This window comes from Oncorhynchus kisutch, linkage group LG22, assembly GCF_002021735.2.
Source record: "Oncorhynchus kisutch isolate 150728-3 linkage group LG22, Okis_V2, whole genome shotgun sequence".
In the NCBI taxonomy this organism is placed as follows: domain Eukaryota; kingdom Metazoa; phylum Chordata; class Actinopteri; order Salmoniformes; family Salmonidae; genus Oncorhynchus; species Oncorhynchus kisutch.
In genome coordinates this window covers 3,338,269-3,399,216 of record NC_034195.2, presented here as the reverse complement: position 1 = coordinate 3,399,216, position 60,948 = coordinate 3,338,269, and the positions used below count along the sequence as shown (strand labels likewise).

General features: G+C 41.5%; 1 protein-coding gene across 4 annotated transcripts; it reads right to left on the bottom strand.

Moving 5' to 3' along the window:
• Positions 1-341: 341 nt before the first annotated feature.
• On the bottom strand, positions 342-32,604 carry LOC109866842 (ceramide kinase). 4 transcript variants are annotated; one of them, XM_020455704.2, is made up of 15 exons: positions 32,296-32,604; positions 31,196-31,324; positions 13,039-13,173; positions 12,788-12,910; positions 12,524-12,649; positions 11,758-11,824; positions 11,070-11,215; positions 9,561-9,635; positions 8,528-8,680; positions 8,247-8,352; positions 8,006-8,091; positions 7,689-7,894; positions 7,388-7,599; positions 5,946-6,020; positions 1,175-1,354 (listed from the first exon to the last, which is right to left on the bottom strand). In XM_020455704.2, the coding sequence occupies exons 1-15, from the start codon at positions 32,444-32,446 to the stop codon at positions 1,264-1,266; spliced, it is 1,881 nt and encodes a 626-aa protein (XP_020311293.1). In that variant the 5' UTR covers positions 32,447-32,604; the 3' UTR covers positions 1,175-1,263. The 4 variants fall into 4 exon arrangements, with proteins under 4 accessions (XP_031657287.1, XP_020311294.1, XP_020311293.1 ...); XM_031801428.1 differs by lacking the exon at positions 31,196-31,324 and adding an exon at positions 16,155-16,199; XM_031801427.1 differs by having other exon boundaries at positions 342-6,020.
• Between the last annotated feature and the right edge of the window lie 28,344 nt (positions 32,605-60,948).

Here is a 60,948-nt window from a genome sequence, read left to right as displayed (position 1 = left end):
AATTATCTACACTATACTAGCTTATTTCATCACAAGCTGAAATCAGGCAAACTATTCATTTTAGCAACCAGGAAATGGCAGAGCGATATCTGCAAAGTGCAATGTTAATAATCATAGGTTCCTGTGTGCGTTTGTGAATTAGCGGGATTTGATTATGCCTAATATTTCTAGTCTCCTTCAACCCCTTTGTGAAAGAGCCTATAATTCTGCTATGCAAAACGACCTCAAGCCTCTGACAATGTATTATTGCATCAGTGTTGGAAATTAATGTTCTGCAAACCATCATTACATTGGCCGATTGCAGCAGGCATAACACAGTCAATAACATATCCACACAATTATTCAGAGGTTTAAATACTCTTTATGTAGTCATTTCTTAGAATGTTCCACTTTCAACCAAAATAGACAGACCTCCACATCATTCTTCATATACTCAGCAAAAAAAGAAACATCCCTTTTTCAGGACCCTGTCTTTCAAATATAATTTGCAAAAATCCAAATAACTTCACAGATCTTCATTGTAAAGGGTTTAAACACTGTTTCCCATGCTTGTTCAATGAACCATCAACAATTAATGAACATGTACCTGTGGAACGGTCGTTAAGACACTGACAGCTTACAGACGGTAGGCATTTAAGGTCATAGTTATGAAAACTTAGGACACTAAAGAGGCATTTCTACTGACTCTGAAAAACACCAAAAGAAAGATGCCCAGGGTCCCTGCTCATCTGTGTGAATGTGCCTTAGGCATGCTGCAAGGAGGCATGAGGACTGCAGATGTGGCCAGGGCATTACATTGCAATGTCTGTACTGTGAGACGCCTAAGACAGCGCTACAGGGAGACAGGACGGACAGCTGATCGCCCTCGCACAATCCCTCCATCAGTGCTCAGACTGTCCGCAATAGGCTGAGAGAGGCTGGACTGAGGGCTTATAGGCCTGTTGTAAGGCAGGTCCTCACCAGACATCACTGGCAACAGCGTCGCCTATGGGCACAAACCCACCATCGCTGGACCAGACAGGACTGGCAAAAAGTGCTCTTCACTGACAAGTCGTGGTTTTGTCTCACCAGGGGTGATGGTCGGATTCACGTTTATCGTCAAAGGAATGAGCGTTACACCGAGGCCTGTACTCTGAGGTGGGATCGATTTGGAGGTGGAGGGTCCATGGTCTGGGGCGGTGTGTCACAGCATCATCGAACTGAGCTTGTTGTCATTGCAGGCAATCTCAACGCTGTGCGTTACAGGGGAGACATCCTCCTCCCTCATGTGGTACCGTTCCTGCAGGCTCCTCCTGTCATGACCCTCCAGCATGACAATGCCACCAGCCATACTGCTCGTTCTGTGCGTGATTTCCTGCAAGACAGGAATGTCAATGATCTGCCATGGCCAGCAAAGAGCCCGGATCTCAATCCCATTGAGCACGTCTGGGACCTATTGGATTGTGAGGGCTAGGGCCATTCCCCCCAGAAATGCACTTGCAGGTGCCTTGGTGGAAGAGTGGGGTAACATCTCACAGCAAGAACTGGCAAATCTGGTGCAGTCCATGAGGAGGAGATGCACTGCAGTACTTAATGCAGCTGGTGGCGACACCAGATACTGACTGTTACTTTTGATTTTGACCCCCCCCCTTTGTTCAGGAACACATTATTCCATTTCTCTTAGTCACATGTCTGTGGAACTTGTTCAGTTTATGTCTCAGTTGTTGAATCGTATGTTCATACAAATATTTACACATGTTAAGTTTGTTGAAAATAGCATCTTTTTTTGCTGAGTTTACATATCCTTAACATCTTGAAACCTGCAAGATCACAGAGGGGGTTTCTGTTGTGTGCTTGTTTAGGGTTTTATTGGTAAAAACATACCAATAAATCAGGATATCAGTTGTAACCTAACGAGAGTGTGCTGTGTGTGTGTGTGGTGTCATTACTCACGCACTGAGAACCCTTACAAGACAGAGTTGATCGGTGCTACGCAGTGCTGAGCCTCCTCTGCCATGCTGTGGCTGCATTTACACTACACTTCCCACAGCGCTGTATTGACACCACACACACACTCCTTAGGGATGACGACCAGGGCCCCACAATTTCTAGTGGAGTAATGGCCTCTCAGACACACGCTCACTGCTCTCCCCTCCATAGGGGAGCCGCACTCTGCTACAGTCAGCACTCCTATAATGTAAAGTGGGTCGGCATAAATGAGGGGGGCACCTCCAAGATTAAGAATGCAGCATTAAGAGTGGCTGATACAGAGAGTTTCTAATGGGCCTGGAAGTGAACCAAACTGAATGGGTGCCTAGTGCTGGTGGAGGGGTGGATGTCACAGTGGATGATGAATCAGCGTAATTCTGTTCTGCCGAGCTAAAGCTAAAAGGAACATGGATGGATGGACGACCATCTGCCTGATGGCTGCCTGGTGTACAATTCAGAGAGGAGAGTGCATGGTCAGAGAGGAATTGTGCAGCCAAGGAGGATGCCAAAGTAAAAATCATTGCACAATGAGTCACCGTAGCATACAGTAGAGACTCGTATTTTGGTCAGATGGGGGAAAACAGCCTTGTGGTGTTTGCTAGTCACTGTTGTCACATTCATGTTCAGCAACTGCTACATGAGTTCTAGTCTGCAGCAGCAAGACCAGCGTGACAGTGTGGAGGGCAGTGACACCCAGTACATTGTTTGATATAGTCCCAAAATGTTTTCCATGTCAGATGCAAAACGCATCATATCGGCTGTATTTCTGTATTTTGAAAGTTATACATCTTGAAAACTTGATTGCTGACATGGAAAACATTGAGACAATATCAATCAATGGACTAATGAAACAAATGTCAAAAGATAGTTTTTGGGTGGAATTTCCCTTTAACTGCTATACCTCAGATATCAAGGAATCTAAACCTGGAATGACAATGCCGCAAATGGCAGAGATCGCTTGGTAAAATGTGCCTAAAGCCACTATTTCTATGGTAACAAGTCACACGTTTTAGCGCATACACTGTGTTGACGAGCTACATTGTTGATTTTTCAGCATCCCATGAGAATCTTGCCAGTCTGGACATTTTGTGTACCATTAGAATTGGTGATGGTTTGTTTCATGTCTCTATTTTTTACCCCAACCAGCGATTCACTTCCTCATCCTTGTTGTGCAGTACAGGAGCTCTGAGAAAGCTAAAAAAAAATGCTCCAAAAACACCCAAATAAGTCCTTTTAGAATCCGGAAAGCTCCCAGTATAGTGAGGTCTTTAGAATTTAAAACTGTTCAAGGTGTGGAGAAATGCTGTATGGAAAAGATGACGTGAACAACTTCTATTTTTAAAGATTTATTAGACAGACATATGGATAGAGGGGAGACGGACACGTTCCTCTAAGAGATTCGCAGAAAATCTACCACCAGAGGAGGGGTTGATTAGACTACACATTTGAAACATCTTAATCGCTTAAGGACACCATTGGCCAATTTTATGGCTCAAAGGCCCAGATACCAGTTGCTAAGACCTGCTTTAGTGACTTATGGCCTTAATGAGGGTACCTAGAAGCCAACTGAATATAACGGCGCGGAAAAGATTCGGAATGACAATTACATGTGTACAATATCTAAAGACCTGCATTACTATACTGAGAGCATTGTCGTTTAAAAGACTACGTATTTGGAGCATTTACTCATGTTTTTTTCAGAGCACCCGTATTGCACAACGAGGATGAGGAAGTGAATCACTGTTTGGGGTCTCTCACAAACACGTGAAATCGCAAAAAAAAAAAAAAGTGTCTGGACCCTTCTAGAACATACCATTTACATTCGAAATACAGATTTGTTTGTAAAAAATAATCTAACTTCTCCTTTAAAGGTAAGAGTCTGGCTGGTATCTGGTACCCCTAGAGCAGTGTTTCCCAACTCCTGTCCTGAAGTACCCCCAACAGCACACCATTTTGAAGGAAAAGCATGCATAGCTCCACACAAATCTCAAACCATGCAACTTCTAGTGGTATTGCAAGCCAATATGGTTATTTGGGGGGGAATTGAGGTGTTTGATGCACAGGAATTCTAAGAATGTTAGGTGAACAAAAACAAACCGTTGTTCTAATGATAACACGGATGCATTTGCCGTTGGTATGAAGATCGCGTAGCAGCATGTTGCCTAATATATGTAATTTAACTTTCATTATATACACCTAAATCATATTGCAGGACATCGCTCCTTTTCTGACGACTGCTTTATTCCCGCTACGCAACAAATATTAGGCTACCATTTATCCATCACTCATTCAAAAGTAAATAGACCAGTAGCCTATATGACAGTATGGGTAGGCCACAGTATTGCTTTGTGACAGGAGCGAGACACAATAGCCTATTCATCTCAGAGCCTATACCAAGGCAGGAGATTGTGTTTCTATCTTCTATTGATAAACAAAATATTCAACAACAATTAGTATCTTACATAGAAGTGTGGGCTGTAGCATTGACTTTTAAATGGTTTGAATGGACAATCAATCGTGCAGTACGTGTGGACAGTGTTTGGCACTCGCTATAGGAGGCATAGGTCACTGCAAAATATATATATTTAAAAAATATATTTAAAAAAAATTTCTCGCACATCTACAGAATTGCGATCAAAATTGCTATTGCGATTTCTTTTTGAAACAATCCTGACCCAGCTCTAGAATCTCCAAATCATACAGCAAATGTGGGAATTTTTGTTACCATAAAATGTGAAAATGTTTTCCAAGTCATGTTTTAGTGCTCGTTTTCAAGCCCACAAATATAGTATTGTTTAACAATCACAACATGCGTATGTATATGTTGTGTGTGACAGATATAGTATGGTTTAACATTCACAACATGCGTATGTATATGTTGTGTGTGACAGATATAGTATGGTTTAACATTCACAACATGCGTATGTATATGTTGTGTGTGACAGATATAGTATGGTTTAACATTCACAACATGCGTATGTACATGTTGTGTGTGACAGATATAGTATGGTTTAACATTCACAACATGCGTATGTATATGTTGTGTGTGACAGATATAGTATGGTTTAACATTCACAACATGCGTATGTATATGTTGTGTGTGACAGATATAGTATGGTTTAACATTCACAACATGCGTATGTATATGTTGTGTGTGAAATTCTAGAATCTCCACGTACCTCAGAACTAAGTAAGACATGTATGCACGGTTGATAAATGAGGCCCCTGGTTCAATTGTCAAGGGCTTGATAATTAGTTGACAAGTAGAATCAGTTGTGCTTGTTCGGGACCACAATAAAAATAATGTACTGCTGGGGGTACTTGAGGACTGGAGTTGGGAAACACTGCCCGAGAGAGTTCTCTGGTTCACCCAATATCCGATCATCAATACATATGTATTCAAATTCGTGCTGTAAAAACTTCTAACAAGGCATTGCTTATAAGGTCAAAACGCATACGGCCTATTTGAAACAAAAGTGCAAGCAGCTAGCAAAATTCAAACATCCTCTAATTAAATGTTTTCTCTAAATGAATAAATCAACTAAACCTAACAGTTATTCGTAATTTGGAGCAGCATACATTGTAAAACGTGCAAAGAGGAGTTCTATAAATGTTGAACAGCATGTTAATTGCTAGGTTAACATCGCTCGATTGAAAAAGGAGAGCGGAAAAGAGCTACATTCAATACCGCTTTAGTATTTTCATGATTTCTTCTTCAGTATAGTGGATGTGGATGGTGAACCTCTCTGTAAGTGTACCATCAACAGTACTCTTTGACCTGTGAACATGTGACCTCTAAAATGTGGCAGACAAACAAAAATGGCCCCAGAAAACAGATGTCTGAAAGACCATCAGAAAAAGTTAGGGCACAGGGGTAAGGATATGACAGCAGTAGCCTTTGAAATACAGTAGGACTGTTCCAGTGACTTTGATAGGGTAGGGCAGCAGTGGGGGGGGGGGGGATCTATACTACACACGGGCTGGGAAGGTCCTCAAACACAGGCTGCTCTTCGATCCCTCGCACAAACAGCTTGATCAACTGGCAGTGCACTCTGGAAGAGCAGAAGACAAATGAGATATTGTTTTAAGCAAACAAAAGGCAGGAAATCAAATCAAATGTTGATTTTCTGCACTGCACTTTCAGAAGTGGGTTACAGTTCATTCGGAAAGTATTCAGACCCGTTGACTTTTTCCACATTTTGTTACGCTACAGCCTTATTCTAAAATGGATTAAAAAGTCCCCCCCCCCATTAATCTACACACACTACCCCATAATGATAAAGCAAAAATAGCTATTTTCAGGTCTCTCCAGAGATGTTCGATCGGGTTCAAGTCCAGGCTCTGGCTGGGCCACTCAGGGAAATCCAGACGCTTGTCCTGAAGCAACTCCTGCATTGTCTTGGCTGTGTGCTTAGGGTCATTGTCCAAATGGAAGGTGAACCTTCACCCCAGTCTGAGTGCTCTGGAGCAGGTTTTCATCAAGGATCTTTCCCTTGAACCTGAATAGTCTCCCAGTCCCTGCCACTGATAGAAATCCCCACAACATGATGCTGCCACCACCATGCTTCACCGTAGGGAGGGTGGCAGGTTACTTACGGACTTGATGCTTGGCATTCAGGCCAAAAAGTTCAATCTTGGTTTCATCAGACCAGAGAATCTTGTTTCTCATGGTCTGAGTCCTTTAGGTGCCTTTTTGAAAACTCCAAGCGGGCTGTCATGTGCCTTTTACTGAGGAGTGGCTTCAGTCTGTCCACTTTACCATAAAGGCATGAATGGTGGAGTGCTGCAGAGATTGTTGTCCTTCTGGAAGGTTCTCCCATCTCCACAGAGGAACTCTGGAGCTCTGTCAGAGTGACCATCAGGTTATTGGTCACCTCCCTGACCAAGACCCTTCTCCCCCGATTGCTCAGTTTGGCTGGGTGGGTCTTGGTGGTTACAAACTTCTTCCATTTAAGAATGATGGAGGTCACTGTGTTCTTGGGGACCTTCAATGATGCAGACATTTTTTGGTATCCTTGCCCCGACACAATACGGTCTCGGCGTTCTACGGACAATTCTTTCGACCTCATGGCTTGGTTTTTGCTCTGACATGCAATGTCAACTGTGGAAACTTATATAGACAGGTGTGTGCCTTTCCAAATAATTTCCAGTCAAATGAATTTACCATAGGTGGACTCCAATCAAGTTGTAGAAACATCTCAAGAATGACAAATGGACATTTTTGGTTCAGATTTTGCGAACATTTCTAAAAACCTGTTTTTGCTTTGTCACGATGGGTTATTGTGTGTTGATTATTTTAAAAAAATCCATTTTAGAATAAGGCTATAATGTAAAAAAATGTGGAAAAAGTGAAGGGGTCTGAATACTTTCCGAATGCACTGTATATTTGCACAACAGGTTATAGGGAGTGGTTACACACCCGACTTCAATGGCAGCATGAGGGAGGATCTCGCCGTCACAGTTCCAGCTGCTGTAGGCAGGGCTACAGCTGCAGGCCGGGTGGTCTCGGCAGATCTGGCTGAAGAGCCTCTTGCCATTCTCCCGCAGGTCCAACTCGGAGTCACTCTGGCAGTAGCGCGGGGTGAAGCGGAAGCGCCGCACACGGTGCACTTCTACAAAGGTCATGTCAAACTGAAGGGAAAAGAGACAGAAGTGGACCCGGGTTGGAGTAGCCATAAAAAACATGACATCATTGCAGTAGACCCACCCAGTGTGGTTACCTGGTCGTATTTGCTGGTGTGGCGTAGCAGGTGGCGCAGGAAGTTGAATCGAGAGCATTTGCGTACGAGGATGAGGTCGGTGGTGCCGTCAGCGAGGTGGGCAGCGGGGGACAGGCCCTTGGGGCTACGGGGACAGGCACAGCTCATACTGGCCGCGTTGATGGCCAGGAACTTCCCTCTGATCACCCGCCACCCCCCTTTGTATTCTGGGAGCAGAAATAGAGGGTGGTGCTTTTGAAGTACATGGTGGTGGTTTTTGTAGAGACCCATGGTGCGTTGGCTTGAGGTCATATGGGTGTTCAGGCAGAAATACTTACCACTGTCTGAAACATCTGGATCAGTCTCGCAAATCTCTGGGGCATCCTCGGAATACAGCTGTCCGTTGTGTTGGCATATGAAGCACCTGGAACTCAGGGATGGAGTGAGGACAGGGGAGAATGGAGTTGGCTAGCCAAATCTAGATGATATTTACATAGACAAACATGTGGGTATAATACTAAACTACACAATTGGTTGTGGATATTATTGGACAGGTTGCATTTGTACAGTAGTACATACCCAGCTCTACACCTGGTCTTGTCTCGTGGAGTTCCCAATATGTCCGTTGCTGGTAGAAAAGACACAGTCCCTTCATAGTAGTGATGTGTGAGAAACGTCTTAAAACCTGCAAAAACAATGGCACACGATATCATTAGCAACAGTCTACCGCAACAGTATTAAAAGTTTCCTAAGTGTTAAAGCTACTCCTCTGACCTACCTGAAAAGTCATATCATTAGCAACAGTCTACCGCAACAGTATTAAAAGTTTCCTAAGTGTTAAAGCTACTCTTCTGACCTACCTGAAAAGTCGTATCTGGCTGGTCCCATCCATCGTTTCCTTTCGCTGTCTGCCAGCATGTCGCCATAGAAACCGTACCCAAGCAGGGACACAGAGTACCTCAGGAATGTGTTGTTATGATGGACCGAGCACACGTCCATTGGCTGGGCATCTCCTGTGAAGAGACCACCCCCCACCCCCAAGTCTAGTATGAGTAATCCTCCACAGATGTGTGTAGTACAGTGTCCTACACAGATGTGTGTAGTACAGTGTCCTACACAGGTGTGGTACAGTGTCCTACACAGGTATAGTACAGTGTCCTACACAGGTATAGTACAGTGTCCTACACAGGTATAGTACAGTGTCCTACACAGGTATAGTACAGTGTCCTACACAGGTATAGTACAGTGTCCTACACAGGTATAGTACAGTGTCCTACACAGGTATAGTACAGTGTCCTACACAGGTATAGTACAGTGTCCTACACAGGTATAGTACAGTGTCCTACACAGGTATAGTACAGTGTCCTACACAGGTGTGACGGATTTGTGTACTTTTACTATAAGACATACACACCAGTGGAGGCTGGTGGGTAGAGTTATAGGAGGACCAGCTTATTGTAATGGCTGGAATGGAATAAATGGATCAAAGTAAAACATGTGGTTTCCATATTGTAAATGAGCCTGTCCTCCTATAGCTCCTCCCAACAGCGTCTACTGATACAACCCACCCACATGCGCTCAAACTCACATACATGCCTACACACACCTCCAGCAGTTTCCTCTCATCTCAAAACCATTGAATAAGTAGGTTACCTGCTGCCACTTGTTGGTCAGCTGAGTGTGTGGTAGGGTTAGCATAGAAGTAACAAATGTGACAAACATTTCTATGCACAATAGAGTCCTGGGGAATTACCTGGAATGGTGATAAAAGGTGGCTTATGCTACTTATCGGTGCAGCGTAACTTACGTTACTTCCACTTCCTTTAGAGTCACTTTTAAAGGCATTTTAATGGGAAGTGCTGCCAATATTTCAATATGGACAACTGCACTCACCCACTATGATGTGTAAGGCCGAGGTCACAGGGTCGTTGATGCCTACAGTTGCATAGCAGATGCAGTCCGTTGAACCTGGATAACACACACAAACAACGGAACCTGACTACACAGGAAAAAAAAGAAAAAGAACTCTGCAGTGTGCAGGACAGAAAAGTGGAACGCGGAAATCAGCACAGATAAGATACTGTAGTGTACATGAAATGGAACTCATCGTTGACGTATTCGTTTGTAAACAGACAACACAGTCAGGTCAAAAACTGTGACACGATAAGATGGGACATCTTGTCAACATCAGTTATTGATAGCTTATGACGTGATCATTGCCAGGGCCGGTCCTGGCCGTTCTGATGCCCTAGATGAGACAAAAATAATTGCTGCCCCTGCAAGAATAGTCCCAGTAAGCAAAATGACGTAAAAAACATGTCTAAAATATGTATTCTTCCAGACATGGAAGGTAGGTTCAATTTCAATTCTGAATGAAAAGGTGAACATTTTTATTTTCCAGGCATTGAAAAGACATATTTTACAGACAATGAAAACAGGTTCATTTCTGAATTAAATTTGAAAATATGTCATTTATAGACATCTATGTTTAGGCCAAAATCTGAACCAAAAATCAACGTCGCCGGTCGGGACTGGAAAAAAAAAGAAGTCCAAAAGGTGTCAGCATCGTACTGTGCTTTACTGAGGTATAGCCTACAACATGGATGGACAACTACAGTCCTCAGGGCAGGAGTAGTGTCACTTTTTGCCCATCCCTAGTCAACACAGCTGGTGAAACTAATTGCATTCTAAACTGAAGATTATGATTAGTTGATTATTGGTGTCAGTTGTGTTACCTGGGGAAAAAGTATGACACAATCAGGCCCCAGAGGATTTACTGCCCATCCCTGGCCTAGTGTCGCTTGAAATACAATTTATGTGGTAGGCCTACAGTTTGTAAAACACCAAAAGAAATAGAAGGCCGGACCCCCCAAAAAAACGTTGGCGTCAGTCAGTGCTTACTGGGGCGTTGTCTACCATGTCAGCCCACAATGGAATGTCCATCCATGTGGTAAGCCTGTTATCTCCAGCCTGTAGGCTACAGAAAAAGCCACGTACTATATCCGCTACATAATTTATGTTATATCCTTTTTTTGACAGAATGTTGGTGGAGTGCCGCAGCAATGTGTCTCTCCAACAGCACCCTGGCGAGGCAAGCTGGGAAAGGACAAGATAAATATTTTGCATCCCTGCCTTTGACAAAGTGGCCACTACTTATCATAGGGCGGCATCAGCACTCACCTAAAAAACAAACATGCCACTGGTTGAGAGAATTTGTCATTTCTGGGCAAAATTATGAGCGGTTTTATGTGTTGTTGTAGGTGCATCTTGGTCAGTTTGGCTCAGAAATGTCACCCTTGTCAATCTGCCACCATAGGCAGCCGTCTAATGCTGCCTAATGAGCCGGCCCTGATCATTGCTGTGTCAAAATAGTGGTATGTGTGCGAGTGTGTATGCTCTAACCTGCGGGTATAATGCCGATGCGCAGAGTACAGGGTACCAGCTTCTCCTCCGGGCTGTTCTGGTCCACGCCGTTGTCCCTCTGGGTCCGGGAGACCAGGCCGTGAACCATTTCACTGAACATGCCGTCCCCGCCCACACACACCACTCTGCATAGAGGTCGAAGGTCAGGTCGCACACAGAGGTCAAAACAACAGCACAAATGTTTTTGTTTACTGTTTGAGAGGAAGAATATACTGGGCCTGGGGTGGTTTTTAGTTCAACTCTGAATATGACTGATGTTTGGGCTGAAAACCAGAATACAAAGAGGGGCTTCCCAAACAAGGACATTGAGAACCCCGCAAACCGGGAACATCTAGTTAGGGTTTTATTTAACATTAGGATGACAACATCCCAAAAACATTCAGCTAATGTTTTAGTTTATTTCAGAAAATGTTAAAAAAATGTAACATTTCCACAACATATGTAAAACCACCACAGAACGTTCCCTTAATGTTCTTATTAAGTTTCCAGGTAACGTACCAGGTAACAAAAGGTTTCTTGGGAAAGTTCTTGCAACATCAGGCAAATATTTGTATACAAACATTGTATAATCAGCATCCCAACTGGACAGTTTTTGTGTTATTAGTTCTGGGAACATTCACAGAACCAAATGTTGGTTTGCTGGGAAATGTCTCAATCCATGACTCACCCATCATATTTCTTCAACTCAGCTTCTGTCCTCAGGTGGTCCCTGGCATGATTGGCATGCTCTGTAACTATGACAACCAATGACAAGGAAAGCGTTAGACATCTCAGCATGCTTTACATTTTTCATTCAAGTGCTTCCTGTAGATGGGATACACTTGAAAAGTTATGATTTTAAATCAATATATTGATTTAGGTTTACTACAAATCGACTCGATGATATCACTTGATGGTTTCATAATTTGCACTATAATCTGCAATATTTTGGATTTTGGGAGTAATCCTTCACTAGCTTGGAGCAATATATTGAATAAGCATTTTCCATAAATAATTCGAGCCACAAAGCAGCAATTTACCTTCTCTAACCAATATAACAATGTGTAGCTAAAGGAATAGTTTGTTTTCATGATTTCGTAACCATTTTAGATTTATATGTTTCTTAAATGCTCAACTATTAATATCTTGATATCAACCCAAGCTTCTATACTGTTGAAAATACAATTGGTCATAATTTGTGACAATGAAATTACGATGTCCATAGTGGTTCTCCAGTCTGAGAAGTAAAACAAATGTAAAGTAATCCAGTATTCATTGACCATCATCTTATCCATTAAGGAACATGGCTGATGGATGGCGGCCGTAAATTATGTCACAATCATGTGCGACTTGAGAGAGCTTGTGCCCATTTGCCTACAGTGAGAAATGTGACTTGGCCCATAAAGACTCCATCTGTTATTGAAGCATGTTTAATGTTGTTGGCAGGAACTCACCAATCACGTGCGTGGAGATGGAGGCAAGGGTGAAGAGAGGGGCGACTTTCTGCTCGTAAATACGTTCGCCTTGCTGCTTGCCCCCATAGGGGTTGATGTACACCAGCAAATGCTTGGGTCTGCTGGCTGAAAAAAGTGAAAGATGTTACTGGTTTTTCCAGAGAGAAGGGCATAACAGTACCGACTGAGGCCCATACTCATTTCTGACTTAGCCTCGCAACTAGACTTCACAAAGCAGAGAGTCAGTAATAAAATCAGCCATACTCAATGCTGTGAGCTGCTCTCTGATGGTCTGGACCCACTGCTGACACAGCGCCCCCTCGAGGCAGTGAAAGGTGACGTCACTACACCGCCAGCGGTGCTGCCACGCTCTCTCCACGTAGGACACTGTGGCAGGGGGACACAAAGGCAGTGACGGGAGAGAGGCTTAACAGAACATAGGATTTACTTTGCAGTGTCATCTACCATATTGAATCCAATATCTGTAGATTGCTCAAGATCGTCAACATTCTTACCTGTGAATGCATATGGATAGGCCTCGGTCGATTTCTGAGGCATTTTCTGCCACCTGCCGTCATCTTTCGTCCCGCAGTCCACGTCGAGCTCCCTGACTGCTAGGATCTCAGACACTGACACACCGTGACTGGTACCTGTTGAACACACACCAAATCAATCCGTCACAATGTGGTAGGAACCAGTGATATACCCTTTATAAATTTAATTCTTAGAGAAAGGGAAAAGCACACGCAGACAGATAACTGTGTGCCAGGATAATCTATTTTCAAGCCTTTTTTTTTACCATCCCAGCCAAACAAACTGGTGAGGCAGTATCAATTACAGCTTGGATAGCTCTATTCTAATACAGTTTAGTGGGTTGAAATGGGAGCTTTAATGGACTAATTAACAGTTGGATTTCAACATTAGGGTGGAGCTAGTGTTGGGCCGAGAAGGCAGGGAGTGGAAGAGCCATTAGTCTTGTATGTCTGACGACCATCATAGGAAACACTATTGATGGATAATAACATAGCAGACGAGATTATTTGAAGGCAGATTAGATCTTTCACTATAGTCCAAACAATACCATAGTTAGCACAATGCCTACATTAATGGTGCCTCTTATTACCAGCTTATGGCCCTTTCCCGCATCATCATTATCATGATCCGAGTCTGCATTCAGCTCAGTTCTAGAACAGCTCTATAGGAAATCAGAAACACCTTTCCTGCATCATCATGATCATGATCCGAGTCTGCATTCAGCTCAGTTCTAGAACAGCTCTATAGGAAATCAGAAACATTAATGACCTCTGAGTGACTTCTATGTTCATTATCCATAAAATGGCCTGTTTGTGGCACAACGGAGGCCATAAGAGGTACATTATAATAAAAATACAGTTCATTTATGCCTGCATACCACAACCCAACTAGCTGAAATCGAATGCCGTTTGTGTGCTGAATGAAGTCACTTTTCAGCTATCACGACCTGTTTATGACATGTCACTACGATGACATTGTCATATAGTCTTTGATGAAAGTCTCCCGTTGCCGGAAGTGACAAAAACCCCCATTGGCTGAGTAGTGAAAATAAGAGGCCCCTACAGAGGAGAGGGATGGTGCAGTGACTTGGCTCAACAGGCTGCGAGGCACTATCCGTGTACCTTTACACACAAACCTGAGGACACGGATTATGTGACGAGAGGCACGGAGGGAGAGGGGTTTTTTGGAGAGGTTGTAGTGTGAGAAAGAATTAAATACACAGATGAGTATGGAGAGACTTCAAAAATCCTGAAGCCAATGTCATACAACATTCATGGAAGAGATACGTGCACAGGTGTCAGTTTAGGATTCAGGCCAGGGTGCTAAGACACAGACCGAAGCGACAGAGACACTTTTTATGTGTATCAGTTTTTCTTGGCACAAACTCAAGGTCACGAGCATAAAACTGATCTGGTTAATGATTACCTCAAAGCGAGACTCAGTTGATGGTACTAATCCTGACAATGTCTCCCAGGACCTAACTGAGAAACACAACGATAACAACATGCTCGGAAACAGTCTCCAGAAAGAAATTAAAAATGAGGAAATCTGAGATTGATTTACCAATGTTTGGACTTCTTGAAGAATATAATGTATAAATGACTAACGAGCTTAGTTCAACTTCAAAACATGGTTTAAACTTTTGATCTCATGGATGGTCGGTCTTTGCATCCATAATTCCAGCCCCAACCCTCAGCTGTTTTCCAAAACAGTGATCTTTTGATCTCATGGATGGTCAGTCTTTGCATCCATAACTCCAGCCCCAACCCTCAGCTGTTATCCAAAACAGTGATCTTTTGATCTCATGGATGGTCGGTCTTTGCATCCATAACTCCAGCCCCAACCCTCAGCTGTTTTCCAAAACAGTGTTAATGAAACTGAAACAATAGGAACCATTTCTGTCTGGGCCTAGACACACAGCAGTGTATGTATGTATGAATCACTGGGATGATGCCCCATTCCATTACATACCTTATCCACTGAGGGTGCAAAAGCCTCAGTGAAATCTCACACTGTTGCACAATGGGATGAAAATGCTACACAGTAGCAGGAGGCAAGAGCAATACAAAAGTGGAATGACATGATAAATATCAGTTTATATTAGCACGAGAGAGACAGAGCTCTAATAAGAACAAAGGATAATTCCCTCTAAAATTTTTACTGCTGTGGTTCACGGGCCATAAGGGTGCCAGTAAAGTAACGCCGGAGAGACACTAAGTATCACATTGGTCACGTTGCAATGCACAGCCTATTCACATTTAATGATGAAGCAAAGTGGCAACAGGACACAGGAGTGTCATTGTTCTGTTTGCTACAGGTTGTTAACAACAGATGGCTCTCCTACCCCGGTGGAGGTACGGAGAGCCCAAATGAAAACCATACATCCACTGTGATGACTCAGCAAATTGTAGGTGTTAAACACACAAGACGGAAAGCACATGAAAGCACCCCCCCCCCCCCCCCCCCCCCAAGATCTAATGTCTCCAAGTTGAAGTTGCGGCATCCCTTTCACAAACCAAGTCAGGTCAAAGCACTTCGGTCAGAGAACATTTTATGTTCACAAGGTTCCCCCTTTTTCAAACAAACGTGTTGCAGAGAACATCGCGCCACTTTTCTTTAGATATTGTACCAACACATCTCCCTAGGACTTCCTTGACCACACGTTTTGTACATACTTATTAAAGGTTGTGAACGTACTGAGCCATTTATGATGTGGGTGTGTGATTCCCTGTGGGAACATCACTGTTGACTAAGGGCAAGACATAACAGCACAATCCACTACAGCTAGGACCACTAGTCACCACGACACAAGCAGCTAACTGTATTTGATGTAGGCCTACATAGGCTAAATAGGATGTAAGGGACCTTTTTGCGATGACTTTGAAGTCATACTCGTCAAGCAGAACTTCAAAATCCAGCATGAATCATAGCAAATGTTTTTAAATTTCATCTCGCCAACTTTTCTGTCTTCTAAATCTGATCTGATCTGATCTAGAGGAACCCCATCAAACACAGCTGGCAAAAGTGCTTCAAACTACTCACTCTAGCGAACACATGTCACCCAATTCTTTGACCACATTGTGGTAAGTGCTCCTACCTGACTCTCCTTTGTCTCTGCGCAGAAACTTAGGAAAACAGAAACCTGGAAGGGGAACAGTGTTATTGTGGTTGGTTGCACCAAGATGAGCAAATGCTTGATATTTATTTATTTTGCTAAATAAAACATTCAGAACATCCTGCTTTACAATTCAGGGGAGTTCAAAGTTAAGTAAGCGTTTTTTCCTCAGTAAACCACAACAATGGCACCACAATGAATTAATTGGAGGCCAAGATGCAGCAGATTTTGTTACTGAAGTCAGTAGTGTGTTCGAGGTATAGAGCCAGCATTTGATTAAGCAATCTCTACTCCAAGATAAGGTCTTGTGTCATTCGATCCCTTTCAGAATGGGAAAAAAATAATCCTATGAGAAATGCGTAGAAATGCATTTACCCTTTAGGCCTTTTGTGAAAAAAAGTTATTTTATCAAAGACTTCATTCCCCTTCATCTGGAAAGATGATCATTTCAATAACGCTCCTTGCGATTGCTCATTTTCAGGCGTTATGTCCTTGAAACATCCAGATATCTCTGAATTGGATGCTCTTTTTACAGCTCCTGAAATGAATAGGCTCGACTCCAAAGCCCATCCATTGTGAAATAAATGGAGAGACCTTTGACAGCCTCAAGATGTAAGATGGCAGATAGAAGGCATCCAAAGAACTAACACGATACGGGGAGGCTACTAGATCTCTACACAGATCTGGTGCCTTCAGAATGTATTCACACACCCCTGGACTTCTTCCACATTGTTGTGTTTCAAGCTAAATTTAAAATGGATTACATTGAGATTGTGCCTAGGCCAGCGACACACAATACTCCATGTCAAAGTGGAATTATGTTTCTACCTTTTTTACATTTTTACAAATGAGTCAATAAGTATTCAACACCTTTATGGCAAGCCTAATAAATAAGTTCAGGAGTAGAAATGTGCTTAACAAGTCACATAATAAGTTGCAGGCACTCACTCTGTGTGCAATAAGTGTTTAACATTTGAATGATTACCTGATCTCTGTACCCCACACATACAGTTATCTGTAAGGTCCCTCAGTCGAGCAGATTCAACCACAAAGACCAGAAAGGTTTTGCAATGCCGCACAAAGAAGGGGACCCATTGGTAGATCATTAAAAAAAAGCAGACATTGAATATCCCTTTGAGCAAGGTGAAGTTATTAATTACACTTTGTCACTACAGAGATAGATGGCTGTGATAGGAGAAAACTGAGGATGGATCAACAACATTGTAGTTATTCCACAACACTAACCTAAACGACAGAGTGAAAAGAAGGAAGCCTGCACAGAATAAAAATATTCCAAAACACACATCCTGTTTGCAACATGGCACTAAAGTAAAACCACAACAAATGTGGCAAAGACATTAACTTTATGTCCTAAATACAAAGTGTTATGATTGGGGCAAATCCAACAACACACCACTGAGTACAACCCTTCATATTTTCAAGCATGGTGGTGGTTGCATCATGTTATGGGTATGCTTGTCATTGGCAAGGATTAGGGAGGTTTCCTTGGATAAAAATAAACAAAATAAAGCTAAGCACAGCCAGTATCCTAGTGGAAAACCTGGTTAAGTCTGCTTTCCAGACAAATTCACCTTTCATCAAGACAATAACATAAAACACTAGACCAAATATACACTGGAGTACCTTACCAAGATTACATAAAAAATTCATGAGTGGTCTATTTTTGACAGAGCTTAAAAACAATAATATGCTAATATTATACAATCTAGGTGTGCAAAGCTCTTAATAAGATACTTACCCAGAAAGAGTCACATGTGTAATTGATGGCAAAAGTGATTTTAACATGTACTGACTCAAGTGAATACGTATGGAAATTAGCTATGTTTACATTGTCAATAAATGTGTAACAATTTCTAAAAACATGTTTTCACTTTGTCATTATGCACTATTCAGAGTAGATGGGTGAGACAAAATAAATATGCAATAAATGTTGAATTCAGGCTGAACAACTTAATGTGGAATAAGTCAAGGGGTATGAATACTTTCTGAAGGTACTGTATATCTTCCACATAAGAAGCCATTACATAAGTATTACAGGATAAAATGTGTAACTATGATAATTTACAGCTATTGCTTTAACAGATAAGATGGCACCAAAGAGGATGGCTGACGTTTTACATGCACCTAACCAATTGTGCTATTTTGTTTAGTTTGTGTGTTTGTAATTCATTGTTTTACTTATTTTGTACATAATGTTGCTGCTACTGTCTCTTATGATCGAAATAACTCACCACGAACTGGAAGAAACTTTTTCCTTTAACGAGTCCGACGAGATATACTGCTCTCCCGGGAACAGGAACAAAATCCCCATTTTTTGTGAAGAAAAGAGGACGCAGATCGGGCAGCTTTCTGAGAATCCGTAGGCGAGCGAGTAAACTCCCACTGCCATCCATTCTACTTGCTAACATGCAATCATTGGAAAATACGATTATCCTGACATTAAGAATATTATTCGTAGCCATCTATTTACCACCACAAAACAAAGCTGGCACTAAGACCACTCTCAACCAACTCTATAAGGCCATAAGTAAACAAGTTAATGCTCTCCCAGAAGCGGCGCTCCCAGTGGCCGGGGACTTTAATGCAGGTAAACATCAGTTTTCCACATTTTTACCATCATGTCACATGTGAAACCAGAGGGAAAAAAAACTCTAGACCACCTTTACCCCACATACAGAGATGCATACAAAGCTCTCCCCCACCCACCATTTGGCAAATCTGACCATAATTCTATCCTCCGGATTCTTGCTTACAAGCGAAAACTAAAGCAGGAAGTACCAGTGACTTGCTCAATACGGAAGTGGTCAGATGACGCGGATGCTACAGGACTGTTTTGCTTCCAGACTGGAATATGTTCTGGGATTCATCCAATGGCATGGAGGAGCATACCACCTCAGTCACCGTGCTTCAATAAGTGCATCAACGATGTCTTCCCCACAGTGACCGTATTTACATATCCCAACCAGAAGCCATGGATTACAGGCAACGTCTGCATCGATCTAAAGGCTAGAGCTGCCACTTTCAAGGAGCAGGACACAAATCCGGATGCTTATAAGAAATCCTTCTATGCCCTCAGACGAACCATCAAACAAGCAAAGCGTCAATACAGGATTAAGATTGAATCCTACTATACCGGCTCTGATGCTCGACGAATGTGGCAGGGCTTGAAAACTATTACAGACTACAAAGGGAAACCCAGACACGAGCTGCCCAGTGACGCAAGCCTACCAGACGAGCTAAATGCCTTTTATGCTCGCTTCGAGGCAAGCAACACTGAAGCATGTACGAGAGCACCAGCTGTTCTGGATGACTGTGTGATAACGCTCTTGGTAGCCGATGTGAGCAAGACCTTATAACAGGTCAACATTCACAAAGCCGCGGGGCAAGATGGATTATCAGGACATGTACTCAAAGCATGCGAGGACCAACTGGCAAGTATCTTCACTGACATTTTCAACCTCTCCCTGACTGAATCTGTAATACCTACATGTTTCAAGTAGACACCATAGTCTCTGTGCCCAAGGAAGCGAAGGTAACCTGCCAAAATGATTACTGCCCTGTAGCACCCACATATATAGCCATGAAGTGCTTTGAAAGGCTGGCCATGGCCGACATCAACACCATCCTCCCAGATACCCTAGACCCACTCCAATTCACATACCGCCCCAACAGATCCACAGATGAAGCAATCTCAATCGTACTCCACACTACCCTTTCCCACTTGGACAAAAGGAACACCTATGTGAGAATGCTATTCATTGACTACAGCTCACTAAGCTAAGGACCTGGGACTAAACACCTCCCTCTGCTACTGGATCCTGGACTTCCTGACCCCAGGTGTTAAGGGTTGGCAACAACACATCTGCCAAGCTGATTCTCAACACTGGGGTCCCTCAGGGGTGTGTACTTAGTCCTCTCCTGTACTCCCACAACTGCGTGGCAAAACACGACTCCAACACCATCATTAAGTTTGCTGACAACACAACAGTGGTAGGCCTGACCACTGACAACGATGAGACAGCCTATAGGAAGGAGGTCAGAGAACTGGCAGTGTGGTGCCAGGACAACAACCTCTCCCTCAATGTGAGCAAGACAAAGGAGCTGATCGTGGAATACAGGAAAAGGCGGCCCCAACAGGCCCCCATTAACATTGACGGGGCTGTAGTGGAACGGGTCGAGAGTTTCAAATTCCTTGGTGTCCACATCACGACTGTCTTGATATGTTTAGACCATGATAGTTCGTTGGTGAAGAGGGCACGACAAAACCTTTTCTCTGTCGGGAGACTGAAAAGATTTAGCATTGGTCCCCAGATTCTCAAAAAGTTCTACAGCTACACCAGCGAGAGCATCCTGACCGGTTGCAGAGGGTAGAGCGTACAGCCCAGTATATCACTGGGGCCAAGCTTCCTGCAATGCAGGCCCTCTATACCAGGCGCTGTCAGAGGAAAGCCCATAAAACTGTCAGAGACTCCAGTCACCCAAGTCAGACTTTTCTCTGCTACCGCACAGCAAGCGGTAAGAGAACGCCAAATCTAGGACCAAAAGGGTCCTTAACAGCTTCTACCCCCCAAGCCATAAGACTGCTAAACAATTAACCAAATGGCCACCGGACTATTATTACACCCCCCCCCCCCCATTTGTTTTGTACACTGCTGCTACTCACTGTTCATTATCTTTGCATAGTCACTTCACCCCTACCTACATGTACAAATTACCTCAACTAACCTGTACCCCCGCACACTGACTCGGTACCGGTACCCCCTGTATATAGCCTCCACAATGACTCGGTACCGGTACCCCCTGTATGTAGCCTCCACACTGACTCGGTACCGGTACACCCTGTATATAGCCTCCACACTGACTCGGTACCGGTACCCCCTGTATATAGCCTCCACATTGACTCGGTACCGGTACCCCCTGTATATAGCCTCCACAATGACTCGGTACCGGTACACCCTGTATATAGCCTCCACACTGACTCGGTACCGGTACCCCCTGTATATAGCCTCCACAATGACTCGGTACTGGTACACCCTGTATATAGCCTCCACACTGACTCGGTACCGGTACCCCCTGTATATAGCCTCCACACTGACTCGGTACCGGTACCCCCTGTATATAGCCTCCACATTGACTCGGTACCGGTACCCCCTGTATATAGCCTCCACAATGATTCGGTACCGGTACACCCTGTATATAGCCTCCACACTGACTCGGTACCGGTACACCCTGTATATAGCCTCCACACTGACTCGGTATCGGTACCCCCTGTATATAGCCTCCACACTGACTCGGTACCGGTACCCCCTGTATATAGCCTCCACATTGACTCTGTACCGGTACCCCCTGTATATAGCCTCCACAATGACTCGGTACCGGTACCCCCTGTATATAGCCTCCACAATGACTCGGTACCGGTACACCCTGTATATAGCCTCCACACTGACTCGGTACCGGTACCCCCTGTATATAGCCTCCACAATGACTCGGTACTGGTACACCCTGTATATAGCCTCCACACTGACTCGGTACCGGTACCCCCTGTATATAGCCTCCACACTGACTCGGTACCGGTACCCCCTGTATATAGCCTCCACAATGACTCGGTACCGGTACCCCCTGTATATAGCCTCCACAATGACTCTGTACCGGTACACCCTGTATATAGCCTCCACATTGACTCTGTACCGGTACCCCCTGTATATAGCCTCCACAATGACTCGGTACCGGTACCCCCTGTATATAGCCTCCACAATGACTCGGTACCGGTACACCCTGTATATAGCCTCCACACTGACTCGGTACCGGTACCCCCTGTATATAGCCTCCACATTGACTCGGTACCGGTACCCCCTGTATATAGCCTCCACAATGACTCGGTACTGGTACACCCTGTATATAGCCTCCACACTGACTCGGTACCGGTACCCCCTGTATATAGCCTCCACAATGACTCTGTACCGGTACCCCCTGTATATAGCCTCCACAATGACTCGGTACCGGTACCCCCTGTATATAGCGTCGTCATGTTATTGTGTCACTTTATTATTTTTTAACTTTAGTTTATTTGGTAAATATTTTCTTAACTCTTCTTGAACTGTACAGTTGGTTAAGGGCTTGTAAGTAAGCATTTCATGGTAAGGTCTACACTTGTATTCGGTGCATGTAAAAAAGTATGATTTGATTTTGAATAATGTCACTAAGTATTTTCACGTCCGGATGAAAAGCGTGCCCAAAGTAAACCGCTTGCTACTCGGGCCCAGAAGCTAGGATATGCATATAATTAGTAGATTTGGATAGAAAACACTCTGAAGTTTCTAAAACCGTTAGAATAATGTCTGAGTACAACAGAACTGATTTGGCAGGCAAAACCCAGAGCACAATCCATCCAGGGAATTATTTGAGGTCACTGTGTTTTCCAATGGTTTTCTATGGGGGACCTGATTTTAATAGGGCCCAGATTGCAGTTCCTATGGCTTCCACTAGATTTCAAGTCTTTAGAAATTGTTCGATGTTTTTCTTTTGAGAAATGAAGAAGTAGGGCTGTTCTTTGTAGATGTCACTCTGAAGGGCTTTAGTCTTTTGTTGCGTGTGAACTGGAGCGGCTTCACATTGTTTTTATCCGGTATTAGAAACAGTTTAGTTTATTCCGTCTTAAATGTTATCGTTTATATACATTTTAGGATACCTGAGGTTGGATTAGGAACGTTGTTTGAAATGTTTGGACCAAGTTTACAGGTAACTTATTAGATACTTTGTAGTCATGTTGGAACCGGTATATTTCAGAATCAAACGCGCCAAATAAATTGATATTTTGGGGATATAAAGGACTTTTTATTGTGTCATTGTGAGACATTTGAAATTGAAAAAAGAAGATCTTCAAAAGGTAAGGCTATTATATGGCTATTTCTGACTTTTGTGTCGCACCTGCCTGGTTGAAATATGTTTTTCATGTGATTGTATGCGGGGCGCTGTCCTCAGATAATCGTATGGTTTGCTTTTGCCGTAAAGCCTTTTTGAAATCTGACACGGCAGCCGGATTAACAAAATGTTAAGCTTTATTTTGATGTATTACACTTATATTTTCGTGAAGGTTGAATATTGATATTTCTGTAGTTTGAATTTGGAGCTCTGCCATTACACTGGATGTTGTCAAATCATTCCCAATACCGGGATTTGCGCCTAAGGGATCCATAAGAGGTTATTAACATTGCCCAGCTGAAAAGACAGTATTGCAGTCTTTCCCAACTCTCTCTTTGTGGACCACCAGATTTTGTTTTAGCCCTAAACTGGCACACCGGATCCCAAAAAAAGTGACATTTCTGGTGGTCCCCAAGGATAAGGTTGGGAATGGAAAGTACTGCACTATTGTTCGGTCATCAACTTTTGTAGAGAATCACTGTACTATGTAAATCGCTGAGAAATATATTTTCCGCTGGTCTACGAAACCAAAAGTAAAAGACTAAAATAACACATTTCTACAGGGCATTCGGAAAGTATTCAGACCCCATTAACTTTTTCCACATTTTGTTACGTTACAGCCTTATTCTATTCCACAGAAAGTGAGGTGGGATAAGGAGTGGGAGAAATTCAAACTAGAGGTCGACCGATTAATCAGCATGGCCAATTAATTAGGCCAGATTTCAAGTTTCCATAACAATCGGTAATCAACCTTTTTGGACGCAGATTATGGCCAAATACATTGCAAATCCATGAGAAAACTGCGTGGCAGGCTGACCACCTGTTACGCAAGTGCAGTGTCAAAAGAACCGTGTGGCTGCAATGAGCCAAGGTAAGTTGCTAGCTAGCATTAAACTTATCTTATAAAAAACAATCTTCACATAATCACTAGTTAACTACACATGGTTGATGATATTACTAGGTTAACCAGCTTGTCCTGCGTTGCATATAATCAATGTGGTGCCTGTTAATTTATCATCGAATTACAGCCTACTTCAACTTCGCCAAATGATTTTTATTTAACAAAAGTGTATTCGCAAAAGAAACACATTCGTTGCACAAATATCCCTAACCATAAACATCAATGCCTTTCTTAATCAATACACAGAAAAATATTTTTTTAAACCTGCATATTTAGTTAAAATAAATGCATGTTAGCAGGAAATATTAACTAGGGAAATTGTGTCACTTCTCTTGTGTCTATGCAAGCAGAGTCAGGGTATATGCATTCATTTGGGTCGCGTGCAATGTAACAGCAATATTTAGACTTAGGGTTGCCACCCGTTCGACAAAAACTCATTCCAAATTTCACTGAAAGAACAAACGGTTTATTTTCAAAATGATAGTTTACGGATTTGACCATATTAATGACCAAAGGCTCATATTTCTGTGCGTTTATCATAATTAAGTCTATGATTTGATAGAGCAGTCTGACTGAGTGGTGGTAGGCACCACTTCAAGCCTATCAACTCCCGAGATTAGGCTGGCAATATTAAAGTGCCTATAAGAACATCCAATAGTAAAAGGTATATTAAATACAAATGGTATAGAGAGAAATAGTTGACACATAATTCCTATAATAACTACAACCTAAAAATTATTAACTGGGAATAATGCGAGCCGTAGGTCATTAATATGGTCGAATCTGGAAACTATCATCTCGAAAACAAGACGTTTATTCTTTCAGTGAAGTAAGGAACAGTTCTGTATTTTATCTAATGGGTGGCATCCGTCAGTCTAAATATTCCTGTTACATTGCACAACATTCAATGTTATGTCATAATTACGTAAAATTCTGGCAAATTAGTTCACAATGAGCCAGGCGGCCCAAAATGTTGCACATACCCTGACTCCGATTGCAATGAACACAGGAGAAGTGACACAATTTCACCTGGTTAATATTGCCTGCTAACCTGGATTTCTTTTAGCTGAATATGCAGGTTTAAAAATATATACTTCTGTGTATTGATTTTAAGAAAGGCATTGGTGTTTATGGTGAGGTACACGTTGGAGCAACGACAGTCCTTTTTCGAGAATGCGCACTGCATCGATATTATGCAACACAGGACACGCTAGATAAACTATTTATATCATCACCCATGTGTAGTTATATCTAGTCAGTATGATTGATTAAGTTTAATGCTAGCTAGCAACTTACCTTGGCTTCTTACTGCATTCGCGTAACAGGCGGGCTCCTCGTGAGGCAGGTGGTTAGAGACTAATTAACCGTAAGGTTGCAGGATTGAATTCCTGAGCTGACAAGGTAAAAATCTGTCATTCTGCCCCTGAACAAGGCAGTTAACCCACCGTTCCTAGGCCGTCATTGAAAATAAGAATGTGCTCTTAACTGACTTGACTAGTTAAATAAAGATGTCCGATTTCCGATTGTTATGAAAACTTGATCGGCCCTAATTAAATCGGCCATTCCGATTAATCGGTCGACCTCTGGTTCAGATTTGGTCCTGACTAATCATAGAAGTCTGTTTCACATGAAAGTACAGCTCAGTAGAGTACATTACAGTAGAGTTCAGTACGGTACAGTTAGGTCTGGCTAATATGGCCTAAAAATCATATCTCCATTTTTTTCAAACCTCCATTTTTTTCAAAAAACGTTTTCTCTAAATAAATGTTGTACAATTAAACGGTCAAATAAACTGCATTACAAACAGTTAGCAGAAATCTAATGAATTTAGGGCATGTGAGGTTATACCTAGGATAAATAATAGCCTTCCCCAACCATTAGACACACTAATAATTTAATGATTTTATCAAAATAGTTTAACCAGCTTTTTTTGTTGCAATAATCACTGACCTGTCTTTGAAGCCTATGAAAATGCATGTTTGTTACACATTTAACTAGAACCATGCATAATGCACATTCACAAATAATGACTGACTTCTTGTAGCAGGCGTTGGGCTATAGAAAAATAACACAGGTCTCCTCAACAATCGCTCAAGCCCAGTGCTTGTGATTAGCCAGCTAATCTTTATATTTCAAATTTAGCCAACTTGGGATCTATTTGCAAGCTAACACGGTTGAACAGTTGAATTGTTATGAACAGACCCTTCTGTCGGTCTCCCAACATTTTGAAAAGCATGTTAGCCTGTCCACTTTGTTCATAGGTTTGATGGATTCTATTAAAATGTAACATGTTTCAAGTTAAACTGTACAGTCGTGGCCAAAACTGTACAGAATTACACAAATATACATTTTCACAAAGTCTGCTGCCTCAGTTTGTGTCATGGCAATTTGCATATACTCCAGAATGTTATGAAGAGTGATCAGATGAATTGCAATTAATTGCAAAGTCCCTCTTTGCAATGCAAATTAACTGAATCCCCCAAACACATTTCCAGTGCATTTCAGCCCTGCCACAAAAGGACCAGCTCACATCATGTCAGTGATTCTCTCGTCAACACAGGTGTGAGTGTTGATGAGGACAAGGCTGGAGATCACTCTGTCATGCTGATTGAGTTTCGAATAACAGACTGGAAGCTTCAAAAGGAGGGTGGTGCTTGGAATCATTGTTCTTCCTCTGTCATTCATGGATACCTGCAAGAAAACATGTGCCGTCATCATTGCTTTGCACAAAAAGGGCTTCACAGGCAAGGATATTACTGCCAGTAAGATTGCACCTAAATCAACCATTTATCGGATCATCCAGAACTTCAAGGAGAGCAGTTCAATTGTTGTGAAGGCGGCTTCAGGGCGCTCAAGAAAGTCCAGCAAGCACCAGGACTGTCTTCTAAAGTTCATTCAGCTGCGGGATCGGGGCACCAACAGTACAGAGTTTGCTAAGGAATTGCAGCAGGCAGGTGTGAGTGCATCTGCACACACAGTGAGGTGAAGACTTTTGGAGGATGGCCTGGTGTCAAGAAGGGCAACAAAGAAGCCACTTCTCTCCAGGAAAAACATCAGGGACAGACTGATATTCTGCAAAAGTTACAGAGATTGGACTGCTGAGGACATTTTCTCTGATGAATCCCCTTTCCAATTGTTTGGTGCATCTGGAAAAAAGCTTGTCCGGAGAAGACAAGGTGAGCGCTACCATCAGTCCTGTGTCATGCCAACAGTAAAGCATCCTGAGACCATTCATGTGTGAGGTTGCTTCTCAGCCAAGGGAGTGGGCTCACTCACAATTTTGCCTAAGAACACAGCCATGAATAAAGAATGGTACTAACACATCCTCCGACGAGGAATGTCTCCCAACCATCCAGGAACAGTTTGGTGATGAACAATTCCTTTTCCAGCATGATGGAGCACCTTGCCATAAGTCAAAGTGATAACTAATTGGGTCGGGGAACAAAACATCAATATTTTGGGTCCATGGCCAGGACACTCCCCAGACCTTAATCCCATTGAGAACTTGTGGAACTTGTCCACCCAAGAGGTGGGTGGACAAACAAAACCCCACAAATTCTGACAAACTCCAAGCATTGATTATGCAAGAATGGGCTGCCATCAGTCAGGATGTGGCCCAGAACTTAATTGACAGCATGCCAGGGCAGATTGCAGAGGTCTTGAAAAAGAAGGGTAATCACTGAACAAAAATATCTAAAGACACTGAGGCAGTAGAATTAATTTGTGTCATTCTCAAAACGTTTGGCCATGACTGTACGTTGGGTTGGGCCTACAGAAATATATGCCTATAAAAACTTATTTTTCCAACAACAACAAAAAATAAGTTAAGGCAAGTTAGTTGAGAACAAATTCTTATTTACAATGACGGCCTACCAAAAGGCAAAAGACTTCCTGCGGGGATGGGATTAAAAATATAGGACAAAACACACATCACAACAAGAGACAACACTACATAAAGGGACACCTAAGACGACAACATAGCATGGCAGCAACACATGACAACACAGCATGGTATCAGCACAACATGGCAGCAGCAGGTTTAGTTTGGCAGCTGGGGTGAGAGGAGCAATTACGATAGAGGAAACCATGATTTAACCTTAGCCTGCAGCTTTGATATGTGCTGAGAGAAGGACAGTGTACTGTCTAGCCATACTCCCAAGTACGTGGGAGCTTTAAACCCTCAGAGGTAGTAATCACACCTGTGGGGAGACCTGTTTATCCACTCCTCCACCAGACAAGGCGGTGACTGAAAATGTTGTTGTGTTGATTGATGCAAGAAACCACTTTACAAAATAATCCCATACCCATTATTACAGATAATCAGATAAATTATGCTCCCCTCTGCCTATTGGCTACGTACCTTATTCAAGCCCGTCTCAAAATAGAACACTGACTCTTTAAGACAAAAAAGAACTCTTACCTAGAAATGTACACGTTGGTGCTCTTATAGGAAGCAATCACTCCATTGCTGACTACAAAGTATCCATAACTGGGCTAATAACTCACTAACTAGCAAAGGATATGAAGAAAATGTGCTCACGTGGCTACATGCAGCTCTTGCTTTGATCTCAAACCAAGCGCATCTACTCACAACCACAGCTGTAAACACAGTCCAGTTCAAAGTAAATGGCACAGATCCATATATGGCAATAGTCTGCATACAACAAAATCTCTTGCATAGTTCATTTTGTTTCGGTATGTTACACTGAAAGTGGCTAATATTGCTTTGATTCGATCACAATTCCCAAAATGGAGGGAAAAAAGGGAAACGTTGCCACTCGTTGAGTGAAGTTCAATCTCATGCTTCTCTCAGTGGGATGATATTTCTTCTGCACTGTAGTCCCGGGGGCGCAGCTTAGAGGGAACATTAGTCTTGACTGATAAGGGCTGTGGAAATATAAGCTCCTTGTCTGCAAAATTAACAAAACAAGGCTATGACATTGTACAAGCAAACGCCACTGCTGAGGTTACCACCTTTTTGAAGATTGTGTTTCACGATAACATAACCAGCTGATACTACAGTTTTGATAACTTAATCTTAAATAGCACTTGTTTTTTTATTGACTGACTATACACCGAGTGTATAAAACATTAAGAACACCTGCTCCTTCCACGACATACATTGACCAGGTGAAGGTTATGATCCCTTATTGATGTCACTTGTTAAATCCACTTCAAATCAGTGATGAAGTGGAGGAGACACCTTAAAGAAGGGTTTTTAGGCCTTGAGACAATTTGACACCTTGAGAGTTCATGCCTCGACAAACTGAGGCTGTTCTGAGGGCAAAGGGGGGTGCAACTCAATATTAGCAAGGTGTTAATGTTTTGTACACTTGGTGTATATGAGGCAATTTAGCAATTACGATTTGTTATCTGTAATAGCTATGATAAATTAGGCATTTATTGCGCACTGTTGGCATATAGAGAAATGCCCAATTTTTTTTCCAGTGCAGGCAGTGAGTCCCATTTGAGCACTTAAAAAAATAAAAGAGTGAGTACTCGAACAGCCCATCCCTAGTACAATAAAGTACATTATTGTGTTCTCAACTCTAGTGTGCTCTACTGTGTACTGTTCTGAAGCAGAGTTAGGCGGTTTACAGATTTTTATATCATTATACAAAAAATTGAAAAATACCATTGGGCATCTTACCAGAATGCTAACAAAATTAGCTCAAGTAATAGCGAATTTCCATGAGGCTACTAGCTAAATATTCCAACGAGCGTAAACGAAAATAAACAAATTACAATTACAGGCAATCCAGCTAATAAAGTTATACATGTATAGGTATGGGGCTACCGAATGTCATTTTTGGGGATTTTTTTATTATTATTTAAAAGCGAATGTGAACGAGAGATATTGAACAAGATAAAGATGTTGACACGCTTGTCTGCTCTGAAACAAATCTAAAAATGCTTATTTGTGTCACTTCTGCTCGGCATCAGACAAAGTTTGTGCTTCAGTAGCACTTCTCGTTTTGGATGAGAATTCACAAATGGGCATTCCATCAGCAGACAGCTCTCGTGACTGATGTGTTGCTTTTTTTCTACCTATTTCTAAGTGTAGACAGCAAGCCTACTTTTCTCCGGTAAAGTTCAAGATTAACTAGCTGGCTACATTCTTTCTATGATTAACATTAGAAATATGATCATTTACATTTGCACGGTCATTTACCGTGTCTGCCAGCCAAATAGAGTTGCATTTGTCATCGGATGAAAATGAAGCTATTTTCAGACTAATTTACTAATGCATTTTCTGTGAAGGAAAACTATATTTGCACGTCCCTGATCCCTCTATTGAAGCAAACACAACACACAGCTGGACTCACCTGCTCACGCTTTCACCTGTTGTGCTATTTACAAAAAAACTGGTCCTGACTGGACCAAATCTGAACCAATCATGGACTTCTATGTTTTGGCCAAGACAAGGCTGGTACGGACCAGACAAAAACATCTACATCTGTGGAAGTTGAAATTAAAGCAGGTCTGGACTAGGGCTATTAGGGTGACAGCATTACCGCCACATCGGCGGTTACGAGTCATGACGGCAGTCAAATTCCACGTGACCGTTTAGTCACGGTAATTAGGCTTCTCCAAGCTCTGACGCTGCTGATAGTCATTATTAGCCTACCAAACTGTCTTGCACTCAGCACTCTATTGTCCCTCTGACATCAATGCAAATGTCATCAAAAATCTAATCAAACACTTCGTTAGAGCCCATGAGCTCATGTTGTGCAAAATTTCTATAGGCTATGTAAATTGTGTGAGAAAACAAGAGTGATGGCCTTTATTAAAAATATGATCCCATCAGCTTTCTATAGGCTAGGCCTACTATATTTATTTCTCAACTTTTCTTAATATTAAGCACATAGCTTATCTTTACAATAGGATTATATAGCCGACCTGGCTGGAATGAAAATGAACCATTGGAAAAGCATCCTCCATTCGCTATTTAAGTGCAAGACAGATTTTCACCTTGTCAGCTCGGGGATTCGATCTTGCAACCTTTCGGTTACTAGTCCAACGCTCTAACCACTAGGCTACGCTGCCAGGTAATACATAAATAACATCCTAGAATTATGATTCTTTGTGTTTTTATATGCAGTGTCTTTAGACTAACAACATCAACACAGTAGCCTAAAACATTGCACGTCTAATTTGCAAGGGCTATGGTGGTTATTACCGTGTGAGGTGATGAAAAATGTCAGCCAGCTCATAAAGAAGAACTCCGAGGCCAAATTGTGTGCCATCCAATTGACCCGACATAGCGAGGCTATCCAAGCCAGGGCCGCAGCCGCACTCCGCGGACCAGCTGTCAAACAACAAACAGCTCAGAATCGGCTTGCTTTCATTTAAAATGAAGCTCTGGGCAATGGATAGAGGACTAAACTCCACTCCATGGTGAAGGAAGTTTATGAATGATGAACTTCAGTGAAGCTGTGAGGAATCTAGCTCCGATTACATTATTCGCTCATTCTCAATTCTTCCAAAAATGTCAATTATGAAACACCCATCTTGTGCATATATGTTTGTCCTCTGTAGTTGCATACCTATTTCTTCAATAAACGTTAATCAAATACAACCACTGACTGTTTACTCATTGCTGTTGCTCCAAGATGGCAACTAAGCAGAAATGCGCATGTGCCCATTGTATATCAACAAGGAAACAGTAGGTGGTGGTATTTGATTAACGTTTATTACATAGGTACAATGTGGAGAATTCATAATTGAAATGTTTTAAGTATTGACCTTGTGCGAATCGATGTAGTCGGAGCTAGATTCCACAAAGCCTGGTCTCGGCTCCACGCTGTTGAAGTTCCTCAGAAACTTCCTTCACCATGGAGTGGAGTTTAGTCCACTAGTCAATGGATCGTCTTGCTGTTATAATACTCAAGCATATATATAAGAAAAATAAACGAGTACATGAAACTGTTAATGTCCTAACGTTAGTTGTCGGTGTCGGATAGGCTATGGGGCAATTAACTACATCGACCTTATACTTATCGGGCAAATTTAGGCTATATCATTCCATGTCATTCGTTGACAATAACAAATGTTAAGAGCATTCAACGACTAATTTATATTGCCTATATAATAACATTCAGAGGATTATGTGCATGCCCACGTCATGTGTTTACGCGAATGTGGATAGCGGATATACCCAACAAAGAAAACAGGCTAAATCCCCAGTCCCTCGACCTCTCAACGTCCTTCAATCGTGCACCGCGGAATATTTTAATAACATCTTTGCACTTCATAACCAGTTTATCTTTTGACACTTACCGACTTTAAATGGGTGATGTATGCCCCCAGAAACGCGTTTTTTCTTGGTCGCAATCTCTTTCCATGTCAGAAGCACACGGTTTAACGACACTTCGAATAAGCTGTTTTTCAGTAGGAGTTGGGATGCCAACAACCGTGGTTGTTTTTCCATGTCTTCACCAAGAAGCGACAGAACTGGATGACTATTCAGTAATTTATCAGGTTGTCGAGACACCTTTGTCTACAGAAGGAAACAATGTTGCTGTTTTCGACAACGGCAGTGCCACAATTGGATAGCGGATTCTTCATTCACCATAGGGGACGAACTAAACATTACGCACAGCGTCACGACGTATTCTAATTTTGGTGCTGGAGAGACATTTTGAAATGACGGACAGACAGCTTGCTCTGAGAGCAAATATTACGTGGTGGAAAAAGTACACAATTGTCATACTTGAGTAAAAGTAAAGATACCTTAATAGAAAATGAATCAAATGAATGTGAACGTCACCCAGTAAAATACTACTTGAGTACATTTAGTTAAGTATTTGATTTTACGATTCTTATATTTGAGTATCAAAAGTATAATTATAATTAATTTCAAATTCCTTATAGTACTTTCCTGCAGTCAAATGACAAAATCATCCTCTAGTTGCCTCATTGGTGGAATGTTATTAGTATTTTTCACAACTTCATAATTAATTAACATTATTTCAAACCTGCCGAACATCCTGTTTTTCTATGTCAAACGGTTTTGCTATATTTCAGTCTTCTGTGATGTATAGAAAGTGTAATATTGGGATTCTAACTCAAAATTCAATACATTTGAACTCTATATCTGACATGGTACAAGATCTTATTTTTTAAGCCCATGTGTGTGAGGTGTATACGTTGGTTTCAAAGTAGATTTGTGATCCTGATTTTAGCACACTCCAGTCGAAAGGTTGTTAAGCAAACCAGACGACAATATAACAGCATTTGTGTTTAGTGAGTCCACCAGGTCAGAGGCAGTAGGATGATCAGGGATGTTCTCTTGATAAGTGCGTGAATTGTACAATGTTCCTGTCATGCTAATCATTCGAAATGTAATGAATATCCTGGAAACAGGATGGCGCCAGAGGAGATGGCTGCCGTTTTATGGGCTCCTAACCTATTGTGCTAATGTGTGTTTTTTCACATTATTTGTAACTTATTTTGTACATAATGTTTCTGCATCCATCTCTTATTACCGAAAAGAGCTTCTGTATAGCAGGACATCAATTAATCACCTTGTACTGGATAAAGATTTTTTTTCTTTAACGAGTCGGATGCGACAGGATTTACTTCCGACAAGGCCCAAATCCCGGTCACTCACATGAAGAAGAGATGGAGATATCAGGAACATAGGTCGGGGTGGACATGTAAGAATCTGACGGCGAGTGAGTAATCCCCCTCTACCATCAATCCTATTAGCCAACGTGCAATATTTGGATAACACAATGGATGAGCTCAAGTCATTTTCCCAACAATTGTTTATAGACAGATTATTTCACTTATAATTCACTGTATCACAATTCCAGTGGGTCAGAAGTTTTAAACAGCTTGGAAAATTCCAGAAAATTATGTCATGGGTTTAGAAGCTTCTGATAGGCTAATTGACATCATTTGAGTCTATTGGAGGCGTACCTGTGGATGTATTTCAAGGCTGACCTTCAAACTCAGTGCTTCTTTGCTTGACATCATGGGAAAATCAAAAGATATCAGCAAAAATAATTTGTAGATGTCCACGAGTCTGGTTCATCCTTAGGAGCAATTTCCAAACGCCTGAAGGTACCACGTTCATCTGTACAAACAATAGTACGCAAGTATAAAAACCATGGGAACACGCAGCCGCCATACCGCTCAGGAAGGAGACGCGTTCTGTCTCCTAGAGATGAACGTACTTTGGTGCAAAAAGTTCAAATCAATCCCAGAACAACAGCAAAGGACCTTGTGAAGATGCTGGAGGAAACAGGTACAAAATTATATATATCCACAGTAAAACGAGTCCTATATCGACATAACCTGAAATGCCGCTCAGCAAGCAAGAAGTCACTGCTACAAATCTGCCATAAATAAGCCACGGTTTGCAACTGCACATGGGGACAAAGATCGTACTTTTTGGAGAAATGTCTTCTGGTCTGATGAAACAAAAATATAACTGTTTGGCCATAATGACCATCGGTATTTTTGGAGGAAAATGGGGGAGCCTTGCCAGCTGAAGAACACCATCCCAACCGTGAAGCACGGGAGTGGCAGCATCATGTTGTGGGATGGCAGCATCATGTTGTGGGGGTGCTTTGCTGCAGGAGGGACTGGTGCACTTCACAAAATAGATGGCATCATGAGTTAGGAAAATTATGTGGATATATTGAAGCAACATCTCAAGACATCAGTCAGGAAGATAAAGCTTGGGTCTTCCAAATGGACAAGCATACTTCCAAAGTTGTGGCAAAGTAGCTTAAGGACAACAAAGTCAAGTTATTGGAGTGGTCATCACAAAGGCCTGTGGGCAGAACTGAAAAAGCATGCGCAAGCAAAGAGGCCTACAAACCTGACTCAGGTACACCAGCTCTGTCAGGAGGAATGTGCCAAAATTCACCAAATGTATTGTTGGAAGCTTGTGTAGGTTTAAATGCAATGCTACCAAATACTAATTGAGTGTATGTAAACCCACTGGGAATGTGATGAAAGAAATAAAATCTGAAATAAATAATTCTCTCTACTATTATTCTGACATTTCACATTCTTAAAATAAAGTGGTGATCCTAACTGACCTAAAACAGAGAAGTTTTACTAGGATTAAATTTCAGGAATTGGGAAAAACTCAGTTTAAACTTCCGACTTCAACTGTAGTTTCTTATAGTCTGACGTAAAATTAACACCCAAGTGTCACACCATGATCTGTTTCACCTGTCCTTGTCTCCACCCCCTCCGGGTGTCGCTTATTATCCCCGGTGTATTTACCCATGTGTTTCCTGTCTCTCTGTGCCAGTTCGCTTGGTTTGTCTAGTCAATCAGCATTTTTGTGTCTCAGTGGCTGCTTTTCCCAGTCTCTCTTTAGTCGCCTTCTTAGTTTTGACCCTTGCCTATCCTGACCACTCTGCCTGCCCTTGACCTCAAGCTTGCCTATCGTCTTGTACCGTTTGGACTCTGACCTGGTTACTGAAACCTTGCCTGTCCTGACCTCTCGCCTGCCTGTCGCCTGGCACTGTTTGGACTGAGCTGGTTTATGAACTCTCGCCTGTACCCGACCTGCCTTTTGCATACCCCTTTTGTTATAATAAATATCTGAGCTCTACCATCTGCCTCGTGTGTCTGCATTTGGATCTCACCTTGTGCCCTTATACCAAGTAACGCAGGCTTGTATCAGTCCACTTAAATGCATAGTTGTCTTTGATAATTGAGGGTGCATCACCAAATGTCATAATTGCAATAGTTTTCCCAACATACATTTTATAGCCTGATTTAGCACCATATTCACATATTAATTGGAATATATTTGGAATCGTCGTCTTAGCCTCTGCTATGTACACAATGACGTCGTCTGCATACTGTATATATCTTGTGTTCCTTTGGACCCACCTGCAGACCATGAATGTTTATGGCACTTCGAATAGCACCCGCCAGAGGTTCTATACTAAGGGTAAATAATAGTGGCGAGAGCCAGTCTCCTTAACGATTTCCATATTCCCATTCGTTCTAACAGATGATTTTGGACTTGAATATCTCAACTCTATCCATTTCAAAAAGCACTCCCCAAAACCAAACTTCTATAACGTTGCTAAAAGAAAGACCCAGTCGACGTGGTCAAATGCCTTTTCAGCATCAAGAGATAGTATAACTGTTTGTTTGAGTTGGGTCTTAAGAGTAATTGATAATATTCAGAAGTCGTCTTATATTCGACGTTGAGTGACGTTCTTTAATGTACCCGGTTTGATCTGGATTGATCAATTTTGTCACTGCCTACTCAATTATTTTTGTTAATCTTAGTAAGGATTTTGGAGTCACAATTTAGTAAACTTAACATTACTGTCTAGTAGTGGGTCCTTACCTGGCTTCTTTAACAGGGTGATGGTTGCTTCACACCAAATATCTGGGTATTTATTGTGCTCTATAACCTCATGAAGAACCCCTCGGATCAGCAGTATTAGCTCTTTAATGACATTTTTATAGAACTCACAGGGGAACCCATCAGGACCTGGACATTTCCCATTTTTCATGCTTCTGATGGCCACCTTGCATGTTCTGTGTCAGTAATGGGGGCGTCTATAATTTCCTTATCTTAATGCGATAGCTCTGGCAGCTTCAAATGTGTGAGAAAGTCCTCAGGAGAGGAAACATCTATAGGTTTCTTATGTAGGGTCTCGTAGTACTCAGAAAATGTCTTATTTGTTTCATGTGTACAAGAAGTAACTGCCCTGCACAGTTCTGATTTTGGGAATACATCGTTCAACTGCATCCTTTTATAGTTACAGTGCAAGAATTTTCCCTGGTTTGTCTCCATCAGTATAGTATTCATTTCGGGCAAATGTTATAGAACCCTCAGCTTTGTGAGTAAGAAGTGTAATTAGCTCCAAGTTCTCTGCAGTCAGCTGAATTAGTGTCCCCTTGTTTCTTATGTCTTTCTTCTAATTGGAAATGTCTCTCTAAATCTTCTCTTGTTTTTGTATACGTACTTTTTTGAGCAGAGATGAATAAGCCTTAGCACTCTGCCATAAAAGGGTTGGGCTGATAACTTCTGTTGAGTTAAATTCCAAAAAACTTAAGTTCAGCTTGAGCAACCCTTTGAAAACAAGTTTCTCCAAGAAGTGAAAGGTTTAGCCTCCACCTGTATGTATCAGGTTGTCAATCTTTTAACTTAAGTTTTAGGGATACCCGACTATGATCTGAGATGGTGATGTTATTAATAATACTGTGTTCTGCCTGATGAGCTAAGGTCTGAGTGATAATACAAAAAGTATATCCTAGAGTAAGTCCCACGAGGATTTGAAAAGAAAGTATATTTTGTTGTTGGGTTTAACTTTCTCCAAACATCAATAAACCCCTGTTCTTCAAAGTGAAACTGAACTGCTCTAGACATTTTTAATATGGGACCACCTGGTCATGACCACCAAATGTGGAGATAATGTGCAATTAATGTCACCTCCAACTACACAATGTGTATTTGAATACTTAGCAATATCTAAGAAACATATATGAATAAATTGCGGGGAATCATCATTTGGTGCATACAAATTAGCTAAACTAAATTATATGCCAAATTATAGACACTGAATGATAACAAACTGTCCCTCTGAATCAGTTTTCAATGTAAAAAGACAACCTCTTATTAACCAATATTTAAACACTATTTCAATTTTGAGGAGAGGAGAAGAAGGTCTGACCTACCCATTCCCGTTTAAGCTTTTTGTGCTCCTCGTCTGGAAGTTGTCCTCGTCTGGAAGGTGGTATAATCCCAATGGAGCGCAGGAAGGACTTGGCATCAGGTACAGAATCAAAGATGTCTTGCAGCTTGGCAGGAAACATCAGAGAGTATGTGATGCTTTTTCAATTCTCTCTTGATCCCGTTGTAATCTTTTCTCTTCCGCAACAGCTCTGCAGAATAGTTATTGAAGGTAGATATGCGCTTGTCCTTGTAGAATAGTTCTCCCTTGCCTCTCGACAGCTGCATTATCTCCTGTTTAGTTGAGAAGTTGAGAAGGTGCACAATGATAAGCTGCACCTCTGTGTGTCCTTTGTTCTGGGCCCTCTCCATGACCAAAGTTGTAGCAGCATCGATTTCCAAGACCTCCCTCAGCATCTTGTCCACAAAGGTAGACATGTTCTGCCCCCTTACTCCATTGGTTTTGACCCAAACATTTTAAAATTATTACGACGTGAAAAGTTTTCCAATAAGTCTCCCTTCGTTTGCAATTCCTCTACCTTGCCCATCAGGTAGTTAATAGTCTGGTCTTGTTGTGTTAGCTTTTCGTCATGTTCCTCATTTTTCTTTTCAATGTGGGTCAAATCAAATCAAAAGTATTTATATAGCCCTTCTTACATCAGCTGATATCTCAAAGTGCTGTACAGAAACCCAGCCTAAAACCCCAAACAGCAAGCAATGCAGGTGTAGAAGCACGGTGGCTAGGAAAAACTCCCTAGAAAGGCCTAAACCTAGGAAGAAACCTAGAGAGGAACCAGGCTATGAGGGGTGGCCAGTCCTCTTCTGGCTGTACCGGGTGGAGATTATAACAGAACATGGTCAAGATGTTCAAATGCTCATAAATGACCAGCTTGGTCAAATAATAGTAATCACAGTGAACAGGTCAGGGTTCCATAGCCGCAGGCAGAACAGTTGAAACTGGAGCAGCAGCACGGCCAGTCGGACTGAGGACAACAAGGAGTCATTATGCCAGGTAGTCCTGAGGCATGGTCCTAGGGCTCAGGTCCTCTGAGAGAGAGAGAAAGAAAGAAAGAGAGAATTAGAGAGAGCATACTTAAATTCACACAGGACACCGGAAAAGACAGGAGAAGTACTCCAGATATAACAGACTGACCCTAGCCCCCCGACACATAAACTACTGCAGCATAAATACTGGAGCCTGAGACAGGAGGGGTCAGGAGACACTGTGGCCCCATCCGATGATACCCCCAGACAGGGCCAAACAGGCAGGATATAACCCCCTCACTTTGCCAAAGCACAGCCCCCACACCACTAGAGGGATATCTTCAACCGCCAACTTACCATCCTGAGACAAGGCCGAGTATAGCCCACAAAGATCTCCGCCACGGCACAACCCAAGGGGGGGGGCGCCAACCCAGACAGGAAGACCACGTCGGTGACTCAACCCACTCAAGTGACGCACCCCTCCTAGGGACGGCATGGAAGAGCACCAGTAAGCCAGTGACTCAGCCCCTGTAATAGGGTTAGAGGCAGAGAATCCCAGTGGAGAGAGGGGAACCAGAGTTACACATGGAGTAAACAATTAACAAGTCAATAACACAGTAGAAAAAAAGGGGAGTCCATATACATTGTCTGCAAAAGGCATGAGGAGGTAGGCGAATAATTACAATTTTGCAGATGAACACTGGAGTGATAAATGATCAGATGGTCATGTACAGGTAGAGATATTGGTGTGCAAAAGAGCAGAAAAGTAAATAAATAAAAACAGTATGGGGATGAGGTTGGTAAAAATGGGTGGGCTATTTACCGATAGACTATGTACAGCTGCAGCGATCGGTTAGCTGCTCAGATAGCAGATGTTTGAAGTTGGTGAAGGAGATAAAAGTCTCTAACTCCAGCGATTTTTGCAATTCGTTCCAGTCACAGGCAGCAGAGAACTGGAACGAAAGGCGGCCAAATGAGGTGTTGGCTTTAGGGATGATCAGTGAGATACACCTGCTGGAGCGCGTGCTACGGGTGGGTGTTGCCATCGTGACCAGTGAACTGAGATAAGGCGGAGCTTTACCTAGCATGGACTTGTAGATGACCTGGAGCCAGTGGGTCTGGCGATGAATATGTAGCGAGGGCCAGCCGACTAGAGCATACAGGTCGCAGTGGTGGGTGGTATAAGGTGCTTTAGTGACAAAACGGATGGCACTGTGATAAACTGCATCCAGTTTGCTGAGTAGAGTGTTGGAAGCAATTTTGTAGATGACATCGCCGAAGTCGAGGATCGGTAGGATAGTCAGTTTTACTATGTTAAGTTTGGCGGCGTGAGTGAAGGAGGCTTTGTTGCGGAATAGAAAGCCGACTCTAGATTTGATTTTCGATTGTTGATGTTTGATATGAGTCTGGAAGGAGAGTTTACAGTCTAGCCAGACACCTAGGTACTTATAGATGTCCAAATATTCAAGGTCGGAACCATCCAGGGTGGTGATGCTAATCAGGCGTGCGGGTGCAGGCAGCGAACGGTTGAAAAGCATGCATTTGGTTTTACTAGCATTTAAGAGCAGTTGGAGGCCACGGAAGGAGTGTTGTATGGCATTGAAGCTCGTTTGGAGGTTAGATAGCACAGTGACCAAGGACGGGCCGGAAGTATATAGAATAGTGTCGTCTGCGTAGAGGTGGATCAGGGAATCGCCCGCAGCAAGAGCAACATCATTGATATATACAGAGAAAAGAGTCGGCCCGAGAATTGAACCCTGTGGCTCCCCCATAGAGACTGCCAGAGGACCGGACAGCATGCCCTCCGATTTGACACACTGAACTCTGTCTGCAAAGTAGTTGGTGAACCAGGCAAGGCAGTCATCAGAAAAACCGAGGCTACTGAGTCTACTAATTAGCTACCTTCATTCATCAATCAATTACAAGGGAGGTGCGAAAACCTGCAGACACTTGGCACTCTGAGAAATTAGTTTGACACGTGACAAAGATCCTGAAAAGACATGATAAAAAATTAAGTAATTAACCAAAACATGTGCAACGTAGAGTACGTGTGACTTTTCTGCATATACAGCTAGACTGACATATATTTTATCCAAGAGGAGTGTCAAGTGCAGCTTACCGTTAGCCTACATTTTAGCCTACCAGAACAGAAATCTTCTTTAGTGCATAACACCCAGTGGCAAAATAGCTAGCTATCGCTAGGATGGCCACATGACTTTCTCAAACCTTTTCGCTGCAGCATTTCGCCGACTGGTGAACAGATGTTCCTGGGAGGATCACAACTCAATCAAATGCTGAGTATTTTCATCAGACCAGCAAGGAGCTAGCTAGCTAACTGACTAGCTAGGCTAAATATAAAGTTGTGGCTCAACAACAGCAAGCTTATCGGGTATCCAGCTTCAAGTCCGATTAAAGTGCGTAGCTAATGTTAGCTATTTAGCAAAAGTAAAGGCATGGAAGGCTGCAATTAACAATCTGTTATCAAAGATGTAGGATTAAATAGTCGTGATAATTAAGGCCAACAAAAACGAATTACATTTGAATGCTGCAGGAAACTATTATTAATGCCCCTTCTCTTGTCAAATTTCTCTGTTTTTGCTGAAGCTGAAGGAAAGACTCAGGACACTTAGACAGACCAGGCAGCAAATGTCAAAGGGAAAGGACCTGGGCATTGATATGGACTGGTCAGATTGAGGAAAATATAGGTGATATTGAGATTGATGAGGAAACAGATCAACCAGCAACTTGCTAAGGTAACTCAGTCAGTTGGAATGAGGAGTGCTGAACTTGTTTGACAGCATGTGAAAATTGTCACTAATAAGTTATAATTCTAGTAAATCAAGAACACTTTCTCACTCATCATCTTTGTTTGTCCCATCCTTCAGCTACCCTCATCTATCTCCGAAGACCATCCTGGTTTGATTTATATGTACCATACATTGATGATACACAAAAGTTCTGAACCTTTCTATTCTCCAAGATTCTACAGATTGTAAATTAAAAGAAACATTTTAGCTCAGAGTATTATTATTTTATTGATTGACGATTACTTTTCAGATCACCCAGAAGTATTATTTGCAGAGTTAACTCCAGGTAAATGTTGCAAGTCTTCAGCAATTCCTGAATCTGCGACCAAAAACAAGCTACATACTGTATGGACAGTACCAAAACAAATGATCTATTGATTCTGTCTCTTCGTAGCAAAATCTGCAGAGCTGTATCCCACATACAGTTGAAGTGGGAAGTTTACATACACCTTAGCCAAATACATTTAAACTGTTTTTCACAAATGCTGATATTTAATCCTAGTTCCCTGTTTTAGGTCAGTTAGGATCACCACTTTACTTTAAGAATGTGAAATGTCAGAATAATAGTAGAGAAAATGATTTATTTCAGCTTTAATTTCTTTCATCACATTCCCAGTGGGTCAGAAGTTTACATACACTCCAATAGTATTTGGTAGCATTGCCTTTAAATTGTTTAACTTGGGTCAAATGTTTCGGGTAGCCTTCCACAAGCTTCCCACAATAATTTGGGTGAATTTTGGCCCATTCCTCCTGACCAAGCTGGTGTAACTGAGTCAGGTTTTTAGGCCTCCTTGCTCTCACAAGCTTTTTCATTTCTGCCCACAGATTTTCTGTAGGATTGAGGTCAGGGCTTTGTGATGGCCACTCCAAGCCATTTTGCCACAACTTTGGAAGAATGGCCCACCCCGTGGAAAAAATTTCTGCCCTCCGAATTCATAATCATTATATAAATTGTACCGTTTAATTTTGACTGGCTTGCCATTCCAAATCAAATAGAATATTTTTGCTAATATATATATATATTTAAAGTTGTTAGGCAGGGTGTGTATTCATGGATGCAAAGGGAAGCCAGGCTTCCCCCCAAAATGTACCAATCGTCTGTCTGTGTTTCATAATTTTCCTTTAATTCACAAGAGGCAGAATTTATCTCACGGGAGAAAGCATCTGAGTGAGCAAGATCTTAAAGAGCAAGATACAGCGTTGTACGAGATCTTCAGTTAATATCTCAGAACAAGAATAGATTGACAAGTTTCAGAAGAAAGTTATTTGTTTCTGGCCATTTTGAGCCTGTAATCGAACCCACAAATGCTGATGCTCCAGATACTCAACAAGTCTAAAGAAGGCCAGTTTTATTGCTTCTTTAATCAGGACAGAAGTTTTCAGCTGTGCTAACATAATTGTAAAAGGGGTTTCCAATTATCAATTAGCCTTTAAAAAAATAATTAACTTGGATTAGCTACCACAACGTGCCATTGGAACACTGGAGTGATTGCTGCTGATAATGGGCCTCTGTACGCCTATGTAGATATTCCATAACAAATCTGTCGTTTAAAGCTGCAATAGTCAGTTACAACATTAACAATGTCTACACTGTATTTCTGATCAATTTTATGTTATTTTAATGGACAAAAAAATCAACCCGTTTTCTTTCAAAAACAAGGACATTTCTAAGTGACTCCAAACTTTTGAACGGTAGTGTATATAAACTCACCAAAAAAAGAAACGTCCTCTCACAGTCAACTGCAACTTCATAACTGTGACCTTAATTGACTACCGTCTGTAAGCTGTTAGTGTCTTAACGACTGCTCCACAGGTGCACCCTTTACAATGAAGATCTGTGAAGTTATTTGGATTTTTACGAATTATATTTGAAAGACAGGGTCCTGAAAAAGGATGTTTCTTTTTTTGCTGAGTTTATATTCCAGTCGTACTTTTTCAAAAGCCTTTTCAAAGTCAGCTATGAATACCAGGCCTGGTTGTCCATTTTTTATTGTGTTCTATTGTTTCCAGTACTTGTCTTATATGATCTAAAATGTATCGTCCATGTAAATAACCTGATGAAGTTTTTAATTCCAATGCGCTATGCATGTTGCTTGAATACTTGTAAGGGGCCTCCAATAGACTACTTTAAATGTACCACCTGGTTTCAGTGAAATCAGATCTTCTTGTTGAGTATCTGATAATATACCATTTTTATAGGAAAGGTTAAAACATGCTACATAACGGGTCTCTGAGTACCTCAACTGGTATGTCATCCAGCCCTGGAATTTTCCCAGACTTAAAGTCTTTAATTGCACCAAGAATTGACTCTTCTGTAATTTGGCCTTGACATTAGTCTTTCTATACAGATGTTAATGTACATTATTAATAGGAAAAAATTCTTACAATTAGGACCTCTATACCAGGCTGTGTCAGAGGAAGGCTAGTCATAGACTGGCAAGCGGTACTGGAGCGCCAAGTCTAGGTCCAAGAGGCTTCTAAACAGCTTCTACCCCTAAGCCATAAGACTCCCGAACAGCTAATCAAATGGCTACCCAGACTATTTGCACCCACCTATGCTGCTGCTACTCTCTGTTATTATCTATGCATAGCCACTTTAAAAGCCCTACCTGCATGTACATAATTACCTCAATTACCTCGACACCGGTTCCACGCACATTGACACATTGACTCTGAACTGGTACCCCCTGTCTATAGCCTCCACATTGACTCTGAACTGGTACCCCCTGTATATAGCCTCCACATTGACTCTGAACTGGTACCCCCTGTCTATAGCCTCCACATTGACTCTGAACTGGTACCCCCTGTATATAGCCTCCACATTGACTCTGAACTGGTACCCCCTGTATATAGCCTCCAGATTGACTCTGAACTGGTACCCCCTGTATATAGCCTCCACATTGACTCTGTACTGGTACCCCCTGTATATAGCCTCCACATTGACTCTGAACTGGTACCCCCTGTATATAGCCTCCACATTGACTCTGAACTGGTACCCCCTGTATGTAGCCTCCACATTGACTCTGAACCGGTACCCCCTGTATGTAGCCTCCACATTGACTCTGTACCGTAATACCCTGTATATAGCCTCCACATTGACTCTGAACCGGTACCCCCTGTATGTAGCCTCCACATTGACTCTGTACCGTAATACCCTGTATATAGCCTCCAGATTGACTCTGAACTGGTACCCCCTGTATGTAGCCTCCACATTGACTCTGAACTGGTACCCCCTGTATGTAGCCTCCACATTGACTCTGAACTGGTACCCCCTGTATGTAGCCTCCACATTGACTCTGAACTGGTACCCCCTGTATGTAGCCTCCAGATTGACTCTGAACTGGTACCCCCTGTATGTAGCCTCCACATTGACTCTGAACCGGTACCCCCTGTATGTAGCCTCCACATTGACTCTGAACTGGTACCCCCTGTATATAGCCTCCACATTGACTCTGAACTGGTACCCCCTGTATATAGCCTCCACACTGACTCTGAACTGGTACCCCCTGTATATAGCCTCCACATTGACTCTGAACTGGTACCCCCTGTATATAGCCTCCAGATTGACTCTGAACTGGTACCCCCTGTATGTAGCCTCCACATTGACTCTGAACTGGTACCCCCTGTATGTAGCCTCCACATTGACTCTGAACTGGTACCCCCTGTATGTAGCCTCCACATTGACTCTGAACTGGTACCCCCTGTATGTAGCCTCCACATTGACTCTGAACTGGTACCCCCTGTCTATAGCCCCGCTATTTGCTGCTGCTCTTTAATTGTGGTATTTTTAAGGTATTTTCTTAACTGCATTGTTGTTTAAGGGCTTGTAAGAAAGCATTTTACTGTGTATGTGAAAAATAAAATAGGATTTGATTTGAATCATTTCAGCAAATTAAACTAATTAGTTGTGTTTTTCTCCATATTCCATCCAGTTCACTTTATTTTTTAAATAATATATTACACTTGATCTTTCTTGAATAAGTTCCTCCAGTTCTTTTTGTTTTCCCTCTAACTTATTCTGTGCCTCTACGGTACAGTTGTTTTTGTTTTCCCTCTAACTTATTTTGTGCCTCTACGGTACAGTTGTTTTTGCTCTGTCTGTACTGTTAGTCCCTCTATTTCCTTTGTTAATATAAACTATTTTGACCTAAATTGCTTTTCTTTTAAAGAGTAATATTGAATTGCATGGCCTCTAAAGGCACATTGAAAAGTGTCTCATACAATAAGGGGATCTGTTGTACCTACAGTATGTTATGTTGGTAAAAGACTGTTATAAATTCTTCTTTCCTGGATAAAAACAAGTTGTCATCTAACAGTCTTTGTTTACATTTCCAATATCCTCGCCCATGTGAGAATTCTGTAAGACTAATGTCAATTATTTAATGGTCTGACTGCATTCTGTCCCCTATCAACACTTGTACTCGTGAATGACATAAGAAAGTAGTCAAGACGCCTAGCTTGATTGAGCCTCCGCCATGTACATTTCACGAGGTCAGGATATTCAAGCATCCATATATCCACTACTTCCAATATATCCATGATATCCGTGATTTCTTTAGGCGCATGAGGTTTATAGTTTGTAATGTGGTTTCCTTTTACGATCCATTTGACGTTTAAAACCATATTATAAAATTCCCACCATAAAATAGAGTCTGTATTGCTTGTAGGCTTGACAAATTCTTCTATATATTTTCAAAGAAGCATTGATCATCATTATTTGGACCATATAACTTAATAAGCCAAACCTGTTTAGGGTTCTATAACCTATTGAAAAGAATCCATCTCCTTTGCGGATCTGTTTGGACAATTTGAACATTCGTATTAGCCCTTTTGAGTTTCTTTGCCCATGCGAGAAGTATATTTCACCCCCTCAGTCCTTTTTCCACACAACTTCCTCTAAAATCGTTGAATGAGTTCCTTGTAAACAATAGATATTATATTCCTTCTCTTTTAACTAGGTAACTAGGTTTTCTTGTTCCGCTAAGCCATTACAATTAGAACTGGCTATACTTATTTCACCATTTACCATAATGAGATATATCATAATGCAGTGTATATCTTTGTAAACTTACCATTTAAAAGTACAATGATGATTGAGTGCTCGTATAACTGTACCATGATATTTCAGTAAACCTCCAATTGTTCTCCATGATTACACCCGCTAAAACCTCCCCCCATCCCAAGTTGGGTTGTCGTCCCAGTGACTGGCAGACCACCCCTGTCCAGCTGAATCCTAGGGCCTTTGAGCGATTGGGACCCATCCTTTAAGAAGAGGACACAATGCCACCCACAGAACAGAAGCAGATCAACCACCAAATCCATTTCCAATGCCCTCACTTCAATTGTATTTTTAGAGTTATTTCAAAAATATACAGAACCAGTCAAAGGTTTGGACTACTTATTCAAGGGTTGTTGTTTTGGCTACTAAATGATTCCATGTTATTTTATAGTTTTGATGTTTTCACTATTATTCCACAATGTAGAAAAAAGGTTAAAAAAAATTGAAAAAATCCCTTGAATGAGTAGGTGTGTTCAAAAAAGGCCATGGTGGCAAAGTAAATACAATATAGCAAGTAAAACACTGGAATGGTAGTTTTGCAGTGGAAGAATGTGCAAAGTAGAAATAAAAATAATGGGGTGCAAAGGAGCAAAATAAATACATTAATTAAATACAGTAGTGAAAGAGGTAGTTGTTTGGGCTAAATTATAGGTGGGCTATGTACAGGTGCAGTAATCTGTGAGCTGCTCTGACAGTTGGTGCTTAAAGCTAGTGAGGGAGATAAGTGTTTCCAGTTTCAGAGATTTTTGTAGTTCGTTCCAGTCATTGGCAGCAGAGAACTGGAAGGAGAGGCGGCCAAAGAAAGAATTGGTTTTGGGGGTGACTGGAGAGATATACCTGCTGGAGTGTGTGCTACAGGTGGGAGATGCTATGGTGACCAGCGAGCTGAGATAAGGGGGGACTTTACCTAGCAGGGTCTTGTAGATGAATGAGGGGTGGCCAGTCCTCTTCTGGCTGTGCCGGGTGGAGATTATAACAGAACATGGCCAAGATGTTCAAATGTTCACGATCATTCAGAGTATCTCTACCGCTCCTAAAACAACAGGTTTGGGACAGGTAGCACGTCCGGTGAACAGGTCAGGGTTCCATAGCCGCAGGCAGAACAGATGAAACTGGAGTAGCAACACGGCCTTGTGGACTGGGGACCTCAAGGAGTCATCAGGCCAGGCATGGTCCTAGGGCTCAGGTCCTCTGAGAGAGAGAAAGAGAGAGAATTAGAGAGAACATACTTAAATTCACACAGGACACCGGACAAGACAGGAGAAATACTCCAGATATAACAGACTGACCCTAGCCCCCCGACACATAAACAGGAGGGATCGGGAGACACTGTGGCCCCGTCCGACGATACCCCCGGACAGGGCCAAACAGGCAGGATATAATCCTACCCACTTTGCCAAAGCATAGCGCCCACACCACTAGAGAGACAATTTTAACCGCCAACTTACCATCCTGAGTCATGACAGAGCATAGCCCACGAAGATCTCCGCTTCGGCACAACCCAAGCAGATTCATCCTATGTTGTCCCCAACATCTTTATCCCATAGCAACAGATGTGGGATACGTACACACACTCTCCCCAACCTTCCCACACCATCAACCACAAGCTCAAATGTTCAACAGTTGTTTCATCCCTGAGCCCCACTGAAAAGAAGACTTGATGTGCGAATGCACATACAGTTGTACCTGTTTGAGAAGGCACAATTGAGCAAGAATGGGGAGATTTGATTAACCAGTGTCAAGTTCTAGCTGATGGAGCTCAGAAATATACCCCTTTCCCTAACGCACACACGCTGGTCCCCCGCTGTTACCATTTTCCCAAGCATCTCTGTGCAGTCGGACCTTTGATTATTGTGTGCCTCCAGGGCCACAATAAATTGCCCTCTCTCTGATTTTCTGAGTCTGACCCCCTCCCCATGGGTTACTGCAGCTAGTGTTGCCAGCACTGCCACTGTCTGGGTTGGGGTCTCCATCGGAATTCCCACTGGCTAGATGCAAGGTCGTCAAGGTTCTCATTAGCAGCTTTGAGAAATTCCTTGTATATTATGCTCACACACCCGGGGCTTTAGCTTTGTAGGACCAACCCTGCCAGGCAGGCTCATGCTCTTGAGGGGGCGGTGCTGCTTTAGTGAGTCTCTGACCTCGTTTATCTTTCTGTCTTGGCTGTGTATAGGCTCCTATAAAGCAGATAAAGACTTCTCGATCAGGGGTGTGCCTAGGGTATAGGATTGGGGACCGTTCCATCATGATAGGACAATAAATAAATAGACTATTTTTGTAATATATTTTAAAGTGTATATCCCATATCTGCACAAATTGAAAACTCTCCCTGTTACAACTTCCGCTCGCAGACACACATGGGCTCTGGCACTTGCAACCATTTGACTTTTTCCCTCACTTAACTCACCATACTTTTCCAATCAAAAGACCACACACCCCATCTTCCATGACAACCGCACTCCCTCCACATACACACCCACACATACCCACATACCGTGCCTTCTATGTCCCTCTGTTTGCTGTGTTTTTAACCCTACTATGTTGATTACTACCTCATTTCCAGTTTGAAGTACTTCTGTGTTCCAGTTCCTTATATTTGAAGTTGTATCATTTCAATAATTGTATTTTCTTCTAATGCTGTCTTTTCTATTTCTAAAATACTTTAAATAGAATCTCAAAAACAAATTATTTTACAACATTCCCTATCTTGAATTGTATTTGTAGTTTATATCTTTATCAATTGTTGTATTTGATAGATTTCCAGTGTTTTATTACAATCCCTACCATGGATAGTATTGGGTGTTGCATTATTCGACTCCTCTATGGGAACCTTGTATTATTTACAATAGCCATGGTCTTGGTGTCTCGGCACAGTTGGTTATCGACTACCAGAGCTAAACGTTTCCCTTTTAGTCTATTTACTTTAAAGGGTACAGAACTTTGCGCCGTTCTGCAATTTCCTTTGGGAACTGATTGGTCATGTCTATTTTCATGCCAGCGAGCCTTTTGCCCAGACTTTTAACCATTATTTTATCCTTAAAGAATGCAAATTTTGCAATGATTGGGCTTTCAAATCGGTTTCCTCGCTGTCCGAAAGGATGTACAAGTTTGCGCCGTTTGGGAACTGATTGGTCATGTCTATTTTCATGCCAGCGAGCCTTTTGCCCAGACTTTTAACCATTATTTTATCCTTAAAGAATGCAAATTTTGCAACGATTGGGCTTTCAAATCGGTTTCCTCGCTGTCCGAAAGGATGTACAAGTTTGAGTTCGATTTTATATCGCCTGTGATCTGTGGCACTTTAACCAGGAAATCTTTCACCACACTATTATGGATCTTCACCCTCTTTCTCTGTAATATTGGTAAGTATCAGATATTCTCGCATAGATCTGTATGTCATAGATCTAGTCTGTATTTCAAGTAAAGCTTCTCGCAGAAACATGTTCTATTTACAACAAAAAAATCTTCAACGTCCATTTCGATAGTATTGACTTTTGACCTTTTACCCACAAACACAGGTGGGAAAAAGGATCCCTAAGTATGATTCCCAATCAGAGACAACGATAGACAGCTGCCTCTGATTGAGAACCACACGCGGCCAAAAACAAAGAAATAGACAACATAGAATTTTTTTTTAAAAATTAGATTGTTTCCTTCTCTATTGTTGCTGCTTTTCCATTTACTCATCTCGAGGCTCGCCTTCAACTTCTTTATAAATGTACTGACTAGTTCCTACACTCACCATTTCAGGTGGTGAAAAGCATAAATCGTCTGTGTCTGTTGAGGTGTCTCGTTTTCTTTTGGGAATTTAATATTTTGCTGTTGAGTGTGTTGGTAATATTGGTCGATACATTTCTCTAGCCTCATCATTTTGTTTTGTTCTGTTGTCCTGATTATAGGTTATTTCCCTACGAGTATGTGGAGGGAAGTGCTAAAATTTAGTCAGATTCAGATTCAGATATTGAATATGATGTTTTTATCTTGAGGCGTTCTGCACCTCTGTCTTCAATCCGTCATTGTTGTCTTTAAGTGAAGTGTTTGATGTTTATGCTATTGAAAGTAGCACGTTTTGTAAAACTTTGTAAGGGAATATGTCAGTAATGAGCTGCCCAGTGACGAGATCATTGTGCATTTCCAGTAACTTATGTTAACTTGGTTTCAGAAATGACTGTGAATTTGTAAATTCTTAACTGGAAACTACTTATCAGTAACTTATTGTAAAAGTCACAATAACTTACTGGTAAAATATTGCCAGTAACCTACATGACACACGCTGCCACTAGCAATCTTGCCAGTAACCTACTGTGCCTTCACTGACTCTTCTGTTGACAACATGCACATCACTTGCTGATTGGCAGCATACTGTAACAGTGCCAACCTATCAAAATATTACAGGCTTGGCTTATTTGAGGCTTTCAGCTAGCTCTTTTTGGTCTTCCATAAGCAGGAATGTCATCCCACTTAATATGCTCTGTTGATAAACATTAAGCTTTCACACTGTCAGTTCTGTTCACATAAGTGCATGTGATACCAAATAACCATATGCTATTTAATTTAAAGCTAGTCACCATGTAATTGTAGCACTCACTTTCCTACCAGACCATTAGGTTAGTGAGTGTGATGGATTAGCTGCAGTAAATGACTGTGAATTTTACAAAAACCCACTTGTAATTAGTTGACAGTAAGTTATTGAAAATGAAACACTTACTTCCTGTGAACCAGTTGCATCCACATAATCATAAAACCACTTATACTGGTACAACATTTCCACTGACGGTTGGCACAAATACAACATCATTTTGACCACCCCTCAAAAAATGCAAGAGAAGTCCCTTCAGCACATTGCCCCAACTCCATTTTAAAGTGCAGTAATGATTGTACGTAATGCTGCATTCGTAACCAAGTGGATAGTGGGAATTTACCACATACAACTGGGAAAAATTATTACCAATTGGTAATTACTAGTGAGAAATGCGTCTATCATCCCTAAGCTCCGACTTCTCCCACATGCTGACCTCTGATGTCTCCTATTAAGGAAATTACCTAAATAACAGCATTTTCGGCAGGTAAATGTAACAACAGAAAATGTAATAATATGGTTTTGGAACTATATCATTTGTTTTCAAGCATGATAGCTTTACTGTTAGTTTCTAGCTGACACAGCTTGTTGGCCATTAGCCAATTGGTGTTTCCCACTAACTTCAAAACACAGGTGACTACATAAAATATAGCCCCCCTCTAGGATTTGAACTCTCAACATTTGGATTTGAGGTATGCTGATCTTTCTGATGTGCCACAAAGTCTGTAGCATGTCCCTAAACATTCATGACCTGTAATACATCTCTGCACTTAGCAAAATAGTGCCATATGCACTGATATTTTAGTTATTCTGATTATTCTCTCATCATTGATTTAATTTACTTATTTCGGCAACTTGAGGGTTTTCTGTAAAGTTGTCTAATGTTAATTGGGCTTATTATTCAGTTTTAATGTTACTCCTGAATCACTATGATCAACATAATCATTTTTCTTGACTGTATTTTTAGCGAAGCTGAGATTTACTTTGATGTGTGTATTAATGTCCCCTCCCTTTTTTTGACAGATTTGTCTGTTTTTGCTGCAGCTGAAGGAAAAACCTAGGACACTCAGACAGATGAGGCAGCAAACGTCAAAGGTTAAAAGGACCTGGACAGTGATACAGAGAGAGTCAGAGAGTAACTGTAAGAGTGATGATGTGTTCATGATGAACTCCAGAAGGATGGGAATATAAATGAGATAAATAGAGAATGCCAGACAGTGATGGTGTTGACAAAGACAAAGTCATCTAAGAGGATGAGAAAGAGGGAGATGAAAAGAAAGAGGTCCTTCAGGAGAACCAGCCAGCAAAATACAAAGATGAAAATGAAAGAGAGATGTAGAAAAAAAGAAAGAATAAAAAGACAGGCAATAAGTGTTAAAGTTTTTTTCTCTTTTTTTTCTTCTTCCTGGTTTGAATATTGTACCTGTTATCCCCCCCCCCCACCCCCCAAAAAATTTGGTCACAAAAAAATAATGTGAGGTGAGCTTGAACACCCTCACTGATATGTTTATCTCTCGCTTTTCCACTTGAGGGCAGCCATTTATTTGTTAACTGCAGAATGTTTTCAAATAGCAATGGTTAAAAGGCATTACTTGGAGTTGCTGTATGGATACAATTATGAGTGATGAGCATGTTTGAAACCATGTCCCAGTCTTTATTGCTTTGTGTTACTATCACTTGAAAGTCCATTTAATAACACTCCTGTTTCTCTTTTCAGAGCTCTCTATTTTTGCTGCAGCCAGGGATAGGACTCCCTCAGAAAGACCAGGCAGCAAGGGTCAAAGGTGAAAAGGACCTGGACATTGATATAGCTTTAAATATCAGCTATCTGAGCAGCAAACCTATCGCTGCAGCTGTACACAGACCCATCTGTAAATAGCCCATCCAATCTACCTACCTCATCCCCATATTGTTTTTATTTACTTTTTTGCTCTTTTGCACCTCAGTATTACTACTTTTGGTACCAGGTTAAATAAAGGTGTTCTCAACTAGCCTACCTGGTTAAATAAAGGTGTTCTCAACTAGCCTACCAGGTTAAATAAAGGTGTTCTCAACTGGCCTACCAGGTTAAATAAAGGTGTTCTCAACTGGTCTACAAGGTTAAATAAAGGTGTTCTCAACTGGTCTACCAGGTTAAATAAAGGTTTTCTCAACTGGTCTACCAGGTTAAATAAAGGTGTTCTCAACTGGTCTACCAGGTTAAATAAAGGTGTTCTCAACTGGCCTACCTGGTTAAATAAAGGTGTTCTCAACTGGCCTACCTGGTTAAATAATGGTGTTCTCAACTGGTCTACCAGGTTAAATAATGGTGTTCTCAACTGGTCTACCAGGTTAAATAAAGGTGTTCTCAACTGGTCTACCAGGTTAAATAAAGGTGTTCTCAACTGGCCTACCTGGTTAAATAAAGGTGTTCTCAACTGGTCTACCAGGTTAAATAAAGGTGTTCTCAACTAGTCTACCAGGTTAAATAAAGATGTTCTCAACTGGCCTACCAGGTTAAATAAAGGTGTTCTCAACTGGTCTACCAGGTTAAATAAAGGTGTTCTCAACTGGTCTACCAGGATAAATAAAGGTGTTCTCAACTAGCCTACCAGGTTAAATAAAGGTGTTCTCAACTGGTCTACCAGGTTAAATAAAGGTGTTCTCAACTGGTCTACCAGGTTAAATAAAGGTGTTCTTAACTGGTCTACCAGGTTAAATAAAGGTGTTCTCAACTGGCCTACCTGGTTAAATAAAGGTGTTCTCAACTGGCCTACCTGGTTAAATAAAGGTGTTCTCAACTGGTCTACCAGGTTAAATAAAGGTGTTCTCAACTGGTCTACCAGGTTAAATAAAGGTGTTCTCAACTGGTCTACCAGGTTAAATAAAGGTGTTCTCAACTGGTCTACCAGGTAAAATAAAGGTGTTCTCAACTGGCCTACCTGGTTAAATAAAGGTGTTCTCAACTGGTCTACCAGGTTAAATAAAGGTGTTCTCAACTGGTCTACCAGGTTAAATAAAGGTGTTCTCAACTGGCCTACCAGGTTAAATAAAGGTGTTCTCAACTGGTCTACCAGGTTAAATAAAGGTGTTCTCAACTGGTCTACCAGGTTAAATAAAGGTGTTCTCAACTAGCCTACCAGGTTAAATAAAGGTGTTCTCAACTGGTCTACCAGGTTAAATAAAGGTGTTATCAACTGGTCTACCAGGTTAAATAAAGGTGTTCTCAACTGGTCTACCAGGTTAAATAAAGGTGTTCTCAACTGGTCTACCAGGTTAAATAAAGGTGTTCTCAACTGGTCTACCAGGTTAAATAAAGGTGTTCTCAACTGGTCTACCAGGTTAAATAAAGGTGTTCTCAACTAGCCTACCTGGTTAAATAAAGGTGTTCTCAACTAGCCTACCTGGTTAAATAAAGGTGTTCTCAACTGGTCTACCAGGTTAAATAAAGGTGTTCTCAACTGGTCTACCTGGTTAAATAAAGGTGTTCTCAACTGGTCTACCTGGTTAAATAAAGGTGTTCTCAACTGGTCTACCTGGTTAAATAAAGGTGTTCTCAACTGGCCTACCAGGTTAAATAAAGGTGTTCTCAACTGGTCTACCTGGTTAAATAAAGGTGTTCTCAACTGGTCTACCTGGTTAAATAAAGGTGTTCTCAACTGGTCTACCTGGTTAAATAAAGGTGTTCTCAGCTGGTCTACCTGGTTAAATAAAGGTGTTCTCAACTGGTCTACCTGGTTAAATAAAGGTGTTCTCAACTGGTCTACCTGGTTAAATAAAGGTGTTCTCAACTGGTCTACCTGGTTAAATAAAGGTGTTCTCAACTGGTCTACCAGGTTAAATAAAAGTGTTCTCAACTGTTCTACCTGGTTAAATAAAGGTGTTCTCAACTGGTCTACCTGGTTAAATAAAGGTGTTCTCAACTGGTCTACCTGGTTAAATAAAGGTGTTCTCAACTGGTCTACCAGGTTAAATAAAGGTGTTCTCAACTGGTCTACCAGGTTAAATAAAGGTGTTCTCAACTGGTCTACCAGGTTAAATAAAGGTGTTCTCAACTGGTCTACCAGGTTAAATAAAGGTGTTCTCAACTGGTCTACCTGGTTAAATAAAGGTGTTCTCAACTGGTCTACCAGGTTAAATAAAGGTGTTCTCAACTGGTCTACCTGGTTAAATAAAGGTGTTCTCAACTGGTCTACCTGGTTAAATAAAGGTGAAAAATAAAAAAAATAAAAAAATAGACTGGTCAGAAAGTGACAGTGAAATTGAGGAAGTAATCGAAAGTGACAATGAGTGCATAAGTGAAAAAATAAAGGAAGTTAGTGAGTGTTGCAGCCGAGGACACCATTTTTACACTCTTCAGCACTCAGCGGACCCGTTCTGTGAGCTTGTGTTGTTGCTCCTTGACGTTTCCACAATAACAGCACCAACAGTTGACCGGGGCAACTCTAGCAGGGCAGACATTTTTTGAACTGACTTGATGGAAAGGTGGCATCCTATGACAGTTCCCCTATGGAGATAGCATGGCTGTGTGCTCAATTTTATACACCTGTCAGCAAAATGTTTCTGCGTCGGTAGTCCTACTCTGTCTGGGGTAGAAATGTAGGTAGGCCGAAATTTTGAATGTACCATGGTCAGATTCCTAATGACGTCTCAGGTTTAATTATTTGCAAGGACAGACAGTTTTGTTGCAAACAAGACACACGGATTTGGCATTGGTGAAATATGATTAGATGAACACATAGGCCTATCTCTCTGTCCATTCTTAGCATGTTATTTCAGTAATGTGGCATTAATAAAGATTCTGCTAATATGTAAAAGGATGTAGAATTGCATGAAATATTTATTAAAGGCTATTTTTTTCTCAAACATGCAAATATGATGATAGATTCATGCAATGCTTTTACTATAAAGGAGATCTTTCCACCCCTACTATTGTCCATGGTGGTCTGTGAACCCACAACCTTCTGGCCCGTAGCCAGAAGGTTGAAGTGTAACGCTTACAGGACTGTGAAAAGATTGTAAAAATGCATATCTAGTTTTAGATATGCTTAGGCTCTGGTCTGTCCAAGAAGTGAGGGTAAATGGAAAGCGTTCTCTGCTATCCACTTCATGATTTCATTATTATTTGGGGGATAGGGGAGGGTAAATGTTAATTCATTATTATTTGGGGGATAGGGGAGGGTAAATGTTAATTCATTATTATTTGGGGGATAGGGGAGGGTAAATGTTAATTCATTATTATTTGGGGGATAGGGGAGGGTAAATGTTAATTCATTATTATTTGGTGGATAGGGGAGGGTAGATGTTAATTCATTATTATTTGGGGGATAGGGGAGGGTAGATGTTAATTCATTATTATTTGGGGGATAGGGGAGGGTAAATGTTAATTCATTATTATTTGGGGGATAGGGGAGGGTAGATGTTAATTCATTATTATTTGGGGGATAGGGGAGGGTAAATGTTAATTCATTATTATTTGGGGGATAGGGGAGGGTAAATGTTAATTCATTATTATTTGGGGGATAGGGGAGGGTAGATGTTAATTCATTATTATTTGGGGGATAGGGGAGGGTAAATGTTAATTCATTATTATTTGGTGGATAGGGGAGGGTAGATGTTAATTCATTATTATTTGGGGGATAGGGGAGGGTAGATGTTAATTCATTATTATTTGGGGGATAGGGGAGGGTAAATGTTAATTCATTATTATTTGGGGGATAGGGGAGGGTAGATGTTAATTCATTATTATTTGGGGGATAGGGGAGGGTAAATGTTAATTCATTATTATTTGGGGGATAGGGGAGGGTAAATGTTAATTCATTATTATTTGGGGGATAGGGGAGGGTAGATGTTAATTCATTATTATTTGGGGGATAGGGGAGGGTAAATGTTAATTCATTATTATTTGGGGGATAGGGGAGGGTAAATGTTAATTCATTATTATTTGGGGGATAGGGGAGGGTTCCTTGTTTTTTTTTTTTTAAGCGTTCATGGAGGGTTTAGGTAAATATATTTTGCTGATGGAAGGCCATCCATTTTCATTTCAAAGAGGTCCGATTTTCTCCATGTAACCCTTATTAAAAATAATGTTCACTCCCTTACTGAAACTCCAAAAGTCACCCGACCATTATAAAACATTTGAAGCAATGGCCTACCCGAGCGTGGACAACTATTTCAGCACCTTTCGCGCTTCTTTGAGACAAGTGTGGGGACTTGTCTTGATTAATCAGTCAATGTCTGATTTCTCTTTTCACTGAATCTCTGTTTGAATATTGGTTAGGATACATTTAGGCTGTAGAAATGTTGAAGTGAGTACTTGTCATTTATTAGCACTGATCAGAACATTTTGCCAGCATGTTATGTAGCTTAATAAGTGGATTTTTATACTCTTCACTCGCAGTCACTTAGTAGCCTAGACCTACTCCCGACCAAAAGCCTGTGACTTGTCTTAATCAATCAACGTGATTTAGTTTCACTGAATCCCCATCTGTATATTTGGTTAATTCCCTGGCTGTGCAAATAAGTGCAGGTGGTATAGCTCATCTATTCGTTTGCTCATCTATCAATGATCACAGACATTTAGCATGCAACAATGTAGCCTAAATCAAGTGTACGTTTATTGTTTTGCTCGATCGCGTAAAGGCAACTCTAAAAGCCCGCAGAGGTTCTGAAATATGAACACGAGACTCACATGCGTTTGAAAATATAGATTGCTATTATTTTCTATTGGTATCATGCTAAAGATACTCCAAATGTACGACCCTACCACTGCTCCCTTACAAAAGCATGGGGTTGCCTTGGACTCTGTTTCAAAATATCACTTAAATTTTTTTTATGACTTCGATTCTATGCGTTGCCGTGACGCAAGTTGTTTGGGAAAAATGTAATTTGTATTTTATTAGGTTTATATTTCAATATATGTGTGTTGACTGTGATGGGGGTAGGTGTGTCTTGTCTGTTTAGTGACTCCTTAGGAGTCTATCAACGCACCCGTGTGTCAATCAACAGTGCTTTAGAAAAGTATTCAGACCCCTTCATTTTTTTAAATGACTGACATATCACATTTACATACAGTAAGTATTCAGACCCTTTGTTGAAGTACCTTTGAAAAGTGATTACAGCCTCGTGTCTTCTTGGGTATGCCGCTACAAACTTGGCACACCTGTATTTGGGGAGTTTCTCCCATTCTTCTTTGCAGATTCTCTCAAGCTCTGTCAGGTTAGATGGGGAGAGTTGCTGCACAGCTATTTTCAGGTTTCTCAAAAGATGTTAGATCGCGTTCAAGTCCGGGCTCTGGCTGGGCCACTCAAGGACATTCAGAGCCTTGTCCCGAAGCAACTTGTGCATTGTCTTGGCTGTGTGCTTAGGGTCATTGTCCTGTTGGAAGGTAAACCTTTGCCCCAGTCTGAGGTCCTGAGCACTCTGGAGCAGGATTTCATCAAGGATCTCTCTGTACTTTGCTCTGTTAATCTTTTTCCTCGATCCTGACTAGTCTCCCAGTCCCTGCTACTGAAAAACATCCCCACAGCATGATGCTGCCAAAACGATGCTTCACCGTGGGATGGTGCCAGGTTTCCTCCAGACGTGACGCTTGGCACTCAAGGCCCTTCTCCCCAAGGCCCAGGAAGAGTTGTGGTGGTTCCAAACTTCTTCCATTTAAGAATGATGGAGGTTACTCTGTTCTTGGGGACCTTTAATGCTGCAGAATGATGGAGGTTACTGTGTTCTTGGGGACCTTCAATGCTGCAGAAATGTGTTGGTACCCTTCCCCAGATCTGTGCCTCGACACAATCCTGTCTCGGAGCTCTACGGTTAATTCCTTCAACCTCATGGCTTGGTTTTTGCTCTGACATGCACTGTTAACTGTGGGACTTTATATAAACAGGTGTGTGCCTTTCCAAATCATTTCCAATCAACCACTGGTGGACTCCAATCTCAAGGATGAAACAGGATGCACCTGATATTCAGTCTCAGTATGACAGTTAGTTCTTAGAGCCCTGGTCCCATATCCACAAAACCTTTCAGGGTATGAGTGCTGATCTAGGATCAGTTTCATATCATAATAAATAAGATTATATGGACAGGTGGGGACCTGATCCTAGATCATCTCTCCTTCTCTGAGACACTTTGTGGATACGGGCCCTGGTGAGAATCTAATGAACACAAATACAAGACACAGCCACAGTAATCTTCCCATTATAGAATACTTCATAAATAGGCTATAATGGGAAGATTACTTTGGCTGTGTCTTGTATTTGCGTGAATTAGACCCACTGGTCAGTCCAAATACTATTTTAAAGCTGCTGAAGACCCTGAAAGTTGATTCAACAAATAATGTAAAGTGTTGAAAAAGTAGACTCATTGCAAAGGGTCTGAATACTTGTGTAAATAAAATAAAAATTCAGCACCAAAAAATTAAAAAACTTTTTTCGCTTTATCATTATGGGGTATTGTGTGTAGAATGCTGAGGATTTTTTTATTTAACCCATTTTAGAATAAGGCTATAGTCTAACAAAATGTGGAAAAAGTCAAGGGGTCTGAATACTTTCCGAAGGCACTGTAAGTAACATAATAAAAAAATCCCCATCAAAATCTTTCAGTTATACAGCTGCCGATATCTGTTTTTTTTGTTGCATGGGTTGCGTCTCAATCCACCACATATGCCAAAGTCGGTCTTCCGCATCTGCGGTGGAAGGTGGCCGAGCTACAGTGCTGTTTGTCAGAAAATCGGTCTTCTCATGAAAACGTCTGTTGCGTCTGAACGATTTCTCAATTTTGCTTTAATTTCGATGGTGTATATTCAATGGATTTATTCAAATAGATTCCCACCCACATCTGCACACCACTACAATGTCACCAGCACACCAGCATGTGCACGGGAGGTGTAAAAGGTGTATGCAGGCAAGAATGTGGTCAAAATTGACCTGTTTGTCAGGGGGTCATATAAACATTACCCTGGCTTGACGTTTTGATAACTGTGTAAATCTTTCTAGAACAAGGTGACTTTTATCAATATATTTGCCTATAATTACCCCCCAAAAATGAAATGCTAATTAGCTGCTAATATGGCAATCATAAAGAACTACAAATGCTATGATGATCTGGACGAGACTGCCGAATCGAGGCAAAGGTAAGAATCTATGGATTAACTATCTAATGTTAGCTAAATTTAGTATGGAATAATTTGGCAACATTTATTTTAATTGACAGTTCTGTGAACTGCCTTGTGCAAGTTTTAAATGGACACAATACCTGTTTGCAAAGGTGTCAGCTAGAGATGACGTGCAGGAGCTTGCAGGGATTTGTAGTCTTGAATGATGTATACTTTGATGCAAATTTTGCTTTTTCGAATCTGAGAGTAAATAGATCTGAATATATTGATAAAAGTTGCCTTGTCCGAGAGAGGTTTACATGGATGTCAAAGCATCACGCCAGTGTAAACCTATACGAAAGACAGCCCTTATTTCCAATGTTTCTAAAATTCCCTATGGGAAGAAATGAATGGTGTAAAAAATGATTGGAACCATTTCCCTGTTTAACCGCTAGGTTTTATGGGTGTTATAACACCTCCACTGTGGGGCTCTATAGTAGTGAGGCAACAATGGATAGTGACAATGAGTTCATACATTATGTAAAGTCGAATGGAAAAACTGGAATGTGGACATTGAGGAAAAGAAAGCTCCTACACAACTCCAAAGTGATGGTAATACAGCCGAGAGAGATGAAATAAACCAAGAGACGAAAAAGAAAGAGCGAGTTGAAAAGAAAAGGGTATTTCAGGAGAACCAGCCAGCAAAATGCAAAGGTAAAACATGTGGATGAAAGAGACTTTAAAAAGAAACACCACTAAAGAGGATAAAGA

Excerpts from the sequence above, each read along its gene's own strand:
- LOC109866842 (XM_020455704.2), bottom strand. The coding sequence starts at position 32,446 with ATGGAAAAACAACCACGGTTGTTGGCATCCCAACTCCTACTGAAAAAC. Across the intron at positions 31,325-32,295 it reads ACATCACCCATTTAAAGTCG|CTGGTCCGCGGAGTGCGGCT; the intron begins GTAAGTGTCAAA and ends GTTGTTTGACAG. Across the intron at positions 11,825-12,523 it reads CATCTCCACGCACGTGATTG|TTACAGAGCATGCCAATCAT; the intron begins GTGAGTTCCTGC and ends TGGTTGTCATAG.